Here is a 72,089-nt window from a genome sequence, read left to right as displayed (position 1 = left end):
GGTAGGAAAGGCCACTGAAGAGAGCTCAGGTGTCCAGTGTGGTCTTCTTTCTTAATTCCCACAATTTGGCAAAGAAAAAAGAAAATTGCAATAAAATTCCCTGGTTATTTTTTTTATATTCACTGTTATTTTTATAGCAGCATCTACTCTGTTGGTGCTTACCCTCACAGTTTTGAGTCTCCCTGACCATCAATAGCATGTTGTCCCTTCACTGCACTTGGGTAGTGACCCAAGTCCAAACCCACAACCTATTTGCTGCCGGAAAACACTTTCCCAGGGCACTTTCTCCCATCTTCTGGACAGTAGATTTTATGGATCTGTTAACCATGTGGATTTCTAACTGGGGCCATGTAAAAACACACACTGTTCATCATTCAAGACTCGCTTGCTGTCATGATATCACAGTCTGGGACTGATATTTTGGGTAATGGAATCAGCCAGCAAGAGCAATAACTTAGTTTTCCTCACGTTTTGTATATACAGGAAGAACTTGCGTTATAAACAATGATTGAAGTTCCAAAAGAGAACTAGTCAAGTTACTTTAAGAGACATTTCTAAGTGAAAACAGAGGGTTTCAAAACTTTAAGAACAGAAATACTTGTAGGAAATGTAATCATTACAAAAATTTTCAAAAAGCAGGTAAAATTCCCAGCTTACTTTTTTCCCTTTCTAGTCAGAAAAAAATGGAAGTGAGAATAAAAAAAAAAAAGACAAATTTTCAAAAGACAAATGTCACGTTTCACTTTGAAATTGAATTCTGATTAAAAAACGCAACTATCATAACAATTTAGGCAAACATATAAATGTTTTGTTTATGAAACAACATTTTCTCAAAAAGCAGTGTGAACATGCAAAAAGTAAGAACTTTGTAGACAAGGTATGAATTTTTCAGATAGTGACACTATTTTTTAATTTCAAAGTCCAGCAGCGGAGATGAAACAAGCAATTTTCCCCGGAGAAACACGTAACGTTGAAGTGCACAAGGTGAGAACTGTTTATAGTCACAGAGATGGACACCAGCTTTGTGATAGTGTTAGAAGACAACTGGTGGCATTCTGTAAAAGGGATTTTAAGTTCTGTTTATCTAAACTGACAGCAGTTAGAAGTACATTTCATCCTTATCTATCAACTGTAAAGTTGATCTAACTGGATAGGAGACCATTTTTATGGAGCACTGCTGCCCACAGTTGTACTTACACACGCAAATGCTAATGGCCTTCCAGACATTACAGACTTTATGTTGCTTGAACAACACGTAGGCATTTGCGGTAGTGCAAACTGCATGAGGAATGTTTTTCGATCCAGAATGGCAGCAGTTTACATTTTCTTGCACATCTTCAGAAGAAAGGAATCCAGAGGGTCAGGACAACAAAGGATTAAACACAGCATGTCTGAGACAGGAAGAGTGCAATCATTATGAGGTACAACACTGTCAGGATTAACATGTCTCTAACAAAAAGTGAAAAGGAATCTCAAGCCATTAAACTGTCTAGCTCCTAGCTATTATATTTGATCCATACGCAGTACCTTCAACAGTACAGTGCCCTCTAGCACTCTAATAAAGTATTAACCACTAGTTAACACTTACATTCCAAATTGCTACTTAAAAGACTCTTGAAGTCCTCCCATCCCAATACCTATCAAGAAAGAACGTTCAGTCTGAAATGGCTGCAGCCCCATTTAGAATCAACGTTTTACTGTCTTGAAATTTTTAACTCTTCCTCATCCCCAGGGGAAGCAAAACTATCACTCATATTTTACTGGTTTCTAAAGGAAGGTTTTGATTAAGCTTCCCCTTGAGTTTTCAACAGCTCCTTATGACAACGCAGGTTACTCCCTGAACCAGAAACGGCAGTAATTGAGAAGTGGGATCAGAGTTGAAGAAGTCGGCTTTTTGAAATGTGGCTAGGAACAAAGGACCCAGATAAGAAAAGTAGTGGAGCAATTTACACCGTATAATAGGATTAGCCATTGCCGATAGTAATAGGTGGATATGTAGACTATATTAGAGTACAGTTACATGAGTCAGGAGCTGCCGTGCTACTCCCCATGTCCAAATGCAGTTTGACTGAATGAACTAGACTCTGCTGAGCATTGGCCGAGTGGAGCTAATTTACAGGAGTGGGATGAATCTGAGCTGCTTTGATCCCAGATCACTAGACTTGAAGACGACAAAGCCTGGTGTGACTGTCCTGTAGATGGGGACTGGAGCACGGCATGGTAAAATAATTTCAGTGATGCAAGTTCTCTCTTAAGATGCATGGATTAGTGGCCCACAGATAGATGACTTCATTGTTAAGTGGTCCCAACAGAGAACAGGGAGATTGTCAGAAAATACGTCAGAATATAGCTGTGTACCTACTTCAGGCATCGGACAAATTTCAGTGGGTGACACCTTTTCAAGAGGAACAGGGAAAAAGCAAAGAAATCCCAAAGGCCTTTGATATGCAGGCCTGCATAACAAGGCCAGGGCAAGGAGGCACCAAGTAGGGAACATACATGTTCATGCACTGCTGACTTCTGCTGCTGCCCAGGGGAACAGCTGAGGGTCTGTAGCAGTGCAGATAAAGTAAGACAAGTGGGTTTGGCGAACTGGGAGGTATCTCAAGTGCAAGCATATCTTGCTATGGCTTTGGTGGCAATATTACATGGGTACAATACTTACTACATAATAAATTTTCTTCTTCAGTGATGTTCTTCTAACTGCTTCCTGAGTTCCTAGTCCTACAGCTTCTGTAGGGAATTTAAAACTTCTTCCAAGCTCGTGTTATTGGTATTTAGACCTTCCTTGTAGACACAAGCATGGACCTTCTAATTGCACTCACCCAGGACAATTCACCCAGCTTCTGCTGCATGGAGGGACAACAGAGACAGGAGATCATAGAATCATAGAATCATAGAATCATAGAATCATAGGGTTGGAAGGGACCTCTGGAGATCATCTAGGCCAACCCCCCTGCCAGAGCAGGTTGCACAGGAACGCGTCCAGGCGGGTTTTGAATGTCTCCAGAGACGGAGACTCCACCACTTCCCTGGGCAGCCTGTTCCAGTGCTCTACCACCCTCAAGGTAAAGAAGTTCCTCCTCATGTTTAGGTGGAACTTCCTATACTCAAGTTTGTGCCCGTTACCTCTTGTCCTGTCACTGGGCACCACCGAAAAGAGCCTGGCCCCATCCTCTTGGCACCCACCCTTTAAGTATTTATAAGCATGGATCAGGTCCCCCCTCAACTGTCTTTTTTCCAGACTAAAGAGACCCAATTCCCTCAGTCTTTCTTCATAAGAGAGGTGTTCCAGTCCCCTAATCATCCTGGTAGCCCTATGCTGCACCCTCTCCAGCAGTTCCCTGTCCTTCTTGAGCTGCTCCTTGAGATCATCTGCCTTTCCCCAAGAAGTCATTTTAGCAAGTTTTATTAGGCTGTGCCTTTGAGATCCTATCAGTACTTTTCCCCGGTCCTGTTTTGACTACAGAGGACAATCCCTCAATGACCAAAGGGGAATGGATGAGATAGTGTACAGAAACAGAAGACCTTTTTCCCCCCTTTATTTCTAATATCTATTATATGGATGTCATACACAGCAGACTGTATCTATGCCTAAAAGCAACAGGCCACTCAAGGGAAATTGCACTAATTAAGTATACAGGCTGATTGCTGTCTCATTTAGTTCCTGTCTGTTTGGCCCTGGAAGAGGACACAAAGAAGGGATTGTGGAGACTTCAAGAAACATGGATGAGTTTTTCCCACAGTTTAGGATACTTATATGTTGGGAAGTTGTGGGTCAGTTTGGTTGGTGTACTCTTCTTTCCTTACTGGCTATATTTTAGAAGTCAGGACCTGTTACTGTAAGCAAAGTGCATTCAGTCAGTGTGGTGGGAACTCTTTGCAGTCAAGACAATCTCTTGAGGTGAGGAGTCAGTCGTCTGCACCCAGCAAGCTGCTCCATTTTCTGATTGGAAATGAGACACAGATTGCCCCAGTGATGCTAGCATCTGAATCTGGGGGATTAGGTGGAATGTAGAATGTGGCAAGAGCTTTGGCAGCAAGAAAAGGAATCACAGCCAGAAAAATCCCTCCTCACACAACCTCCCTGTGTCTCCTCCAATGAGCTGTAAGATGCTTTTATTCCAGCCTCTGTTTTCAGTCTTTGGTCATATAATAAAGGAGCAGCTGGAAAACACTATCCTAAAGGCCGTGGTAAAATAAGCTCAGCCCAGCACCCATGGAATATGACCAGAGTAATTCCTATTGCTTGCTGGAAGTGCAGTAAAGGCTTCTCTCAGATGAACTGCAGGATCTCTGAAGTGTTGTCAGCACCATTCATTAAACTGGAAATAAAAACTATAAAGACATCCTACTGGAAAACCCTGTGTGGTGCAGGACCCTGTGATACATGTCCAGAGTGATGTGAGACACCGTACCTATTGTATGGTTTGGATCTGTATAAATGCACTCTATAGTTGGCTAATCCATTGAGGCTGGGACTGCTGTTAACTAACTTTCCATGAACCTAAGATATTTAAACAATCCCACAAAAGGCACAGATGACCTCTCAAAATACATTAGCACATGGGACTATTTTGGAGTAAATCATGTGCTACTAGTGCTAGCTAGTGGGCTTAGAAGTTGTGATATTATATATGAAAAGCCTATCTTGTCTTTTAAAAGTCTCCCCACATTTATTATGCAGGCTTTTCCTTCCCCTTGAACCTTGAACAGCTAAATTGATAGTACCAAAAGAACTTGGCTTTATAGAAAGGAGGTGATTAGTATTCCAAATCAAGCATTTAAACTCTCTGATGCATTCCAAAAATGCATTGTGTTATGTGATGTTGTAAAGGTTTTATTAGCACAAGCTAGGGATGCCCTGCATGTCTCACTCGTAGCTTTGCCAGATGTGGGGTGTCAGAGCAGCAAGAGAGGGCTGCTCTGCAAGGGGCTGAGGGTGACAGCAGGGCAGTGCCCTCACCAACAAGAGTGCAGGCCCACCGTACAAGAGCAAGGAAGCAGAGCAGGTCCAACAACTCTAACCAGGGTCAGCCTGAGTCCAGCGGCTGCCAGACAAGTCCACAAAGGCAAGGCAGGTCTGAAGCCAAGCCATGAATTCCAGTCACTGGGTCAGGGACCAGGCATATCTGCAACATAGCTCAGGATGAAGGGCCTGACTTTAAAAGTGGCTCCCAAGCACTCTCCCAGGAATCTGCAGGGGGGAGAACCTGACAAGGCTCCACACAGCTCTCGCACAGCTTGTTTGACAGCAGACAAACCCCAGGTTACGGCTGTGTCTATCAGAGCTGGCCACGGGCACAGGCAACCAAAGCCCTTGCTGAGGATGGGAGGGAAAGGTTGCAGAGCCCGTTGGTGCACTCTGGCTTTGCCATAGGGGAGGCCCCTAGGTCTAGTTGATGCTAATGACTCTTCTGTATCACCCCAAAGCTATCATGTGTGTATTAGTATTGATACCACATTCTTTCTTCCTTTTCCAGCTCTTCCTAATCTCAAGAGGTGGTAAATCTCAAATCAGTGTATGTTACACCTCCATTAAGCAGTGCGATTTTATCATGATCTGGAAAACAATACACAGATCGTTATTTACCAGCTCAGCAGAACTGAACGAAATGGCTGGAGCAAACAAGCAAACATAAAAAAATCTGCAGCACTTTATGGAGACACACTCTGAAACAGACACCCCCACATCCACACCCATTCACACATCACATCACAGGTTATTACAGAATTGTATTTGTTTCTGCAAAAAAAGTAATAGAAAACATTTGAAGTTTCCTTGTCACTGCATGTCTAGAACTTCTGATTCAACTTCCTCCCACTCTCCATTCGGTTTGACTCTACTAAGTATACCTTTCTCCCACATCAACCATTTAAGTAGCATAACAGACTCTGTGACTTCAACCCAGTCATCCACGGCACCTAAGAGCTACTAAGGATGCTCCTATAGCATTCCTGAAATCGGTTAAGGCTGCCTTGGAAACTTAAGGGACAGCCTCCTGATATCAACAGCACAACACACAAGAGATACTAGATATACAGACATATGCAGTAGGCCCTGGAAACTGAACCTGGGAAAATTATGACTGAAACGCAAGCTGTAAACTGAAGAGTATCTTCTTTGCTGCAGGAAAAAAATAAAACTCAGCCCTCGCAGAGTAAATCCAGTCAGCTACAAGCAAAACCATCAGGCTGAATCCATGTCATTGCTCAGCCAAAAGTTCAGGAGCGTGCATTAGCACTGGTATCCAGACCCAGAGTATTTCCAACTGCTATTACGTCATGCAAGGAACATTACTCGGGTGATGTCACAGACAGACAGAAGATGATGAAGCCAACTGGCAACACCAATTAATACTGTGTTTTTTCACAGCCCCTTTAGAGGCTCAGATTCAGATACCCAACAGGCTCAAACTCAAAGTCAAGTGAGACATGGAGATTAGCATCTGCTTATCTGTTATGTCGAAGCTGTTATTGATGTGTTTCATATTCAAAACAATAAAACCTGAAACACTAAGCAGTCCAGCCAGATAGCAGATTTTTTCACCCTAGATTGAAAAAACCTAAGAGAATCACAGAAAGAACCCCTGGTCAGAAATGAGAAATGTTAGCAGTTTTGTCAGTGGGAAAATCTCACCTAATGACTGCTCCAAAAGTGTTTTGGTGCTAGCTTGCTGCTTCTGCTTTAAAAGTGTTGAGATAATCCTGAAACTATGGAGAAAAAAAAAAAGCCACCAAGAAAGAGAAGTGAGAAGCACAGCAGTGCTAAGAATTTAATCTTCTGGTGCATAATAGCTCTGTGCAAAGTCGGATTCCAAGGCTGGTGAAGTAACACGCTATGGCAAGAGGAAAAGGGACTAGAATAACAAGAGAAGGAAAACAAATAGTATTATCTCACTCAACACCACCAGAGACTATAAAAGAAGGGAAAAGGATTCTCCTGAGCTTGGTACATCCCTCTACAGTGGGAAGGTCACAGGACAGCTTTTGAAAGTTACTGACCTGGAGACCTTCCTGCTCTTTAAGGGCCACTCTTTCCACATCGTGTTATTCCAGAAAACAGAGACCAGGTCTCATAGTGGACTTCAACCACCAAGTCAAGGTCAAGGCAGAAGGAAAGCAGTTAAAATTTAATAGAAAAAATACTTAGTATTTTCAGAAGCTTCCTTGACTCTGGAGGGGAAAGGTTAAATTAGTATGTTTACTGATGAAGAAAAACTACTGTCAAACATAGCCTAAAGGATTATTTTACCATTAATCCATGGATTTTATTGTAACCTGAATTAAAAACACACTGCTGGATTTCAAAGCACCCAGGCTTTATTGCTGAGTGGGGTTATCTGTAGTAGGGACCACAAGAACTGGAAAACAAGACTTCAAATGTAAGGCTTATTCTCTTCAATTAATTCAGCTTACAGAAGAGAAGTTTTAGAGGTGACATAATTGCTGAATATAGGGATTTACACATAGAAAAGCATTCAATAGGAGGAGGAGGCAAGCAGGCAGGCATTTCAGTCTTTCTGACAGAGACATATGTGAGCCAACAGTTGGAAGTTCAACAAGACAAATTCTTTCTTATTTAAATAAGATATAATTTCTGGGCAGCTAGAACTACAACAGCATAGCTGTGGAGGTCACCGTCTTTTGGAGTCTTTATGACAAGACTTTTAAAAACACACTTACTGTCTAGCTTCAGGGGAAATATTCCAAAAGGTATGTTCAAGCTGGCTACTTCCCTTGTGAAGTCCAGATACCTCTGCGGAGCATTCCTCCTTCAGGACAGGTAGTGAAGTCTGAAATGGGGCTGATTGCAGAGCAGCCTACAAGAGCGCCTTTGGTGCAAGCGTCAGAGAACGGTCCAGGCATTGTGTAAGCAGCCAGAGTCCAGTGCCCCTCAACTACCCTTGCACATGTGAGACAGCAGACCAACAGCTTCACGTGACAGAGGTCTAGAAGGATATTACGGCCAGTTAAGAATAACTTGCCCACCACGGGGATCATGTATCTTCCTCTGAAGCATTTGGCAGTGGCTAGAGATAGCATACTAAAAGAGACAGCCTACTGGGCAGACAGTGTCTGGCAGTTGCTACATCCTTGGCACAGGCTGATCAGCGCACAGGGTGTCCTTGGAGGTCTCCTACGCATGCATCGACCAGAGCTGACCCTACTTAATTTATGAGCTCTTCTGAGATCACAGCCTCATGTATTATGGCTCCAGGCTCTATTGAAATGAACTTTATTAAAATAAATTCCAGCTGCTTGGAAGGAGTTAGAAAAATGACAAAAAGAAGGCAAACTCCTCCATTCCCTAACTCACTGAGAGCAGAAAAGAGAAATAGTTACAGGAGACCAAGCAAAATTCAGCTGGCTCAATTGAAGGGGTGTGAGAAAAAGATTTGGTCAACGAATAAGCAATTTTGATAAAACGGGATGAGTACAAACACTGAGGCAGCGCTCACAGCTAGGCAATGTACAGGGCAAACGGGCTTCAAGCACAGAGACAGTGGGACAAAGGGTCAGGAGGACACTTGATAAAGCTTGTGACTGAAGGTGGGATGCATTTTAATAAATCAGATACATTTGCAAGGGGTCTTGAGTGCTTGTCCCTTTCCTGTTTTGTCTGTTGCCTGGCCTTTGGTCTGCTGTATTTCCTTCCCCAGGATGCCTGTGGGCTGTTAATGGAGAATATTAGGGAGCAGCACCAGGATGTACCTCATTCTGCGTGCTGTTGCCAGCAGCCTACATGTTGATTATTGTCCCTATTTGGTAGATACTCTTTTTATCCTTGCTTGGTTCCTGGGGAATTTTGAAAGGATGAAATTTCTAATGAAGTCTGGCGTTCTTGTCCAGCCACAACTAATCAGAATTGTGGTCTGCTAAGGATCTCAGAAGGAAAGTTTGATTTTTCCGCCCTTTCATGGGCTAGCAGCTAGCAGAATAGATCTAACCCGACCAGAGCAGCAGAATTGCTCTCCTTGGTCATGGGATTGCCAGGAAAAGTGCAGCTTCCAGAACTTAGATGCTCAGAAAGCTACTGTAATGCATAGTGGGGAAGGAGCTGAACAAATGTCACTACTTGATTTAGGTGGGAACTGACCATGTGTTTATAAAGTACTCGTGAACTAGTTACATTAGTAGTCCCTACAGAAGCTGTAACATTCATCCCTCTTTCACCATCACATGCTGACTCTGTGCTCCCCTCAGTGATGTGGAGAACAGTGGCATGGCAGACTGACCCACCGCCCCCACTGCATATATTATCATTGAAACTACTCCTTGGATTTCCACTAGGAACACCTGAGCTTTCAAGAGTTAGGGAACTGAGACATTAGCAGTGCTTACGTGACATTGTCCCCACCCCTGCCCTTCTGCTTCCCAGCAATGAATTCTCATGGCTTTCTTACAGATTTCTCCAGTTTTAAACAACACAGTTAACAGCCTGCTCTCGGTAAGGAATTCTGGAGTTTCCTCACAATCATTACTTGATAGTGCTTGAAATAGCCTTTCCTGCCTGGTGTCAGGCGTCACAGACATGATCGATATTTTACCTAAGGTTCCTAGATCCAAGCTGACTATAGTGGAAAATAAAACAAAAAAAAACCCCTAGTAGTCTGGAATCTGTTAATTTTAGTGAAATTGAAGCAACGTACCTCCAATATAGTCAGCAAAGCAAAAAACATTTGCCAGATAATCCTGTAAATATGGAAGATCTGCAGATCTTCAACAGTTTCAAGGCATGTGTTGCCAGTGTGGGAAGGATGTGACACCTCAGTAAGAGCAAGTTCTACCGAATGAGATGAGAACATTCGAGTTCAGCAGTCATTTCACTTAATGCCAGCTCTATAGCAGGGGTTTGATGTGAATACTGTAACTGAAAGCCATTAGACTTTTCCCTCGTGCTAGCATCCACCACTTTTGGCAAGGCCTGTTAAATGAAATAACTTGCAGAGTGAGCCAGAAATAGGGCCTGGGGAACAGATTCTTCAGATCACAAATGTTAAACCATGGCAATGGATTGGTGACAACGAGGGTGGAGTGGAGAAAGAAGTTTCCACATACCATTTTTTCTCCCCCATCACCACCACAGATGCAGTCTACACCCCAACAAACATTTGCAACAGGCCTAGCCCAAGAGACACTCCAGATCTTACTCAAGAGTTGAAAGTTGGAAGAATCAGCTAAGTTTGATTAATCAAAGGGAAGGGTAAGCATGTGTGCTAAGTGTAATGGACTTGCCCATGTTCAGATTCTGCAGGCAATGGATAGAGAGAGACAAACGGCCCCGAGTGGTGCCTGGAATCTATAATCTCTTCATCTGCTACTGAAGGGCTCAGCTCCCAGTTTAGATTAGGTTTTCAACTGTGACTAGGCGATCAATTAGGCACTTCAGGTATGTTCCCAAAGTTAGAGTGAAACAGCTTACTTTGGGGGAATCTTGGTGTTTGAAATAAGGTTCTTAAGTGGTTCTTTGAATTTTATGGCTCCTTCTGTCCCTGGCCCTACCTCTGCCTCTCTCCCCACTACCACTGAAGTCAGACCCCAAGGGAGCCACTTTGGTTTACCAATTTTCACAGAAACTCCCTGAGCAGAAAAGAAAATGCCTCCTCATCTAGCTAAATCCAAAGCATGCCAAGATAAATGGTTGCTGAAGAGTGACTACCACATCGGGTCAAGCCAGATCAGAACTAAGGAAGCTAAATGTTATTAGCAAAAAAGAAATTAAATACAGCAAGAGGCTTACTGTGGGCCACAGAGTGTTCATACTGTATCTCATAGAGTTCTTCTAAAAATGAAACATATATGTATATGTTTAATTGAGAGATGTTCAAACAATAATTTTGTAAGTTTGATAGACTTGGAGAGCTATAATTTCTTTAAAATTCCTGAAAAGGTATTACAGAAAAGCAAGAATACAAATGTATGTACTAACGTATTACTCTAGTAACATAATTTAGGGAGCACCCATTAGGAGAACGAGATAGTTTGTATAAATATGTTGGTTTATTTATCACAAATGTCTAGATTACCACTAGATCTAAAAGACAGCTAAATATTTACTGGGACTTGGGTGTGTGTGTGGATTTTTATAGTGCTGTAAATGAAGAGGGAGCAGAAAGATAGGGGAAACATGCTTCAAACTTACATACATAGTACTGCGACTTGAACTAAATGCAGAGCAACAGAACAATGCTCCCAAACAGCCACAGCTCTGTCACATGGGGACCTGGTAGGTAACACCTCTGATATCACTGTTGAAATCTTAGTTGGGAAATGTCCCACCAATTTTTGGTTTAAGTAGATTTTTTTTTCCGCAGTGGAGTAAGTGCAGTAACTAAATAAAAATTTGTGGAATGGGCTGAATGCTGCAGGTCCATATCTTATCGGAGTTTGAGCCTATGTTCGAATGATGAATTGGTTTTGGCAACCAAATTTATAAATTTATAGCCTCAGTACTGTGAATCTATTTATTGCTGGTTTTATTTTTCTTCAATGGAGGAAAGGCTAGCAGCCAGGAAGGAAGCCTATAAATCTTAACATTAGAGAGGGGAAAGGGTAAGGTGTTTTACTTAAACATAGGGGCTAGACAAGAAATTATTTTTTTTAGAGATGAAGAGCAATGTGTGACAGATTTCTTTTGAAGATTTTTGGTTACTGAAAAATAAAAAAAAATCTGCAGCACACATCCCCTTCATTCTTTTCATTCCAGATTTTATTAATATTCACAAAAAATTTTCAACAAGAAACAAAGACATTGTTTCCTTTAAACAAAAAAGTGATTGTAGGTTTTTGCTAGAAAGAGAAGAAATTACAAAAGAAAGCGAGCCTGTTTATATCTTTCAAAGATGGTATAAGCTTTGAGTTTTTCTGGGATGAGAAGAGTTTGGGAATCACCTCACCTTTACATGAGGTATCTGACCCAAACATTTGTTTGCCACTCTCCAGTATGGATCACATGTGGGAAATGCACGGTCCCCACGGGGAAACAGCCAAGTAGAACAGTATGTGGCATAAGGCTGCTGAAAGAGTGATGGGAGCAGATAAAAAAGGCTGGCATTAGTTGAAAGTAGTCTGGAGAGCTCCAACCTGCGTGGGAAAGCACAAGAAGTGGCAGCAGATATTTAACTGTTCTCATAAAACTTTCCATTGGCTATTCGCAGTGATTCCTCCTATCCCCAGATGAGATGAACAAAATTGCCTAATTAAGTCCACATCTTTGGATGTCCCAATTAAACCAGCTTCTCATGTCCTCTTGCCGAGATGCACCCTGCATTCCCTGACTGATGCTGGTGGCAGCATTTAATGTAATACACTGAGAGTTTATGGCTAAAGTTTGAAGCTCTGAGAATCTCTCCCATGCCCTTGCGTTTGAGATGGAGCTGGTAAGCATCAGGGTCTAGAAGGAACACGGATACTTTAGTTTGAAATGAGCCATTGAGGAATTCATAAACTTTCTGGTAATAGCAGGTGACGACAAGAAGCACTCGAGGGTAATAGGGGCTGGCTGTAGCTTCAGAAGAGAATTGCTCTTACCTTGGCAAGCGCAAGGGAAACTGCCTTCTCCTCCTCCTCTTTCCCTCAAACCAAAACAACCCCCCTTGGAGCACTTTGGAAAGGAGTATTACTGTACTAAGACAACAAGGCGGTCTGCCACATGGGTCTGAAGAACTGGTTCCAAGAAATCCTCGTACACACAGATCACAGGAACTCGAGCCCTTTTTGTATCAAAGCAACTTCCTCAAAGGCCTTCAAAATTCCTTCCCCTTTCCAAGGCCTGATGAAGTCGGAGACCTTCAAGGGAAGAGAAAAGATAGATTCCTGCCAAATCACCCCACTCCCTGGATTTTTAAGAGATCAGAACATTTCAAGCTGCTAGATCTGCAACTAAATATGGGACATTTAGTTTAGGGATCTGCAATATAAAATGGGACATTTTATCCGATATAACAACACTGCCTCCACACTCCTTCATGTCCATAGTGTGAGAAGGGTCGAGGGAAGGGGGAAGTGAGGAAGGGAGAAAAATCTCTGAAAGGAGAAAAACCGCTAGAAAACAATGCAATGACATTTTTAAAAACAGAAAACTGATTTATCCTGAAATATCATTGTATCAGTGGAACGAAGCAAGATCCAACACATCTGTGAGTTATTACCTAGCATGACTTTTGATTTCCAAGGAGTAGAATCAACACTTTGATATGTTGTATGGCTCATAAAAGAACAGTTTCAGGTCCCAACTGTAGGACAATGGTGACAGCATGATCAGCAGCTGATGGCTCCGCAGCACCCTGTCTAAGCTGTTCTGGTGCAATTTCCACACAAAGATCAGATCAGCTGGTGGCTGAGGTGAAACCTTAGACCACAACAATCTTTGCTCTGGTGAGTATTTCACGGGAATCATGTAGGAGCAGGCAGGAAGAGCTCTTCAGTGGTTAAACAGAAGATAGAAATGTGTGGGATTCTAGGATGAGGTGCTAAGAGTGCTGTGCGCAGCTGAGATCTTTGTCCTTCTGGAAATGAATACCATTAAGTTTATTCAAAGGGAATTTTTCAGGCATTAAGACTCATGTCAACACAAGGAGTATACTGAAGGTCTCATGAGGACTCTAGATTGCCTGACATCTCTTCAGTTAAGGGTAGTGATACTGGTCCAAGCCTCCATCCCAACACTGCATATCCTACAGAGCTCACTGATAAGTCCATCCCTAATAACCATTCTTTTCTGATTTTAGTTTTAAAGCTAGTCCAGTGAACACTTCCCACATCAAGCCTCATGCATTTGCCAAAGCCTTCATCAGTCTTTCTCTTAATACTATAAACCCTGAATAGATCACCAAAATCCCTTTTAATTCCCAGCTCTCCTGGATGCTGCCCAGCCCTAGCCTCACCTCAAGCTGTCCTGACTGGGACTTAAACGCCCATTGTCCCCTCTTGGAAACAGCTCTTATTCTTGCCCTGTAAGCAAGGCAGGACAGAACAATAAATCTTAATCCCAGCCAAAGTCCTGGACTTAGTTCTGGTGACAAGACACCAAGCAGTTCTGCTTAGGGTCCCATCGCCTATGCCAAACATCAAAGCAGCCTTATGACTCTGTGTTCTCACTAAAAGATAAAGTTAGGAATAAAATTACTCAACACTAAGTTGCATTCACAGACACATCCCAAAGGTTAGAGACCAGCCGCATCCTAGGAACTACCACCACTTCGAGATCATTGGGCTTTAGCAGACCACAGTTTAGCCTAGCATTAGGAGGTAGTAATAAACAGCTTTTACTGCAATAGCAGAAGACTTGCAGTCATAATGAGACTTGTGGGTAAGCCCCGGTGACCCCTGCCGAGCTTACAGGGAGGCCTATTTCAGTGCTAAGTGAACTCCAGGGTTCACATTGGGTTTATACTTCTTTTTCCAACATATAAGCTTCAAAGAGTTTCAGTCTGTCTCCTGCATGTAGGTTTCCAAAAGTAAGCTGTGACTGCGTGCCAGAAAGCTTCTCCCAGCCATGATTACTTTCAGGGGCACAGTGTCTCATCAGCCTTTTATTAAAGTTAGGATTATGGATAGGAAGTAACTAGCAGCTCCTTTTGTTGATGAATCCCAGAAATTTGCAGAAGTGGACAAAAGCTGTTGCAGCTAGTGTTCCTGGGCTTGTGCTTTATTTGTGGCTGCGCCCGCAACATCAAACTGTCTTGAACACTGGAGGTATAGTTGGGGTTAGGATTTGCTTTTGGAAAACAAGTACTGGCCATGACCAGTTCTTATCATGCCTGCAGAAGCAGAACAAGAAACCAGCAGCATTCAAGGGTGTTATTTAGAAGACACAGGGTCTCAGCAGTTATGATGAAGTATCAGGGTTTGCAAGAAAAATGAGGAGAATGTGAGTTGGTTTTACGTCCTAAGAGACTTCCACAGATAGTTTAAAGAGCTACGTTCCGTAGGATCCTATAGCTTGCAGTTACTTCACTGACACCATGCTGTGACACAGCCTAGGCCTAGGAAGGAATCAGACTGAACTTTTGTCTCCCCTGACCAAGTAACAACGTACTGGTAGCAGGTTGTCCACAGCTGCTGGTTATTCTGGGCACAGTCCTGAAGCATTGCTGTACCATGGGTGCTGAGATCAGACTCAAAGGTTGTTCTAGGACCTCATACCCCACTGGCACCAAAATGTTTTATATTTACTGTCTAGACCTAAGCCAATCAGTAGGTTGACCTTCTCAATCCATTTCACCCCAAACTAAAACATTGTTCCTTTTTCCATTGTTACACTTTTTTTAGAATTCAGCAGTAAGAGAAGTTCTTGAATTAACCCATCCCAAAGCTAACCTTAAATTTAGCCGTACGTTAACAAGAATTTCTAGTACCAGAAGTTTTCCTAAACTAGACTGTCTTCACACAGCTACTCATCTTTCATTCTTAACTCATGTCTCATTTCATTGCCTCAAACAAGAAGTTACTGAATCCACAGAATCCTATCAACACCAGCCTTCATCCATTCCTGAGGACTTGGCAAACTCCAGCTTCAGCATTTCTTGCGCCAGCCCTCACTGTACTTGTAACCAACTCCACAAAAAAAAAAAAAAAAAAAAACAAGCAAAGTTGGCTGTTAGACTTTGCATCCACACTTTTCATTTATCACTGTATGCTATGCTTTTCAAACACTTCCTGCCCAAATTCTGGGTAACCCTAAGCCTGACACAGCACGCCAGGCTGCTCCCTTCAGCATGTCTCACAGTAGCAGTGTTATCTGGTCAGGCTTAGGCTCAATGACACAAATATATTTTCCCCAAACCAGATTATCGAGACATTCTCTGCTTCTGTCACCAGTTAGTCTATTATAAACAGGTGAGCTTTACAGTTTTAACAAGCTTTTATTTGTCCTCGTGTGGATCCTAACCATAATCTTTTCAGTTTGAGATCCGTTTTGCTTTACTGATGGAATCTGATAACAGCAGCCATAAGCAAAACAAGCCTTCCAGGACCCTGAAACACACCATACTCTCAAACCGTCTGGTCCTGGGCTCTTATCCATACGTGAAACATCTCTGCATATTATAAAGCAATTACATTTCTCAACTGTAGTCGTCTTCTTGCAAACAACAGTTAGCAAGTTTTAATGCTGAATTCTAGCATGGCCACACACACAGGAGGACAGGCGGGTAGAGATTGCTGCATTAAGGATGGAGTTGGGACTGCTTTTACACAGCACTGCTGGCAGTACTGCAGAGTCCTTACAAGGTCCTGATGGCACTAACAGGAGCACATGATAAAACCTCTTTTAGCTGGGGAGAATAAAGGGTTGAGTGGGAAGCAGTTATTCTAGAGATTTCACCATTAAGACAGGAGCTAGCAGACTACTGTTTCCTTCTAAGCTGATTTCAGGGTAGAGACAAAGAGACTGCTTCCTCCTCTCCTCCTCTCCTTCTGCTTTACTCTTCTCTTTGCTATTGAAGCGTAGGAGTCCTCAGCATGGCTTGCGATGAATTCAAGAGGAGAGGAGAAGATCTCATTACCATTTTGCTGCCTATTAAAGAGTGAGACAATCTAGCTGTAGTAAAAAATAAATAGCTGTATGCAATTATGAGAATCGCCAGACATCTCATTTTATGTCAGGCAAGACTATTGCCTAATAGGAAGACAATGTAATCCTGCTGTTGCCTTGCTCAGATGAGAGACGGCCTTGAGCTGATTAGCCTCCACTATAGCCAGGCATGAAATTGCCAACTTTATGATAGCCGTCTGATCCACGATGCATTCTCTGCATCTTCTCGTCACATAAAAGCTGATGTAACCACCTTCTTCACTACTCTAACAAAGTGCAAGCTCCTCATTAATGACCACTGGGATACTGAGGGAAATCTAAGAGCAAACAAGAGAGGGTTCCCAATTCCCAGACACACCTCTGCTCTGAAGTCTTGGTCCCTGTTAGGACATCTTCCCACTTCTGCTCACAGTTCACCAGTGTGAGGGCATTCTTTGCAACCGAGCGCCTGCAACCCACAGCATTCTGCATCCAAATTTTCTTAGGGAGTTTTGGTACTTTACTAGCCAAAGCAGGAGTTGCTGGGGACTTCAGGAAGAGCCAGCAAGCGTGAGAAAGAACATTCAACCCAGGGTGTTACTGGAGGCAGAAGACTGTTTTCATAACAGCTGTGGTGAGATTGTATAAAGCAATAGACAGACTGCCAATACTTGGAAGTACTCAAAGGGCAAGTCTGGCAAACTAGTAGATTGTTTTATAAACAATCGGTTTCAAACTGATCCTGAAGTTAATGGGAAAGGGAGCAGAGTCACTTAAGGATAAAGGTGCCGCAGTTTCTGTACTCCCGGCTGACTACTTGCAGGACAGCAGCCATACACCAGAGCACTACTGCTCAGGCGCGGGGGCTGTGTCTGCCCCTCTCACGCTGCCGGTGAGAGCTGACGTGGCAAACCTCGACAGCTGAAATACAGCCGCCTGCCACCCTCATGCTCCCAGCTTCCTGAAAGCAGCTCTTCCACAGAAACCTGCATCCCGTGTTTCCTCCAGGGCCGACTGCAGCTCATCCCGCTGCCCTCCATGGCCAAACCACCACTTGGCATTTCCTCAGCAAACCAACCTACCTGGCCATGCCAGCCAGCTCCTCCGGGCAATGGCTGACTCATGGGCTCTGCCTTGTGGGGGTCCATCCCTGAGGCTCCTCCGGGCACACCTCCCTTGCAGGGGGCACCTGCCCCCGCACCCCATTCCTACCACGTCCATGGCACCTTGCAGAACAGGGAAATGAGGCCTTGGCACCGCCACGCTCATCTTTTGCTGCCTGGAGGAGGCCAGCGGCTCCCGGACACACTGACTTTGCTGCCAGACAACTCCTACTTGGCTTACAGGCCCCGAGGTGGTGGTCTCGCCCTTGCCTTACACACTGCCCTGGGGCATAAACCAGGTTTCCAGTAAGAATACAAATTACAGCTAAGCCCCTTTCTAAATAGTCATTCAGATTTGCTAGGGCTGCGGCTAAACGCCTGGAAAAGGATCCCTACCACCTTCCCACCCTGCTCATTGCAGGGCACCTGCCCTCTTGTCAGGGCAAACTCCATGCCACTGTCTCCCTCTGTCCCAGACACCTCCCTTGCCCCCCAGCCATGTGCCAAGGGCTCCCCCTCCTCCCCAGGACCTCCCCTGCCACTGCTGCCCCCCACCTTCTGGAGGCTTCCGGAAGCTTCCACGCTGCCCTGGCCCAGCTTCCACACCACCTCACTCCCACAGGCTCGTACAGACCTGGCACCGGTGCATTTCCACTTAAAAACAAAACAAGATTTAAAAAGAAAAACAGAAAACCAACAACCCACCGAAAAACCCAAACCAAACAAAACCAAGAACCAACAAACAAAAACCCCAAACCCTGTAAATCCGTATCGATGAAATACTGTCATCAGCATGTCAGACATACAAGTTGCTGGGATGTTGCTTTTCAGAGTCACTGAAAGACAGTTGCGTTGTTGGCTTACAATACAGCTGGATTGTTTACTAGTTTTGCACACTGCTTAAAGAAGTTACTTCCAGGGGTGTTAAAGAAAAAAAAAAAAAAACAAACCAAAACCAGCAGCAGCAGGCGGCCATTATTTTTGTGCATTTGAATTTCCACCACAATATGGAAGTATCACCTGTTTTAGGTTTGATTTTGTCATGGAGTTCCCTTTCCTTCCCCCCCCCCCCCCCCCCCCCCCCGCAGCCGCACCAACATCCAATAAACATTTTCAGTGGGAACTATGTGTGGCACTGGGATAAACGGTGCCACAGGCAGCTGGGATTACCTGAGGTGAAATTGCACGTCAGGTCAGGATTTCACTTCAGGCTGGAACTTCCCAGTTATTTCTGTGCTTTTAAAACCTTAATACTGTTTTCTTCCAAACTCCATGCGCTGGCTATGCAGCGTACAGTTTTAAAAACAACTTCCCCAAGCAGAAGTTGCATCTGCCTCTGTTTATTTAATAGTCCTCAATGGACTTTTCCACTCCCCACCACGATCTTGTCCAATCCCTCTTTGAAGATACACGTTAGCAGCAGAGGCAGCATTTCCCACTGTCTCCACCAGTCTTTCTCCAGCCTCACAGCCCACAAAGAGGCACGTTAGCTTTCCACTGGGCAGCAACATGTAATCCGTGACCCACCTGCTACCATGTAGGCACTGAAGTTGAAGGTCCTGCGGAACTCTACTCTGTTCCCAGGTGACTCCATAGAGTATACAAATCTCGCAGAAAGGGCGCCCACTGATTTCTCCAGGCAGCTTCTCTCTTACACCATCTTAGAGCCCACCTCACTACTGCTCTGCCCTGCCTAAGCCTGGCTGAGTTCTGCAGCTCTGAAGAATTGTCCACAGGGGTCTAGAGAAGCCTCTCTGAAATATAAAGTGCTTAGATGTCAGTCTCTTCTCCCAAGTAACAAGCCATAGGACAAGAGGAAATGGCCTCAAGTTGCACCAGGGGAGGTTTAGATTGGATATTAGAAAAAATTTCTTCACCAAAAGGGTTGTGAAGCATTGAAACAGGCTGCCCAGGGAAGGGGTTGAGTCACCACACCTGGAGGTAATTAAAAGATGTGTAGATGTGGCATTTAAGGACATGGTTTAGTGGTGGACTTGGTGGTGTTAGATTTATGGTTGGACTTGATGATCTTAAAGGTCTTTTCTAACATAAATAATTCTATGATCCTAAGTGGTGTGTCAAAGTGGACGTGGTTTGCACATTTGTTAGACACCTTTGCTTGAAGGGGAAGTAGCAGGCACCCCCAGCCTCATTCCACCCTGCCTAGGGGCAACAGTAGTATCTTGGATAGTTTATTCTTTTTGGTTTGTTGGGTTCCCCCTCCCCCCCCTTTTTTCTTCAAGCCCCAGATCTTAAGAAATGCAGATTTAAAGGAAAAAAAAAATACTTCTTTCTCTCAGATACAGCCAACACTCTTAACTATTCACATGGAAAAAAAAAGGTACCCACCTCCCCAGTCTATCCCTCAGAAGACCAATACACCCTGTCATTAGGTCACATATTTAAAATACGGTTTTATAATTCTATTTTGTCCAATTCCAGGTCTTTTACATAATGTTTACTATGAGGCAACCACTAAGAAAGCAGAAGAAACCCCTCCATCAGAAGTTATCCAACTATTTTCAGTCCTGTTTAAGCAGAAGAAAAAAAAAAAAAACATAAACAAAATACACTTTGTTTTATAGGAATCTGCACCCTCTAGGGAAAAGTTGTTTTGCCAAAAGAATTCCCAACCAGTGCTAACCAGAGTTAATTACAACATGGTATTAAAAGGATAACTTCTTTTCAAATACTTGAAAGCATCATGAAACAACCTCTGCCAAAATTAAAGGTCTGCTCTCTGCTGGGTTATTGTTCCAGGCTGTCTGCAGACATCACTGCATGAGTTATCCTATTCTGACATCATTTTGCAAGTTCAGTGCCCAAAGCACATGCCTGTACTATAACATGGTCTTGACAGGACCTCACATTTCCACCCCAGTAAATCCTAAATAGTTTCCAGAAGCTCTATGTAGAAAATACCCAGGAAGCATGCTGGGTAAGCAATTCGGATGATCACATGCTCTGGGATTCTTGCTGTCTCTGAAGAACTTCCATATGTCCAGTCTATAACTCTAAACAGGGCAAAAAGAAGAACTTTGTCTGACGCACATTCCTCTGATCTCCAGCACTGTCACAACTGGTGTTTTGGAGTTAGTTCCCTTGTGCCAGAGCAGCCAGATCCAGAAAGAACGACAGACCGAAAGCTTCCAGGGAAATTGCTTGGACAGGAAGAGAAAACACGGAGAAGGCTTAAGGTTATGAACAGCAGGTAATGCTGGCAAGAGCCACACAATGGACAAGGTCTGCCACTATGGTCACATAGTGAGGATCTGGGGTCCTAGGGGAGGTCTAGATCTGATCCAGATCTGGAGCAGCAGCATGATGGTCTCACCCAGGTGTAAACCAATAGTTCCTCGCCTAGTGAGCACTCACAGAACAAAGAGCAATACCAAGATAACCCCTGAGCTGCTGCCACTGCTCAAATCGTCATCATGAAGGAATGGGAGTTACTAACACCTGGAGCCTAGAGGAGGGAAGGGAAACGCTCTCTAGTGTCCTAGAGATGCGACCTGTTGTGGTTACAGAAGTAGGTTTCTGTATTTTCAGCCGAACTCCAGATTGTTGTGGACAAACGAGTCACCTCACGATGCTGTTTGTTAGTGAGAGAGGTATAGGAAAAAAGACACCAGACAGAAATTTAATTCAAATGCGTGCAAATAGCATCCTCAGGGGCTAAAGCAGGATTTTTCCCTCTCAGATTCCATGCCCCTTAGAGCATCCGCATACTACTTGGAGCCTTATCATTCTCTTAAACCCCTGTTTTAAATGGGGATAATATTTTTGCCTGGAGAACTGAAAATGCCTTTTTTTAAATGGGGGTAATATTTTTGCTTGGGGAACTGAGAATACCTTTTCTCCAGATACAGAGCATTCAGTATTCCCCTAATACCTCCCCACAGAAGCCAAAGAGCCCACACACACCCCCGCCAATTGTATTATTAGGAGCTTAGAAGGGAGAAACCAGAAAATTCATACCTGTGAGAAGTAAGAACGTATGGCTAGGGTTATACACTCTACTTCGGAGAAGGTAATTTCCCGTGTTTGGCAGAAGAGATTCTTGCCGCAAGGCAGAAATCGCACGTGCTCTACCAGCACACCCCTGCTAGAAACTGTCTGTAATGGCTAAAGCCACTTAGTAGCTTTACTAGCAATGCTTTACTAATAGCTTTCGTTCACTAATAGCATAGTTTTTGCTAGGGACCTTTTGCCAGCTAACAAGTATTTGAAGACTGCCATGTTAGCAGATTTCACGTTGACAAGTTTTTAGCGTCAACCTGGCTTAAGATGTCATTCAGAAATCCTGGCTGCTAACTGAGGATTATTCTTTGAAATAAAAGGCCAGGGCTAGAGCCAAGAGTCTCAGAGGCTAATGGGTTAGAGCCAGACCATGAATAATTGAGGGTATGTTCTCCATTTATGGCATTGAGTGGCAGCAACCGGCTGTGAAAAATACATTTGTGGGAATCCCAGGGTCCTCAGGCTTTTCAGCAACGAGCCCCTGCGGCTGCTGTTCCTCACCTTCCCCAACCAAGTCACGGGGTCTGACACCACCACTTGCAGCCTGTCCTTCAGCAGCCAGAAATCAGACCTTTTTTAAAGTCTCCTAAATTCAGCCTCAATTCCTGAGCAAAGCCGGCAGGGACCAGCCACACCGCCACACAGGGGAGAGTTACAGACACAAGAACAGCTGCCACATGTTACATTTGAGTATGTGCCATGCAGAAACCATCACAGAAAACAAGATGCATTGCAACCTATAGGCTTACTCATGCCCACTCTTAACTAATGTGATTCCTCTTCCCGTTCCAGAAGGAAAAAAACACCTCATGGGAAGAATTATAGCAGCTTCCGAGTTCCTCATGATCACATAGAACGAGGAATGTCACCAGTTCATTATTAGGGGCCTTGCTTAAGGCCACAGGGAGGTCACAGCTATACTCTTGCAATATTAATTATTGGCCTGGGACAGCTATATAGCAGCTTATTGGTTACGCACAAAACGCTTCCATGTGCTGAGCTACTGCAGAGGCTGGCGCCGTGGGTTTTGCTAGACAAACATTGCAGCTCCCAAGAAGTCCGAGTGCTGTTCTGATTTCTACTTCCAGCAGCAAACCTTTACCTCTGGAGATGAGCTGGGAGCCTGACCCAAGGAGCAGCAGCAGGTTTCTTGCTCTCTGAAGATCTGAGGACTTTCTTCCTGAAATGCTTTTTTAGATCAGGTTTATAAGCATCTAATGCCCCATCCTTTCCCCCAGACCTACCACACAAAGGAACTGAAGATTAGAAGGAAACAGGGAAAAGAGGGGGACAAGGGAAGAAGCAGCAGGAGAAGCTCCTTATGCTGTCTTCAACTTCCAGAGCTACTTAGGGCAGAAACCCGAGAAGCAAGCACAACCCATATACAGCAGTGGAAGACACACAACAAAATATCCAAATGCACGCTGCTCCAAGACATTGAAGGGAAAATTATCCCTAAAAATGCCAAGCATGCAGCACAAATCGTTTACGAGGAGAATACATTTGTAATTACAAGTTATTTTAGCTACCCCGCTGCCAGGAGTAACTAGGAGCAGAAGGAAGCGATCAGTGTCATCATCTTGTCCCCCAGGGACCAGGCAATGCTGCTGATACCACAGCACCCGGGCTGAGTTTTGTTGGTGGAACACCTCCCTCCAGTGGCCAAAGGCAAGTGATTACCACAGACCCAGGGCAGTTGGGGATCCAAGCTGGGGACAGGCAGAAGTCCTCATCTTCCCTCCTTTCTCCTTCCAGCTCCACATCAGGCTGAAGGAGAACCAGCAGCACCCTTCCCCGCCTAGCAGCCATCTGGTCAGGTTTGGCAGCTGTACCATGAAGTGTAGCCCTCTAAATCATGAAGTCCTGGGAAAGCATTGCCACTTGATTAAAGCACGGTGCTCTGGGAAACCAACCAGAAAGAGGGGAGATCCCATACGACCAAGAACCGAGCTCTCCTCAAGCACATCTCAGGACAGCCTAAAGGAACAAGTTGCATTCACAGATCAGGCAGATGATGGCACTCTACTGTGGGTCCAGGATCCATTTAAGGATCTCTCACTCTGCACTTGGCTGGTCAGGGCTGCTGAAGTCTTGACTTTAGACCAGTTGCCACCAGTGTTTGCTGGCAGCACTCCAGCACCTACTTCTCTGCAAATTTCACTCTGTTTCTTCAAACATGTATGAGTACTTCGGTCATGTACTTACTTCCTAAAGCAACAGCTCCAGAATCCATTAGCACACTAACGTAGGTCCTTCTAAGCACTGCCATTTCAAATGGCCAGAAATACCACCACAGAGCAGGACCTGAAGGAATTTGGAGATCCAGCTTATATCCACTTTTCAATTGCTTAACTAAGGGAAGGCTGAAGATTCACACAGTTGCTTTATTTACTTCTCAAGAGCTTTTCAAACGGTCAAGCCCAGTGTGCGGTGGCATAACCTACAAAAATAGCTACCACAGTTTTCTTCCTCCTCACAGTGGCAGGGCAGGGGCTGAGAAATCTTTTTTTAAAATAGCAACCTGGAGGCAGGAGCCTACTGAAGGTGAGTAGGAAGAGGGAAAAATGATAAAGCTAAGCTAGCAACTTATGCACTGTGAGCAAGCTTATGACTTCATATGGTGCAGACTGTACAGATTTGAAGTGACATTTTCAAATAAAGGGATCACTTAGGTTAGGAGATGGCAGGTAATTTCAACAGCACTACCACTCAGTCAGCTTGCCTTAGGACAGACATATTCATAAAACGAGGCAAAATTTACCCTAGAATATAGCCTAGGAAAATTGTCACCTCCTTCTGTTGGGCAGTGTCTTCACAGTCCGTGTTGATCCCACACACGGGCGTCAGAACAGCTTTTGACAGGCCCTTTGCTACCTTAAACAAACAAGGTGTCAGATGAGGAAAGACTGAGGGACTTGGGTCTTTTTAGTCTAGAGAAAAGAAGACTGAGGGGGGGATCTTATTAGTGCTTATAAATACTTAAAGGGAAGGTGCCAGGGGGATGGGAACAGTCTTTGTTCAGTGGTGCCCAGTGATAGGACAAGAGGTAACGGGCACAAACCTGAATATAGGAAGTTCCATCTTAATATGAGGAGGAACTTCTTTACTTTGAGGGTGGCAGAGCACTGGAACAGGCTGCCCAGAGAGGTTGTTGGAGTCTCCCATTCTGGAGACATTCAAAACCCACCTGGATGCTGTCCTGTGTAACTTCCTGTTAGGTGACCCTGCTCTGGCAGGGGGGGGTTGGACTAGATGATCTCCAGAGGTCCCTTCCAACCCTGACCATTCTGTGATTTGCATGTAAGCACAAGGAGGTAGAGAGGAAGCAAGGAGAAACCACTGCAATACACAAGGCATAGGCAGAGATATATTTTTTTAGCAAAGTCTTTATTACAGAAATATTCACCCTCTAGACTTTTATATCTGTACATGCATATCTTCCAGTAGGAAGATGTTGCTAAAAACAGACCAAAAAAAAAAAAAAAACCAAAAAAGAAACCCAGCATGGGCTCCTTTTTACTTGCTGCTTGGCATTGGCATTTGTAACTGAACAAGAATCTTACAAATAAGAACACATTAGAGAATAGACTTTGTGCTACAAAAGCTAGCAAGCTTTACTGCTAAGAAGGGTGCCTTCTGCTATAGCAAAGGTCAGCTTGAAGGATCTGTGCAGGAGGGGGCAGGTGTCTCAAAATAGCAAAGCCTTATCAGACCTCCATAAAAACCAAGTACCCAGTCATATCTACTCTCCCCAATCACTGCTGTGTCCAGAGATAAGGACCAAGCAGGGACCCGCTGCTGGGGCCCTGATCCCCTGCACGAGCCCTTCTTCCCAGAAGGAAAATTTGAGTAGGTAGTGAAGCCATCCCTTTGAACTGCTACTAGGGTTATTCCTACCAACCCCACCCCTGACAAGAGACAGTCCTGGGACCACCTCTGTAAGGCAAAGGCTCTCTCACCACATGCCTTGTATTGGGTCTCAGGCAAGGACCACCCACTTCTCTCTCATACAGCCTCCTGTGCTCAGGGCAATTGCACACATGTGCAGCTGCTGGAAATCTGTTGTGCCCAAGCCACCTCTAAAACTGAGGATTTGCGCCTAGCTCCCTTATTTAAGGAGCTGGGGCAGTTTTTCCACGTACATTTCCTACTTTCTTCTGCTCTAAACCACTCCTTGCTGCTGGCCACTGGCTGAATAGAGAGAACAGCCAGCCATTAAGTACAGAAACCACCCAGCCTGCACGACTGCAGAACCAGCTACTTAACTGCTGCAGTGCTTACACTCGAGACAGAGCTCACGATACAGCCATGGCTCCAGACCACAGTGGAGTCAGAAGACCGGACAACTGAAATAAAAGCAACTTCTCCTTGCATCCAAACTACAGAACCTAAAGCGGGCACTGGTAGCAGTGATACCTCCAATACGCAACGTCAGCAGGCCAGTCAGATCCCTCCATATTCATAATGAAAACCCACAGCTAACAAACTTTGTGTTCATAAAAGGGGCAGGGGAAGAATCAAATTAATTGTAACCTCTATAAAAGTTGGCAACCCGAGAACGCAACCAGCAGAGCCTGGCTGGGGCTGGGTCCACACAACGCAGCAGTCCCTGAAGTGCCTCCAAGCTGACAGGAGCCAGCAAAGCAGCGCTAGGGGGAGAAGAAAAGGTAAAGAGGCAAGTGGGGGAAACATGTAAGTGTCAAATCCGGAACCCAAGGAACCCATTCCAGAAGCAGTTGAGCACCACCACTGCAATTTGCCAGGCTCCACTAGGAACAGGTAGGCTTGGCTCCCTCCCAATGACTTCTCACCAGGCTCGAAGGGAAGAGCTCCACTGAAGGCAAGGCATAGCTGACTCCAGGAGCAGGAGAAGCAAGTATGAGGGTAGCGCTTGATATCTCAGATGAGAGCCTAGGTTGGAAGATGCATAGTAGGAGCCGAATCAGGTATAGGAGAAGGCCTATAAAGCACGACTAGTTACCACAAGTCAGTGAAGTAGGTGAAGCTACCAAAGCACTGGAATCTCAACAGCAATCCTGGCTCACACTACAGATATGGGACTTCTGGGGGTAAGGGGAAAGGTGTGTGGGAGAACAAGGGGAGAGAGGAGTTATTGTACATTAGGCCCAGTAGGTTGTAGAATGGAAATATGAATAGTATTGTTTAACATGGAGCAGGCAGCAAAAGCATTGTCCCCTCAGGTTAATCGGTGTCTCATGTGAGACGAGACAGTTAGGTTCTGCTTCTTGAAGTAGAAATAATCCAGAGGCAGGATGCAGGTGGCCCAAGGGCCCTATTGCCAGAAGATCAGGCTGTATTGCAGCTCTAACAGTTCTTAGCAGAGTGGTATCAGAAATGGGATGTCACAGGAATAATGGTCAATGGTTGGACAGTCTGGGTACGAGGCAGGAATGTTCTGTTCGCTTCTTTCTCTGTGGTGCCGTAGCTCTGGAGTTAGCCAACTCAAGACTTGGGCACTTTGGTGTAGTCTTCACTGTGTATATTCTTACAGAGCGAAATGGACAGTATCATCCCCAGCAGCTGGAAGAAGTAATGAAGAATGGGAACAAAATCAGCAACCAGAGAGACAATAAGGTGTGAAGAAAGGGTGGTACAGGGGAGCAGAATACAGAAGTCTCCTTTTAATGACACTACACAGGTGAATAGTTTGTCCCCCATGCAAGGAAAATGCAATAAAAAAATGCAATTAGGATGACAAAAATATTTACTCCAAAAAGAGGTGCCTTCATCTGGAATCTATGTTATAGGATTTTTAAGGCAACAAGTGGGATCTTACAGTGGGATGTTGCTTGTCTCATTCTTCCTGGTTATACATGCAGTAAATTGCCAAGCATCAAACACAGCAGCAGGAACCACAAGTAGACAGGGCTTTGTTCAATTTTTAACCCAGCCAACAAAAGCAGCAGTTCAAAGCTCCAGGTAGACAAAACCAAGAGCTAGAGATGCACTGCCATTAAACCAGGTGTCTATTACTTGAGAAAAACAGGTTTGCCTTCAAAAGAGTCTGCACGGTCAGAGAGTTCATGTCAGGGAGTGACTTACCTCTATAACAGCAACACCAGTGCAGACCCCAAGAATAATACCAAGGTTGTCCTTCAACCACTTCTCTACACCATCCATGCATCCCTATGGAGAAAAGACGGTCACAAGGGAAAGAAATACAATTCTAAGCATGTGTTACGGATTTTCAGTCTTGACATCTCCTTGTGCATGCAGAGATTATCCCAGATACATGCTATACCAAGTTTCACAGTAGCTTTAGCGGAAAAGGGCAGGATCCCTGTCCCCACTTGCCCCAATTTCCACAGGTACTTCAAGCAATACTGACGTGAAAAAAGTGCCCTAAATAATTCCCAGGGGAACAAAGACAAGGCGACTTCAGTGGAAGCTTCATGGGGCCTAGATATACCCACTCACCTGCTCATGAACAGGCCAGTCAGCGTACGTTGCAGTGGTGTTGACAGGGACATCCAGATTACAGAAACCGTTTTCTACCTCAAAGTTGTTGGAGCTATTGGAGCAGGAGCAGGGATACATAGTCATGCTTTTGTTGATAAGAATCTCATTATTTTCCCAGTCCTTTGCTCCAGTCAAGCCACAGCAGGCAATCTAATAAGCAGAGAGAGATCGTCATGGTCTTATACTTTGCACTGGTAACATACTGCACGTGAAAACAAACAGGCAGTGGAGGTAGAAGTACACAGGAGCTCTCCACGTAACAGCAGTCAGGCCATACACTTTGCATGAATTAGTTACATTAGAACATCCCCCCGATTACCAGATGATAACCTATGGATAGGGCCATGCAGAAGACAGGGGCATTATTTCCTACCAAAGAATCACTCTGCTAGCAAGACAAGAGTTAAAGGGCCACTTCTAGCAGACTTTGAGCATAGTAGGCTATAATATACACAGTCAATCCATAAAGATCTAGCACACCAGTCGTGCTAGAATACGAATCCTTCACAAGCCTTACTGCCTGAGGCCTAGATACTCAGACTTCAGCAGGCCATGCAGATTGACAACAGTCCTACACAGTGTAATTTTTATTAGTTTTTGCAGACTCAGTACTGGCAAACCTCATCTTATCTCCAGGTGACAATGCTAAACAGAAGTAAAAGTGCAAAACAGATGCTGCTCATGGGTCAGCTAGAGGAGGGCAGTTATCCTGTGTGACGCGTTGGAGATTTTTTTCTCAGTCCCTTCAGTTTATCGTCAGCAGATCGATTTGGCAAGGGAGAAGCAAGGCAGGCAAAACATTAATGTGTTGACAAGACATCACCTGTATTCAAAGACATCTCAAAAGGATTTCTAGCTAGCCTTCCACTAGCAGTTTCATTTCCATAGGTTTAAATGCTAAGACTTTATTTTTCTTTGAGTAACACACATTTTTTGAGCAGACGTGAAGCAGAAACTTTTCGTTTTCTGGTTCGCAATTGCAAGGTACCACTGATCTTAGCTGTGGCCGTCGGGGGACACCAGCAGCCACCGCACGATGGCGTCGACATGCTGCCAAGCCCCAGCGAGTCACGACGAGTTTGCACCCGCCTGGCTGCAGTTGGGACTGGCTGGAAGACGGGATGAGGAAAATTTTCCATCCAAAGAAACATTTACATTCCTCTACAGCCACGTGATAAAACTGCAGTTGCTGGAGGGGAAAGCACATCGGCAAGTCCAGCAAAGATTAAGATCTTATCTTAAGCAAGGATCCCAGTGTTTGCACGGCGGTATGGGGCAGAAAGGCTATCAAACTTGAGGCGGAAGTTTAGGGAAAATCCCCCTCTGCTCGCAAAGGAAAAATAGTGTTTCAGTCTGACGTAATAGATATGAGAGCAGAGGTACAAACAGCTGAACACCCACACCAGGATGAGCATTTGGTTTCCAAACAAACGTTGAAGAACCAGCCACCGGAAGGAACTACCTCTGCCTCACAGAGATTTGGACTTTAACTCCAAGACTCGTCTACAGAACACCCACCCCCTTTCAAATGCTAAATCTAGAGTATGAGAGTAATTAGACTCCTAACACCCAACTTCAAGCAGGATTGTTTCTCCACAGTAGACTCAGCCTTTTCTTGAGGCCACTAGCAAGGAGATGCAACTACAGTGATAAAACAGAAATAAATCATTCTCCCTCCAAGGAGGAGAAATAATGCAGGTCAGTGTTTTGCAGACCAAAGAGGAGACAAGAAAAACGCTATTACTTGTACTTACTACACATGCTGGGCATGTACTTAACCACAACAGCCAGCCATCTCTCAAGCTTGTGGTTTGGCAGTAAACATGACTCCAATGTGCCTGAACACTGACCTAGTTGCTCAAGCGCTGACCCTGATGCTAAAACAGAAACCATGGGCAGTTGGTTGGCTTCCAAGAACACTTCACTTGCAGAAGAGCCACCACAATAAGCAAGCAACATGCACCAAGTAGTAAGGCAGGCGGCGCTGCTGACTTGCCTAGCAATAAGCTAGGGACTTTACTTGCTACAAAAATAGTATGCGCTGTGGCTTTCACACTAGTATTCCGGAGGCCCTGCAAACAAAAAGAAGTACTGGGGTGCCATTTGAGACGCCAGATAAATCAGGCTACGCGGCCAATACTAGCTAGTCCTAACAGCCAGCATGCAGGAATGGTTCAGGGTCTTCCCTAGTAATCGGCAAGCAAGACAGTTTTCTGGTACGCAGACACCAAACCTTACAGGCAATTTTGTAGATCAGCCAGATGAATGTGCTTCAGTATTGCCGCTTGCAATGCCTGTTTCCCTGTCCTCAGCCTAGTTTTAAAGGCCATTTGCTGCACTGACAAATAGCATCATCTGCCTCCTGCTGCCCCCCGTGACACACCTGTGTTTGCACATAGTCCCACGCATCTTGTAAGTTCCTCTCATCATCATTCAAAGGGTCATAATTTTCAATCAGACTTCCAACTATGCGGGACAATTCTTCTTTCAGCTGGCAAGGAAAAAAAAAGCAGGAGAGTTAGATTAGTCAATGCCTTGCAGTCTTTTCTTTGGGGCCTCGGGCATGTAACACATCTCCCTATCAACTGTGTGAGTGCTGCTGTGGATCCACCTCCCCCCCAGTAGAAAAAAAACATGGTCTCATCTTCATTATGGGTGTGAAAACATTTTGCTTTGCTCTAGCTCCAGTGAATGAGGTTAAAGCAAAGACAAAAACTGCAGCTAGAGATTACAAGCACTGCAAAAAAAGTGGAATGGGTAGTAGCTTCTGGTTAGCGCGTTCAATGCTGCTGCTATGTAAGAGGAAAGTAATTCTAGAGAAAAAGAGTTAATTCTAGGTCCTCATTTCTTCCACCAATCAGTTTCTTCTCAAGCTTATTAAGCAGACAGGAGATTGCTGCTCAGGTTCCTCAGAAGTTGAGGCTTGGAATAAATTCCTTTGCTTATCGAATACAGCATTATGCTTGTTACACTGTTGATGGGAAGCACAATTGATGCATAAAGAAGTCTGGACATCAGACCAAGCAATCATGCATCCCCTTAAGACCAGAATAGAAAGGCAAATAAATTTAACTCACAAGAAAGCGAAGTTGTGAACTCCTGGGCAAATAAGTGTTATAATGTATGGAGGACAAGTGGAGATCTAACACAGAAAAACGGGATGCTTGATGGCCACAAAACAACCAACCAACCCACCCTGTAGGCTCCAGTGGTCCAAAGTCAGAGAACAGAAACAGTCTTAGTATGCATCAGGAAAAGCCTTCCAGAAGAGGCAGGAAAACAGTAAAACAATTGTACAAAGCACAAATGATCTCTTTTCAGAAATGTTATATGCAGCTTCGGTCACTCAACAAAAGCTAACTGCAAAAAGTAACAAGTACAGATAAGGTGATATATACAGCCTCAGTCTTGAGGGGAAGGCAAGACAGCAGCTTTGCTATGCAATGCAACTGCCAAAGCACCGGTACTTTCCAGCAAGTCCTTGCCCAGGTAGAGAAGGGCTACAAACATGATGAGCAATAAGGAAACAGAACTGGGTACAGTTACCTTGGTAAGACACAGGCTGAACAACTGCTGCTTGCCCCAGGTGAGACAGAGTGAAAGATAAACGCAAGCTGAAGGATAACATTGCCTTAAGTACTCATAGGTAACACATTGCTAATCTTGCACTGCAAGCGAGACTCTGGTCCAGAATCTCAGTCACTGCAGTTCATCTCCACCACTCAGGGAAGGTATGAGTCACTCTGCTCCTATATGCAGCTGGGTTTTTCTGACATACAGCTGTGGAAACTTCCCTTTTTCACAAGGCCTTGATCTGCCTCTCCCCAGACTCCTAAAACTGCTCCTTCTATATTAAGACAGGAAGTACTACAACTATCTAAACTCCTTATTAACAGTCTTATCACAAAGCTCAGGTGTATCAAATCATCCCTTTACCCCCATTCCTTATCCAGAGATATCTACACTTTTCAGTTTGATGAGATGTGCAAGCTACCACCCAGCAGACTCCTTCACCTTTTTCCTCCCACCTCCTTCTGAAGCTCTTCATGAAGCTTGTACATGAGGACAACTGTTATTGCTGACAGCCCCAGGTCCCAAGAGATTGGAGAGTAGTGTCATTAGACTGCTTGAGGGATAGGATAGAGTTACACCAGCCTGAGGACCAGGATGCTCCTATCCCATATATTACTTTTTTGTCTGTGGTGCGATAGCATATTTCAGATCAGCGGAAATGGTTTTTCCCTTTTGTTCTACTGTTAAGCATTGCAAATCACCATGGCAAACCCAGGGACACCCACCAAGAGGAAATAGTGCTTACTGTTAGATACAAGCTTCTCTACATCAGCAACTCTTCTTCCTAGGAAAACTGCAGCTCAGCTCACTGGGATCAGCTATGTCAGACCAGACAGATGGGAGCTGCATGATCTTTCTCCTCATCATGTCTAGCTCGTCCCCTTTTAATTACTTTGCTTCCTCTTTTCCTTCCCTTCAAATCAAGGCAACCTGACCTGGTTCTCACTAATGAGATTGGCCTCGGCTGCTGCCATAAGCCTTATCAGTTACTGAACCTCCGAGTTCCCACCCTCACACTGCTCCTCCACATGCAGAGGGAGGGGAGGAGAGCTGGGTTTGTTGTCCTACCCTGGGCCCATCTAGCCCCTTACTTATTAGACAAGACGGAGCCTAGTGTCACTTCTGCAAGAATCCCGAGTAGTGCCTCTGTTCTCCATCCCAGGACCCCACTACAAGCAAAGACAGGGCCTGAACTAGATGTCCCCAATCACAGCTGCATAGGGAAGCTGTATCTCTGCTCTTCCTCTACTCTTACACAAGAATGGGTAAGAAGCCTTATAAACAGCTCTGGTTTGAATAACTGAAACGTTTCGGTTTAAGAAAAACTCAGGCATTCTTAGGTGTTTCAGACAGTAATTGGAGAAAGGGGGAATATGACACAAACAATAGCACAGCTCTGGGAAGCACACACAGAGGCAGCTTGTTCACAGTTTTAACCTGTAGAGCAGCCCAAAGGGGAACCACAGGCACCTGCAGCTGACCACCCTTCCGCACTCAGCAGAGGAAAACTGAAAGAGCAACAAACTAAAAAGGCATTGAACACTTAGGCAGGCTTTCAACATCCTCGCCATTTTCACTCATTTAAGGTCTGTCAGGACTCAGTGCTGTGTGGAGCACGATCGCTCCAAGGAATGGCTATCCTTGCTTTCTGGGCTCCTACTGCTTCCCAGCTCTAGCCAGCCCTGTGTCAGAAGGGACAACCCTGCCACCCCACAGCAGGGGCATTCAAAGCCTATGCACCAACATCCATTGCCATAAAGCAGCACGGCTGTGAGTCTCCCCTTCACACAGGCTTACAGAAGGGGGAGCTGAGGAAAGCTGAATACCAGAGGCAAGAGCATAGGTCTTTGATTCCAGTCCCAATCACAGAGTGAATCATGCAGTCTTCTTCCGCTGTCAGACACCTTTGGTCATCTATCCTGTCCCTCTGTCCGAGACTCAAGCTAGATCCTTCCCCCAGAACTTATTAGCATCTAGCCTGCATACAAAAATAGGCTCAGAAAAACGGAAGGGGGCTCTCATCCCCAAATCACTTCAGATTCTGAAACTGATGCACAGTCCATAACCCCAGGCAAGTTACTTCTCGAAATCACACAGGCCTGTTTGCCACAAACAATAGCTAGCAAGTAGGGCAATTCCCAAAAGACCACTGCTCTCCTTCACTCAAGGCACTTAGAGCCAAGCTGCAGAGAACTGTGTGATGTAGGCCAAGAGAGACCTTGCCCAGGCTCTCACATGTTCAGGGGCTTGTGATGCGCTACATGTGGGTGAGTAGCAACATTCAGCTCACATAGAATAATGACATTTGCAATATTTTTGACATTACTGTTTTGTAGTCCCTAAAAAAAAAACCTGGCACACAGTTCCAGTCGCCACCAGATGTAGGGAAATGGATGTTGCATCAACATCCTCCTGGTACTACTGGGCAATTCCAGTCTGAAGGGGCATTCCTCTAGTAATGCCCATGAGGGAGGCAAAGCAACAGCCTTCCTGTCACAGTCAGCCTTTTACAGTAACACTAACTCTATTTCAGCATATGTTCATATGTCAGGGCTAGGGAAGCATTTTGACACTGAAAAGGAAGAGATATTCAAACAAACAAAAAACCCCCATCAAGTGAATCTGTTCAGTAGCTGCTAATCAAGAAAAGGGCAGGTAGAGAGGAGTACAATAATCGGACCTACTCTCCCTGCAGTGCAGAAATATATACATCAGTTGCAAGAAGTGGAGGAGCAAGTATCACCTTGCTACATTCTGGATCCAAGATCCTTTCCTCCACTCCTGTTATTCCTTGTTTTATATGTAACTGAGTTCCTGAAGTCAGAAAGAAATAAACACGGAGAACACAATAGACAGCTAGGGACTGGATCTTGAACCGTTTTCAGTTTGCTTCACTGTGCTCCGAGTTGCCCTGGGATGACATACATCAAGTGAAGCAGAGCGACACACAGCACCACTGAAGCGCAGCCACAAACCAATGTGTTTTAGCCAAGACCTTCCTGAATCAGTTTTTCTTAGTGCTCTAGGCAGGTGCTTCGGAGGATCGGTGAAATAGAAGGGCTCTAGAAGAGATTTTCCCTAAGTTTTGTTCACTGAGGACTGAGCAGCAGCATCTGTTCAAAGCCCAGCTTCCCCTACCATTCTGCTGGGTCCATCCAAGTGATGATCACAGCCACGCCAGCTCCAAGAATAACCCTCAGAACTTTTCTTCTCTCCCTGGTCTGACTAAGGTTCAAACGAAGAGCTACAGTTCAAAAGCTGGAGTTTTCTAAAGCAGAGTGACAGCTGGAAGAGAAATACCAAAGGAGGTACGGAATTTCATGGTTCAAAAAGCCACATTTCCCCATCTTAGGGGAATGCCCATCCCCACACCTCCTCCTCTGCATTAGTCAGAGCTGTTACGATGACAATCAGCAGCTTGTTTAAAGCTGTAACTTTACACAGCAGCTAGCCAATGTTTCAGTTTCTCCTTCAGCTCCAGCCAGCCCAGAGAGCAAGCTACATTCACACATTTGGCAAGGAACCCAGCCAACAGCTGCTCAGTCGCCACAGCCACTTGTTCAAAGCTCATATCAGCTACACTGGGGGCAGGCACCGTCCCCCTGCCCTCAAACTTCACCACCAAGCCCCATCCATAACTTCCTCAACCACCTGCTTTCTGTAACCACCCAGCAGGAGGGGTGGCTTCGGAGAAGCAAGCACAGCCGTGCAGTGGTACAGATATACAGTCATGTGGCAAAGGACACGGTTACCCACAACTGGCACCAGAAACCTGCATACCAGGGCAGAAGCCAGCAGGGACCCTACAGGTATAACTTGATCCCACTGCGTAAACGTGGCTCCCAGTTTAGCTGTCAAACAGCTGGAGGCCTGACCAGGCACTGCCCCGGCCAGGGATCCTATAGCCAGGACGGGCTGTTGCAATGCACTTAAGTAGCTCAAATGTTATTCCCAAGCCTATTGGAGCTCTAGAAGCATGCACTGTGAAACTGTATTCCTGACAAAAGATATCCACTTCAAAATGTTAAATAATTTGGCTTTAAGCTCAAACTGTAGTACAGGAACTGTCCGATACTCAGGTTTGCTCCTGGGGAAAGAGGACAGCTCTTCCAAGGAGAGTTTTACATACAGATGCAGAAGGGCTGAAAGGACAGAACAAGATGACACAACGAGGGAGGCCAGTCAGAAAAGCAATCACTCGGGCTGGTAACACCTGAAGGCACCAGTGATGGCAACACAGTACTATTATATTACATGCCCAAATAGTAGTCTGCAGCAGGATCAAGAGGAGGTGTGGTCAAAAGCTTTTCAGGAATTTCTTTTTACTGTTCCAAATACCCAAAAATAAAGCCTGCACACCAAGCAGAGCTTCATAATCCTTGAGAAAGTAGCACTGCTGAGGCTGGCAGATAGAGAAGCAGCAAACTGTACAGCAAAGCTGCTGAGCCGGGGTAGAGGAAAGGAGAAGGCAGTTCTTCCTGCTAATGGTATAGTCCAGTTTGGAAGAAAGAATTTGCATGTGTCTCCTGTTTCCCCAAACCAAGACCAAGGAAAACACGCACAGTAAGAAACACTTACTGTTTCTTTCTGGAAGTAGATGACCAGTCCAGCAGCAACTTGAGTTATGAGGATTACCATCAGGCAGGTGAAGTACTGGAAACAAAAGAGAACAGATGACCACTATCAGCCTTTAGAAAGGTCTGTAACATAATAGCACAAGTAAGATTACATATACAGGAGAAGTTACAACATTGAACCAACACCTTTGCCGGCAGACAAGCTCTGCTATCAGCAGTGGTCTCCCCAGTAAAAGGCTTAAGTACAAGTATCTATATCAGACCAGTGCAATTCAGCACTTCTCCCATCAGGCCAACAGGAATACTTCAGGAGGGAGAGGGTTTACAAGCATCCTCCGCACGTGTCATTCCAGCTGGGACTCCCTCTTCCACCTCCAGCTGCATTTCCAGTCCACTCTGACCTCAATCAGCTGGACTCTGCATACCCTAAGCCTCCACAGCAAGAAAAGTCAATTTTGCAAACGATATTACTATTATTAAAGCCAATTACCTTTAAAAAATGCTATTTAATTTGTTTGAGGATCTAAATTTAAAAGCAGTTTGCTGGTGAATCTTAAGGAAAGTCTGACATCTGAGGTTACTTTTAAATGCTGGCAGCTACTACCACTACATTAGGAGATGTTCCTAATGCCAGGACACACAATGTGGCCATATTTGCTTTCCTATACATATGTGCTCTGAATAAGCAAGAATCAAGTAGCAGGCTGAGGTGTATGAAGGTAGTGTTATCTCATCCATCACAGCCAGAAAATTTCCTATAGATGAACCGTTTGAAGCAAGGTCCTGACATACATGATGTTCCTGGTTGAGTCTTTCTCAACTCTTTCACTTTCCAAAGAAGCTGAACTCTGCAGCACAGCAGAACACTGTCACTTTTCCTCTTCTCTCACTGCCCTTGATACTTGTCCTTGTACTATTGAGAGCACTGTGTCAACTGGTAAGTCGGTGGGGGGGACGGACAAGGTACAGGGTCACCTGGGACATCTCTCCTCAGTTGGCAGTCCTCAACCCACTGTTTGCAGGAAGTGTCAGTGACATCCTCTCTCATTTCACAGTTATTAGCTCATCATCGGTAATGTCTAAGGAACAACTGCTGCAGCCTGCTGACTGCTGGAGAATTGTGAATAAATTAAGAACTGGATCTAAACTGACGTAGCAGAAGTGCCATCCCCAGGAGACCTAAGCCCCAGCTACCATCCAACAGATATTTTGCAGGAGAGATATTAAAGGGTGGATCTAAAACATAGCGTGAATTCTCTCACCAGACCCAAGAGACATCGGATTTCATTGACTGCTCCAAGACAGCCCAGGAACCCCATCAGCATGGTTAGAGCCCCAACACCAATGAGGATGTATGCACCAGTCTTCAGGGAGGGAGATGACATCTCTGTAGGGGCCAGGAGAGGGAACAAAATTAGCTACTGACAAAAACAACATCTGCCTTCACCATTTAGAACCCATCTCCATATCTACTTATAAGTCTGTTGGTTTCTACAAAGGGACTGCATAGAGACATGATGAACATGGGGACAGAAGGCTGCTTCTGGGTGTCCTCTCATGAAGGAAGACTTTCAAAGCCAACAGGCAGGTCTCCATTATCCTAGAGCCTGGAAGACTCAAGGTCACTCCATACAAATGAACCTTGTGTGGAGAAAGTTAGCTACTTATTGGATTTTTAATTCCCTCATGAATGCATTCTAAGTGAGAGTAAGATAAAGTACGTTATACTCCACAACTACTCCCTATTTGCTTCAGCTCCTTTCACTATCTTCAGGGGAGCTTTTTTCCAAGTCACAGAGTGGTAGGGGTTGGAAGGGACCTTCAGAGATCTAGTCCAATCCCCATGCCAAAGCAGGTTGACCTACAGCAGGTTGGACAGGAATGCATCCAAGTGGGTTTTGAACATCTCCAGAGAAGGAGACTCTACAACATCTCTGGGTAGCCTGTTACAGTGCTTTGTCACCCTCAATGGAAAGAAGTTTTTCTTCATGTTCAGATGTAATTTCCTGTGTTCCAGTTTGTGCCTGTTGCCTCTTGTCCTGTCACTGGGCACCACTGAGAAGAGTCTGGCCCCATCCTCGACACCTGCCCTTCAGATATTTATAAGCATTGATGAAATCCCCTCTCAGTCTTCTCTTCTCCAGGCTAAACAGAACCAGGTCTCTCAGCCTTTCCTCGTAAGAGAGGTGCTCCAGTCCCTTGATCAACTTTGTAGCCCTCCACTGGACTCTTGCCAGTAGTTCCTTGTCTTTCTTGACCTGGGGAGCCCAGAACTGGATACAGTACTCCAGATGTAGCCTCACCAGGGCAGAGTAGAGGGGAAGGATAACCTTTTTGGTTTGGTTTTTCACTTTAATGCACTACTCCTTGTTCCAGCCATTCTGTTTTTACTTATCCACTTGCAGTCAACAGTGGGACACACAAACTCCATGGAGGGAAACATGATGCAGGAACTTGAGCACAGGTGATGCGACAGGTCACTTGACAAGTCAGTGGTGAATCGCTTGTGGCCAGGCACTGCAGGCTGCTGCAGCACCTGTGCATGACCCCCTGCAAATAGATACTATTCCAGGATGAAAACAAATTATCATGCCCAAATCAGCTACTTTTACGTATCCTCCTAGCTATTCCCTGCTATCGTGTCTGGAATAACTGTACTCTTGAATGGTCAACAGTTTTTCATGCTAGTGCTGTCAGTCCTCTCCCTTCAACATTTAGTACTGCAAGAAACAAGCTCTTACACTTGGGTTGGTCACAGGACTATTTCTTCCAGAACAGGATTAGAGGGAGCAGCATTACAGCATGAAAGTTGAAGAGATTCCATGTAGAAATAGTAACCGGAAACCTCATTGATCATTAAGAGACATTCTTAAACCCACGAGCTCCATAGTGTAGGGGAATTCTGGATGTCCAGTGATTAATGAAAATAATGTTCCTAGAGCCAAGCATTTAATTTCCTAGGCAGAAGTCCCAGGAGGCAAACCTCCTCTGAGATCCTCCTGAAACAGGTTAGGAGACAGTAACCCAACCCCAACTAATACTCTCCCCACTAACTCATATCTCCCCCCACTTCTGACACCTGGTGCAAGCCACCAGCTTCCAAAATTTTCCCTACAACATGCCAAACAGAGGAAAAAGATCAGTTATCAAAAAATGAACCAGAGCTGTTTGCCGCACAGGTCACTTCAGACACTTCAGCCTCGATTCAGTTCCAGGCCAGACTCTCCCCAGCTGGACACATGCCACAGCACCAGGATGCTGCTCCTCCTTCCTCACCACTCCAGGGACTCTTGCTGTGCGGGTTAGGTGCCGATACCGCATTTACTGAAGTAGCAGCCTTACAGGAGCGGCCTTCACAAGGCTACACCATTCCCTCTCCCAAAAATCTGCTCAGCCACCATACAAGCGTTCAAGCACCCGGGGTGCAGCACCTCCAGTGCTAGAAAGCAGTCACTTAGTCAACTCATTAGAAGAAAGAAAAAGGTATTTCCAACTCAAAAGCCCTTCGGAGAAGTGACAGCGGCAGGGGGAGAGGAGCCGTGCTTGCACTTCTCATCCGCAATAGGTCTTGTCTTGCAAGAGAAGGCTCTGCTGGCAAGAGGGCTGCTGCTCTGTCTGCTGTCACTCCGTGTTTTCCCCAGCGCTGGGCAGGGGGCCAAGCAAGCACAACAGGCTCCTTTGGCAGCGGCTGGAGTGCCCCGCTGTGCCGGGCTCCCTCCCCGGTGCCTGGGTTACTAAAGCAGAGGGAAAGAGAGGCAAGGCATGGGAAAGGAAGCGAGGGGGCAGGGAGAAAGAGCTGATGCTGGAAATCTCCAGGAAGGAAGCTAAATCCTTAAACGCTCTGTTAGCAGCGATTCTGGGTAAAATGGGAAGCAGCGGAGCGAAGCTCAGGGACTTCGTACCTCCAAAAGTGGCAGTAACACCCACCAGCCTGGGGGAACAGCTGCTGGGCCCGCTGGTACCAAACACACCTCAGACCACAAGGGGTAATGGCAAATAGCCAGGCTCCGATAAGCTCCTTTTTGGCTGCCTGTATTAAAAGCGCGTTCCTGCTTATGCCCCCACTTTATTAACTGACACCCTTTGTTGTGCTTTCTGCCCTTCCAGTACTGCAGTCACAAGCCAGATGCCACAGCACAACAATCAGAGCAATCAGCGGTATCTGTGTGTATGCCATTACTGGGGGCATTATCTCCACCCAGCCCCTTCCAAAGCCAGGCCAGAGTGTTCAGCAGGACTTGGGAGGTAAAGCCCTTTGCAGGATCAATGTAGCTGGGAACAGGGTGATGAATGCCATTACTGTTCGTTCCCTGGGGCTGCAAGGAGTGCGCAGCATTGCCAGAGTCAGCAGCGCTGGAGGTGGTAGCAATGGGCAAACAGACCTGCCAAGCAGAAAAGTTGTTTGAAGCCCCTCTCTAGGAGAAAGCACAAAGGAAGCTGAGCTTGTGAGAGATGGAGCCGAGCTACTCATTTGGTGAGAGTCCGCTTACAGCCCTGTGAAGCCCAGGGACTGCTAAGCCAGCTCAGTTTTTTGGTTGTTGCAGAAAGCAGACCCTCTGTTAAAACTAAAGTCGATACTCTTGGCTGACTTAAAGGGGAAGGAAATTAGCGCCTCGCATGCGCAGTGACAGAAAACACCTCTGATGGCCAGGCTGAGCCTCATGAAGCGTATATAATCGAGTATGTTTTAGAAGTCAGAGCACTAAAGACTCCACAAGCCCACACCTTCTGTCCCCCCTCAGATCTACATCCCCCTGCTGCTTAGGAACAAACATACTGGCTACTTTCAATGTACACGAAGCATCAATAAAACCAAGTATTTTCTTTCTTTAAAACAGTCAAATTGAAATAGATCATTACAGCAAGCAGCGGGAGTATAGGGGATTTGCATAGAAAAACTACATTAAGGCACTGGGGGCAATTGGGCACAATGGTAATAGGGAAGCTGTTGTGGAAACACAAAGCATGCAGTGAAAATAGGGTGAAACACTAGTCCCTATATTTAAGGTGAAATATTTGGATTGTTGGCAATAGTCTTATTCAGTCTGACCCTGGTGTTGCAATCCACAAGACTAGGAGGAATGCTGTGTCTCCAGGGCTGCTCCCTTTCACCCTATTCCTGATAGAGTCCCATCTTGCTGTACACCATTTTACCGCTCAGGTAAACGTGCACAAAAGCATCGCCATCCCTAGACTACACCATGGTCAAGCACAGCCCCAGACTAGAGTCAACTCAGAAGGAGAAAGAAGATTAAGAAACATGATCTTACGTAGAACCGCAATGAAACTGGTTTTGTCAGCCAGAATCCATATTCCAAAACCCAGGATCACAGCACCCAGGATCTGAAAGAGTAAACACACAAAGGCTTATTAGTTTAGACAAATAAGAGGAGGCAGTCACCATTCTCCATGCTTACAGAGTAAAAACAACCATTCTTTTTCTGTTCTCACCCATCTCCTCCATGGTACTCCTCCCAAAGTAAACAGGATTAGCATGACTCCAGGAAGAGCGCCTCAACCAACTGCACAGGAGCCCCAGGTTCTGCTTGGCAGTTCTTCACATTGTGTTTTAGTAGTACATGACATTGTATAGGAGGACCATTCAAAACGGTCTGAGGAAGAGACACCCTGCCACTAGAACCTTGTGAGAAGCAAAAGGTAAGTGCACTGCTTCCTCAAAGAACCGTGGAAGGACAAACACATCTAGCATATGATTTTAAAGATTTATTTTGAATAGAGAAATCCCTGACCCTATGGGACCAGGCTAGGAGCCAGCTGCCAAAGGATTAGATATCTGGCAGCTGGAACCTTCCCAGGAAGGAAATCTTCAGCTTGTCAGGCTCTGTTATAACATTACGGCTTCAACCCTCAAATGAAAAAAACAGCAGCATTCCCTTTGCATGCAGGTTCCCTTGAGTGAAGTGCTTTGCCCCTTCTAAAGTCAAGCTTAGGCATTTTGGCTTGGCTACTACTCTGTGCCAGAACACCCCAGTCCCTCAAGCCAACACATCTTACCACCAGCAAAGTCAAGCGTTATGAAACGCTAGCCACGGTCTCTGCCTTGCTGACCACAGTGTCTTATCTAAGGGAAGGACTAGTAGAGCAATATATCCCTGTGAGGACTCCGCTGAATCCAGATATTGAATTGAGAAGGCAACGGACATACAACATTGGGGGGGGGGGGGGGGAGGGGGGGAAAGCACACAGCATACTCTGTTTTAGCTTCCAGGTGTGACCATGTTTTATACTACACTGTGAGGTGTTTGCATGTAGATGTCTCCAGCTCCCAAATTAGGATGACAGCACCATTATATCCATAACAATGTAACTCTGCTGAGAAGCCTGTAAGTCTGCAGGTTTGATAAGAAGCTGAAACTTGTGCCACTCAGTCAACTAGAAGTGGCAAAGGCTGGAAACCACTTGTTGCGTAAAGATCTAAAATAGACTTTAAAGACACAAGGGAAGCACAAGGAATGCAAGTGAGATGCTTCCAGAGGACATGAACTGCAAGCATCAATTCTTACACCAGCAGGATTTCAAGACAAGATGAAGTGAAATACTAAATAAACCAACAGGGGCGAAGAGAGATTGCAACTCTGTGCTTCATTAGAGGATGTTCTGGTATTGGGGAGACGAGGGAAATGTCAAACCACCATCTGAAGCAAGCTGGCAGAGAGGGTTGTATGGACAGGCATTGGCTCCACATTTTGAAAGTTTACACTATGCTTCAGCTCCTCATACAAAGAAGCTTTTCTGAGCAAAGATAAAGCAACAGTCTGAAATAAGCTGCTTGCAAGCTCTCCTGGCTTGGCAGAGGGCACAATGTGCAGTTAGCTCTGGGGATAGGATTAGAAAGTCACCAAGCAAGTTCCCATCTATGAAGATGGATGAAGAAGACTGACTCTGCTGCAGAAAGCGTGTAGCTGCTGTACCCCAGAAAAAAAAAAAAAAAAAAAAAAAAAGATTAAAGATAAAAAGACAAGATGGCAGTAACAAGAATTCCGCCTTGCCTTATGTCCCAACATGCTGCACCGCAGCACTCCATCTGCTGATCAAAGTAGAAAGGCCCCTTGAACATGCAACAGCTGTGGCGCCTAAAAAATTCCTCTCAAACTTGGTATTGCCAAGAACTGCTGAATTTACAGTTTGAGACAGGCTCACATTTAAACCATAGTCTTAATAAAATATTTGTCTTAACAAAGATGCAAACCCGGCTGTATGTGACATCTTTCTTGGCTCACTGACCCCGAAATGTCACCTAAGTTTTGCTGTTGCTGACAAAACACAGAACGGCTGCTGAGCCGAGTTCCTGGGAAGTTATTTGTTATGAGGTGCTCAGACTATCCAAGGTCTGTTTTCACTCTGATCTTTGCTCTAGTCCACAACTTGTGTGTTTGCCAGGAGCTGCTGTGAAAAACACTAAAAGGGGAAGGCAGGGAGAAAGTAAGCCACAGGGACAAAAGACTGTCCTATTATCAACTGTATATTTACCTCCTAGCAGGATAGTATCTCTGCTCAGCATCTTCGGGAGTTTGCATATCATAGCAAGGCTGCTTCTGCTACTGGCTTGGCCTCAGACCCTCCAGAGAAGAAATCACGTCTGCCTTCCATAGAGTTTTATTCCTCTGCTCCACTACTTTAAACTCCCGAAGTGGTGGGCAGATGTCTCCCATCCACCCTGGGAGTCAAGATTTCACCCCAATTTCAGCAAGATCTCCTTCTGCACCCAAGCCAGAAGGATGGAGCTCCCTCAAGGCACAGCCAGCAGTTTCCCACAGCAGAGCACAGTGAAGCAGGGCATGGAAGAACTACGCTGTGATGATGCTCACTCACCTCTCTGGAAAGAGCAGCTGGGGGTCCCCAGCTTCCTCCCCAGCACTGCTCTCCTTCACACTTAAGACTGCAAGAGGTAACATTGAGCCTGACACAGGGGGCCAACAGACAGGCTCTTAAACTCCAGGCTTTGTTTTAGGTAATAGCCTTCTGTTCCATTTACAGAGGGGTTAGAAGTAGGACAGACAGTTATATATTCTAAACAAATAGCTTCCAGAGACTGTTGAACTTGTCTCACAGAACTGTTTTCCCTTTAAGGAGAAGCATATGCTGTGGCCCAGGTCTGCAACCCCAGAAGGAAGAGATGTGTTAAGTTTTGATCAGAGAAACTAAGCTTATACTCCAAGCTTATGTTTTTGCTATCTTTTGTAGCAAGTAGGCAAGCAGTCCAAATAACCTTCTTCCCTTTAATCAAAGCAGGTCAAACCCTTCCCTGAAGTAAGGCTCCAAGACTGCAAAATACCTCCAAGTCCCTGAACTACTTCAGCTATAGCAAGGGACCTTCTAAAAGACCTCGAGCTGTAGAGAAGTGCTATTTCAATGACTAACTTCTAAAAGAGTCGCTAAGATGCCTCTAAAGGTTTAATTCATCAGCTCCAAGCAAGGCTGGAAAACACACTTGAGACAGCAAAGACTGGGCTGCACAGGGTGCAATCACAGAGGCTCAGCTCAAGGTCCAGAGCAGACACAGAGCTCCATCACCAGCGTTAACGTTCACATTTGTGCAAGCACTCTCCTCAACAAAACTCAGCAGCTCTGGGATAGCAGCATGAGGTATGCAAGACCTGTCCATGCTGGGAGCTCACAGCAACTCAAAAGAAGCAGTTTTTCTGCTGATTAATATTGATCTGCCACATTGTATAAACTCAAGAATACCTCCCCCATTCAACCTTGAACTGTAACGGAAAAAGCTTCTCATGTCAACTACTTCCTATGACAGCGAGAGAGTAATGGATACCACCTTCCTCAACATCTGGCACACGCAAAAAACCTGCCGTTGGTCAAGACAGAAGCACACTCAAAATTTTCACTCTAGAGAAGTATCAGGCTCCCCTCCAGAATACAGCAGCTTCAAAGGGGAAGACAGTGCCTATGCTGCATGGCCGGCTTAGGAAAGAGCTTATTAAAGCAGTTTCCCCCTTCGGTCAGCACAGACCTCCTCATATCCCACCTTAAAACTCTTCATCTCCAGGCCCAGCTCAGTGCATCAGCTCAGCTTTCCCCAAATGGGAGAAGAAACGGCTGGCTGCTACACCAGAGGAGTTGGTTTGGAGCAGGGTGGGCACAGGACAGAGAACATCTGCTTCTCATCACTTGCAACCCAGACAGGAGTGCTCAAGCTTCCCCAGGACCCACAGAGGGATTCAGTGCCTGCCATCCTCCCAGTCTTGCAAAATACAGGAAGATGCTTTTCAGTGCAGATGTGGGTCAGCCCGACAAAGGAGTTCGACTCTGCCTCCTGACAGCGCCACTATCCCCGCAGGCTGACTGCAACCATGCCTGGCTCAGCAGAGAGGGGAGAGAGCAGCACTGTGGAACAGAGATGCCCCAATGGCCATTGGTAGCACCCAGCAAAACCAGCGGCAGTGTTGTAAGGCATTGTAGTATTTCAGGCTGTCATCTTTCCCCTCTCCTCCCAGACTAGGCTGGCTTTCTTGAAGAGAACTTTCTCTATACAGAGGTTAGCTAATGAACTTGGACCCAGGCTCGGGAATAAAGGAAGACTAGACAGTGCCTGGGTACTGGGCTTCAGCAAGACTTAAACACTGCTCTAACAAATGCAGCTCTGCTTCCCAGGGTAGACTGGTTAAGTTGTATGCTTCTGAAAAAGTCCACCTCCTCAAGAGAGGAGATAGCCTAGATGTTAATATATCTATCTTCAGAGGAATCCTGTGCTAGTAGGAGGACAAGCCTGGACTCAGCTGGACTTTTTCCTGCCCTTAAAGTGGACCAAATCATACTCAGAAATCTAGCGGCACTTGAAAAACCTCTCCTCTCCATCTCAAGGGTCTTCCCCATGGATGCTTTGAGCACCCCCGACTTTCAGTCCTTAGACCAGAGCTAACTACTCTTAGGATGGAAGCAAAACACAGAAAGAGCCAGCAGAGTAAGCCAAGGGAAACTAGATCCAGATGTGCCTCAAGTTCAAGCCCGCGTGTCAGCAGCACAGCACAGCCATGCAGGAAGCAAGAGTGAAGCTGTGTGCAGGGACAGAGACCAGAAAGCAGTGCTCACCTTACCATGCTCCATTTCCCTCCCTGCCCTCCCAGCCTGGCCCTTCCTTCCCCTTACACACTGCACGAAAGGTAACGATATCAGACAGGCTATTTTCTTGCTAATACGTGGAAAGCTGAAACCTTATGCTTCCCCACTACACCATCCCACTGCAGGCGGGCAGCATCAACAGTACCATCACTGTCCACATGACACACAATATCTAAGCTTCACAAAAGGATGCATGCAAGAAGGTGCATGGTGCTCCCAGACCCACTCTGATCCAGAAGGAGCTCATCTTTTGCTAAGCCTCACACAAAATTACTGCATCCAGTGGGCTGCCTCATTTCCCCAGGCAAGCCTGCCCCAGTCTCCCCCACCTCTCAACTCCATTTCAAATAGGGGACTTGGACTAATTCATCTTGTTAAAAAAACAAAACCAGCCGTTGGGACTCAAACAAAATTAGAGTTGTTCTTTGAAGCTTGCCTGGCCTATTTAGGAGGGTACTGCCATTACGTGGCAGGTTTTGCAGCTTTGCTGCTCAGGGGCAGCTCAGCTGCTGCTCCAGATGTGGCAGAGAAAGTAGTTACAACTACTCTCCTTCCAGAAAGGACCCAAAACTCCCGTTTTCCCCTCCCACTGCAGGAAGGGAGCTGTGTGCATTGGAGACAGCAGGTGAGTACTGGGAGCAGAGCTGCTCGACATAACCAGGAGCTGCACAGCAGCTCTGATGTCCCTCAGCTTCAGGGATTCCCTCCCTCCTTCCAAAACTCTGGCCATTTTATTTAATGAATACACTGGGCAAACATCCAGAAAAAACACTTTTCGAGCTAATTTTAGTCCAGGTCTTCCTTTCTACTCTGCAGATGCCCATGATACTTACAAGGAACAGGAGATTGAAGAGGAAGAGGAAGTACTTGGTGACTTTTAAGCAGCCAGACCCCATCTTCTTTCACTTACGGGACCTAAGGGGAAAGCAGACAGACAACCAGTTATGTTAGCAACAGGTCCTCCAGGCGATTTCAGAGCAACACCCTTACCGTGTACAGAGCTCTGGATCATCTGGTGGGTCTCAGAGCAGACGCACACAAAGCATGTGCTCCATAGACCACCTGAGTTGCCTTTTCAGGGCAGCAAAACAAGACACCACTGTCACTACAAATACAAACAAGCCACTGCTGCCAAGATCTCCTGGAGAGTGACAGAGGGCTATCAGCAGTTACCGAAGGGATTTAATCACAAATACACTGCTAATTCTATCACTATTTATATGGACTTTGCATTAATAGCATCAACCAAAACACCAACTCTACCTACCACTCCCAACGGAGAAAAGGGGTGCACTTATCTGAAGGAGCACACAAGGCCAGATCCCTCCCCCGGAAAACCTCATCTCCTTGTGACCCCTAAGCAGCTGAAGGAACACTGAAGAGCAAGGCCAAGGGGTCAACTTAAAAGGCAGCATTAAATCAAGCTTCCTGTGTGCAACTCGGCACCTGATGCTTTGACAGCACACGAGGACCAGCAAGTCTCCTCCACAGTTACATACTACCAATTCTGCTGCCAGATCAAGACAGGCAAGATTTCAATAAGTCCCAGTTTCCAAAGCCAACCTCACAAGTTTGAGGCAGTGTGGGAGCACTGGTAAGACTAGATGCGGGTTTTCATTTGTTGGTGCCAGCCACACAAACTACACACATCCACGGGGTGGCTAGCAACCAATACAGAGAGGGCAAGAGAAACTCCAGGGCAGGTCTTCACCACAGATAGAAGGTACTTTACTGTATCTGAAGTTAACTCTGCTCAATTACCGTGGCTGAAGCCTATGTAAACCCACTCCTAAGAAGAGATGACAAGGTTGCTCTTAACACTGCAAATTAGGCAGCTTATCAACAATGGATCCTCATCAGGTCTTTGCGCTACAGGACTCAGGGAGTAAATAGATCTGTATTACTGCAAGCTACTTCAGTTCTCCCTTGCCTGGCAGCAATGAGCTCAGAAGTTAGAAAAAAAAAAAAAAAAAGTCCCACAGACCATCTCCGCTAAGAGAGTAAGTCTCCTCCAAATGAAACAGCACAGCTGAGTAACACATGAGGATGGGTGAGGGAACATCTCGGGTCAGCTTTCCTGCTTCTCCTTCCTCCCCCATGCTCAGTTATGTTTCCTGCATAGGCAGAGGACTTTCAAGTTCCTTAAAATTTGCTCTAGCAAGCTCCTTGCTCAAAACGGACTGTGTCACTTGAAGAAGCAACAGCCAGAGGAAGAGCAATACTAGGCTGGGGTCACCAGTCTGGTCTGGGAAGAGCCAGCCCCAACAGACAGCAAGGTCAGCAGGGTTCCCTGCTGGCAGCCTGGGTATACCGAGGATCACTGGAGCCCAGTATGTTCTTTTTATTTCAATCAAAGGCTTTTGCTTAATCCTATTAAATATTTAGGTTAACTCTGGAGCTAAACTGGGAGGTAGGCCTTGTTATAACTGGCTGGTCTTCCCGCCAAGCAATGGTCACCCTCCAACTACCAGGAGAGAGCACAAGTCTGAACTCAGTGGCTGAAGACAACACCGTGGCTCTAACTTCAAGGGATGCCATAGCTAGAGGCTGTGCCAATCCCATCGCTGCACAGCACATAGCAAGATGCTATTGAGATGGAAAAGCAGCACAGAAATATTATCTCGGCCAGCTGTGCTACAGGTTGGTCTTAAAAATCCCATCTATATAGCAGTCATTGCACCTAAGGAGCTCTTAGTGCATGGCCAGGTTAGCATCATCTCAGTCACTTTTTATTCAGTTAACTTCTCAGGTCAGAGTCCATAAAGCCAGCAGCACCCAAAAGTAGGTCCTTCAACTTAGCCAGGGAAAGCTCCTGCAGTATTTTCTAGACCATACTTACACCAAATATCAAACACACAGCATTCCCATTCCCAGTCCTCCCAGCTGCAGCTGTTGGCTATGAGCTGGTTCTGTTGCGGCACAGACACACCATACAACAGCTGCATCACTACCAACCTATGAAAAGCGAGCAAAGGGTCTCTGTTAGCAGATTTTTACCCTTGGTTAATGACAGCAAGTTTATTCAACAAGCCTTGCTCATGTTAGAGCAGCTCACCTACCATAAATGCCAACTTGCTGTCACAGAACAGCTGTAACCCAAAGACTACTGTGCCCTGTAATGGTATCTCAGAAAAGGGACGAGTATTTGAGCAAGGACAGCACAAATCTCACTTCCTTCAAACTGTGTGCTCCCCTCCTTTCCTCTGCAGGAGATGCATTCTCCCGGGCCGTTAATCCTGGCAGGCACAAATACTTAAGACTCCATTTGGACAGGATAACTAAGACATAAGTTTTCCCATCCAGCTGGCTTGCTTACTGGCTTCACCATGAACACATGTCCTCTTATTAGCACCACAAACTGGAGTCTGGCAGTCTAACCAGAACATTGAGGCAGCCAGGTCCCTAGGCAATGGTGAATGTCCGTTGTGAGGGATACAAATGTTTTTCTACTCTTCAACCTAGCCAAGAACTAAGCTAGATTATAGCCTCCTGCACAAAGCATTGGACTTCTTGCCTTAAGACGCCCGGTCCCAGGTGCAATCCTCCTTATTTTCAAACTGGAGGGACAACTCCCAGTACTCACTGATTTGCTTCCTAACACTAGGTAGCCACGTGCTGCTTATTTCCAACACTGACCACACTACCTTGATTAGTCAGGAAAACAGAGGTTTGCAGAGCCGGTAGGATCTTTGCAATAGTTATCTAAGATAATTAAATAGTCAAACAAGTTGAGAAGAGCTGGTGTAGAAGACAACATGCCTGAGGTGACAAGAGTAAAAGATTGCTTTCAGGGCTCTTCTACTCCTAGGTATTTATTAAAGGCATACCATCTTCCATGCTTACTAAAAAAACTCCAAAAACTCAACAATGCATTTCAGCATTATGCACTATTCTCCTCTTGCCACAGGGAGATATACCTCTTTCATAGCTCCTAGCCATAAAGTAATTCAAAGTACAGTTTTCAAGCCAAAACAGAACCAGGTTTTTAGGGTTTTGCTTTGAGCTTTTAAGATACTTTACAGCTTCACATACTGAAACATTACAGATTTTCCAATTCTATCCTTAAGAAATTAAGCTTACTTTTGTTCTGTACATTAATGAAACTCCTCAAAACCCTGCCTTCTGAAATGGCACAAACCAGTCACAAAACTAGCAACACTGCCACACAATAGAAGCAGTAGCTCAACAAAATTTGATATGGGTCAGGTTTGGAAGCAGACGAGCTTGTAGTTATCATAACTGGGCATATCTACGGGCCACTCGGCACTGAAGGTCTGGCTTAAGCGCTGAGTCTTGCCAGCCAGTGCTGCCTGCGGCAGTCAGACCTGACCATTAGCCTTTTGACCTTGGTCAGCTTTTGAGCCTTAACATTCCGCAGCAGCACATGCAAAAGCTTAACACATAAAGTTTGCAACTTTTAAATGCCACCGATTGTCCACAATTGTTTGTTTCCTCCTTTTCCTCTCCACCCTAACTGCTTCGACCATTTGGATTTTCCTCCCCGAGCAGCCACACCCAGTCTGTTCAACAATCCTGCCCATATGCCTCCAAATTTTCCCTGTCGTTCTCCAGATTGATGCCAGCTCTGCAGAGGATTTCATAAGAGACTCTACTGTCAACTTGCAGAATGGGGTTTCTCCCAGCCTCCCATTTCCCATCCTGTAAAAATAAGCAGGATTACTTATGCAGATCTGTCAGTTTGCTGCTTTGAGGCACTACCGCCATAAAAACTTGGTTGCCAACACAGCCTGGTCAGCTTCTGTGCAGTTGATCGTGTATCTGTCTTAACGTCAGCCCTAGGACCTGAAGGGAGAACTAACTCCAGGAATCATAGAATGGTTTAGGTTGGAAGGGACCTTAAAGATTATCTAGTTCCAACCCCCTGCCATGGGACAGGGACACCTTCTACTACACCAGGCTGCTCAAAGACCCATCCAACCTGGCCTTGAACACTTCCAAGGATGGGGCATCTACAACTTCCCTGGGCAGTTGTGGAGGAAGGTAACAATTGATCCAGGACCCCGAGGTTCCCCATGGAGGAGGAACAGGATGACTCCACACAAGCTAAACTGGCATCACAGGATGGCTTCCTGCCCCCTCTGGCTCTCAGGCCTGTTGTTCTCCCAGCAACAGCAGTGACAGCGAGACCGGTATGTGGAGCACAAAATCCAGGACACGTGTCTGAGGAGAGGCAGACAGAGGCCTGCTTTGTTAACGACAGCAAAAGAGTCCCATCACGGCTCAGAGATTAACTTATTTTTGTCGCAGGAGCCTGCGATGCTCCCAGCCCCCCTCCTGCCAAAGGTGACCGCAGCAAAAGACGGGCGATACAGGGAGAGCCCAACACCTCTGCCTCCTGGCCCCACCATCACCTGGCGAGGTGGGAAGGGGAGCGCTCATGCAGAGATGTTATAGCCACATCAGTCAGGGGGCAGAGAGGCCAAGTTAATTTTTAATTGCAATTCTGCTCTCTCAAATTAGATCCTGGACTGCCTCCACCTAGCAAGTGCTGAACGTTTGGTGCTCGCTGAAGTTTATGATATTTGGCTGGGGCTGGCGCTGTACATGCCTGTGCCATGCAGCTCTGCCAGTAAAAGCTCAGCCTTCCTCTGCAGCACCACCCGTTCTCCTGCAGTGCAGGTTTCTTCCCCATGACCTCTGGCAGCTGAAGCACCTCAGCTGCCAAGTTACTGTACAGCACAAATAAGGGGCTCATTTACGAGCGTGGTGAAAGAGGAGGAGACAAGCAGGAACAACCCCAACACACACCAGAGCAGATCAGTTGTGGAAATCACCATCTCAGTACATTTACAGGCGAGTGTAAAGTTCCCGCAAACCCTCAAGGACAACACACGTGCTCCCAAAAGCAACAAGCTCTGAAGGTCAGCCCCAATGCTCCAAGTCAAGTAGAAGAGGGTTCACATTTGAATGCACCTACACAGACTGGAAGACGCTATCCCCTCTCCCCCAGACCCTGTCTCTTAAGGAAAGGAAACGTCCAGTTACGAAGAAGCTGCAGGTTTTTTTCTATGTACTTTGGCCAGTTGCTTCCCACTACCACCCTTCAGGCTCTAATCCCAGGGAGTGTAAAACAAAGGTAGACCCTATAGGTTATGCTGCTACTAGCATTTACCAGGCTAGCATGAAGTCAAACCAGCACCAGAATTGGTTTTCCAATTGCTGTTCCCCTTTCCCCCCCGCAAACACCTTGAATGCCCCATACAGCTGGCATGCCGGCTCATTGCTGCTACCCCTCCTGCTTGCCGAAGGAGAAACTTCCAACTTGACAGATGCAGAGATGCAGCAGCCAACGCTGTGAGCTGCAGTTCTGCAGCGTACCCTGACGCTCCCGATCCTTCACATCTGATGCGGCAGGTGGGATCTTTGGATGAAAGTTCAGCTCATCCACTGAAGCAACCTCCAAAGCAGCCTCAGTTGACCATGAGCACTGCAAGTGCTTCCTGACACAGCAGGCAAGCACCACCTTCCCCATGCCTACCCAAGCCTTATACTTTGCAACAGATTATTTCCCTCAAGATACTATTACCAGGCTGGACTTTGAAAATCTCTAAAGCTCCACCTGATCTGGTCTCACCTCCCTGCCTTCTTTTCACACCACAACAGTTACCACAGTCAGCTGGGCTCATTTTGTAGGCAGATTGACCAAGAAGCCCCAGAGAAGGAGGAGTTCCCCCCTGATGTAGTCAGGTCACAGATCTGGCTCCCTCTGATGACAGCAACTAGCACCTGTTCCTAGGAGATCAGCCAGCCACTGGTTCCACAAGGACGTTGATCTGCACACTAATTTGCATGAGGCCATTTTGAAGGCTAGCGCAGTCACTTTTTGCAGTATTATCCCAATCCAGGAACCAGAACCAGATCAGCCCTATACCAGGCTAGAGACCCATAGAAGCCAGCTGGTGATCAGAAGTTGTTCGCCAAATGGTCACTTCTCCTTCCAGCTCCAAGCCAGACACCCGCACACAGGAGAGGCTGGGGAACAGGCAGCCCAGAAAACCACAATCTTTAATGGCAGAGGAAAAAACAGCCCATCTTTTGCAGGATTTTGAGCCCTCATACCACAAAGCCCAGCTGCCAGGAACACTTCTGTATCCACATACATGAAGAACAAGCGCCTGGCAATCAGGTGGTCTCCTGACCATCAGTGATGAGACAGGACAGCTTCACCCAACAGTACCAGTTAATGAACAATGGCAGAGTTACTAAGTCTCCTGTTAACCAGGTACAGTACTGCCCTCGGGGCAAGTTACAGCTGCATTAACCTACAAAGAACAGCCTAAGGAGTTCATCTTGTTGACGTTAATATTCAAAGGCCGTGGACTTTTAGTACACCTGGGAAGCAATCTTGTCTCTGGCAAGCAAATAACCACAGAGCCAATGAAAGACTCAGGTCTGAATTCACTGAACTTTTCTTTAAGCTCCACTGAGATAATACCAGCTGTGTAATGACCTTGAAAGCATAAACAAGATCATGTTTGTCATGGAGATTTTCCAAACAGTATCTCTTCAAAAGTTACAATGGTGAGACTTGAGGGAGAAGCTGGATCCTAAAAATTAAGGCTGCTAATTAGGATTACCCTCTCAAACAAGCCACACTTGCGGATGCAGACATTACTTTTATTTATGTGTGTGCACCACTGATCCGGGTACAGTTTCTTTCTGAAGGAAAGTGTCATGGCAAGGTAGAAAACTGTATTTCTGCATAATACAAACTTTGGAAACAGAAAGAAGGAAAAGAAAGTATGTGAAACAGTCTCTCTCTTATTCCATCTACTCTAGAGGCAGTTGCTTCTTATCTTAAGTAGAAGCAATTGCCTTCAAGCTAGAGGAGATGGTTTGAGGGCTAAGCACAAAGCCAGAGAGAGCAGCATAGCTACATCAGCCTGCAAACTGCAGCACGATACTTAATTGTCAACAGACTTTGATCTTACCACTTAGGAGTACAGATATGTGCAGTGACACCCTAAGATGAGCATCTGGCAAGACATTTGCAAGCCAGCGGCTCAAGTGTGCATGCAGTCCCTGCACATTTGCCATCCCTGGAGTAAGGGGAGCAGACTAAACCAAGGCAACAGTTGGCTGTGAGTACTGCAGAAACACTAGATTTCTCAGGAAACTAGAGTTTCTGAGAAAATTCATCAACTCACACTGCAAAGGTAGATTTGTTCCTGGTCACCTGATAAGACATTAAGCTTTTCTGTTTGACTTTTGTAGTTAGTATACTGTTGTGTGAATAATCTGACAAGCGACAGTGTCATCCAGTGAGATCCTAGATTAGAAAGCACTCTTAGGACTCTCTAGGATGGCAGAGTTTTTTCAGCATGTTTAACCACAGCAAGCACACGTGCATTTTGTAAAAAAGGAAATGTGTATTTTAGAAACGTACTTCTGATGCTCGAAGGGAAGTGATGAGATCATTATAAGCCACTATCGTACTCTTAAGAAGCAACTCACAGTTCAGTATCAAAGAACAGCACAGGTTTTAGAAGCACCCATTATCATCTCTTTACATTTGCAAGGGGTTTTACATTTGCAATCAGGTTTTAAGAACATCTGGACTTCAGTTTGAGAGCCAACATTTAAGTAGGTTTTCAGTCCTTACAACTGGCAAATTGAGAAAGTTTTTTGCTATTTTCGGTCTATACACTCATGCTTGCACAGCATGACAGTATTTTCAGGACAGTATTTCTCAAATTTAAGCAAATATTTCCATTCAGTGAGACCAGAGATACAAGTCTGCCAAAAAAACTGGGGGGGAAAAAACAACCAAACCAAAAAACCCACAACCTGTCCCAGAAGTCATTTGGTTTTCCTCTCCCCCTGAAAAAAAACAAAACCAAAAACAACTTACCAGAAATAGCATACAGAAGAAAAAGCCAAAAGTACAGTTTAGTGGACTTTTTCTCTTTTTGATTACCACGTACTAGAATGTTACTTGTGCAACAAGCGCTGCAGGTAGAGTCCAGAAGGAAGTCTCCACACTGACTAAAACCAGCACAAGGTGCAGTAAAAATGTACAGTTTTCGCAAAACTGGTTGGGCAACTCTGTCGCTTGCCTACATTGGCTCTTTAATGGCTCCAAAAACAAGACCAGCTCAGCTTTGTTTTCTGCACTTGGAGCTGTCACCCTGTAAAACTTAACCTCTGAAACGGTTCCTGTCTTCGAGCAGCGCCTGTGTGTCCAAGGCAGTCCTCAATGCTGGCTTGCTCCACACCACCACGCGGAGGAGCAAAGCCCCCGAGCAGGACCTGCACCCCGAACTGCAGCAGGGTGGCTGGCACTGATGAGCAGCACCCTGCTTGTGCTCAGGCAAGCTTCTCCCTAGCTTGGCTCTGCAGCGGGCAGAGGGTGCTACTAAGCATTTGCCGTCGCCATCCGACTCATCAGCCTGGAAATCCCCGGTGCAACTACACGCACAGGACAGGCTCCCGAGCCTCCCTTCTCATGCAAGCAATGCCTTGGAGGTCGACAAATCTCCTCAGAGGAGTTGCACGATATCCCTCCCAACACCACTTGTCTTGGAGATACCTTCCTGAAACCCAGCAGCCTCCCCTCCCTGCCAAAGCAGCCAAAGGTACCACCGTCCAGGCAGGAAGAAAGCCTTAAAGCAAGCTTTTTTTCCCTATCTTATGAGACAGCACCAGAGATTGCCAGGCTGAGGTAGGAGCCAGGTAGTATAAACTGATTTTTATCTTTTCCTCCTCCCATAAGATGCAAGAGGTCAAGGTCGAGGACTTTCTACTGTAAAGTTCCCTTTCAAAACAAACTGGTTTTCAGTTACTTCCATTTTCTCAGATGCTAGGGCAGATAACTAGCGGGTGTTTAGATTCAGCACACCCATGCCAAACCTGTTTCTGAGAAGTTACAGCATCTGCCTGAACTGGGAAATGAGGTTTCCTATTCTTTTTGTTTCTCTCCAGGAATTAGCAAGGATGTAGTAAAGGAGGAGAGGGAGTAATTTTACTTCCAGGGCAGGAAGTTTTCCCCAGCTTAGCAACCTGAACAGAAATAAAACAAACACCCTCTCTCTCCACCTCCCCTCTGCCTGTGGAGTCTTGGGACTGCACCCCTCTTCTCCACAGACAGATGGATGGGGCACCGGCACCCGGCGTGGGAAGGAAGCTGAGCCCAACTCGGCTTATCCACCGCCATTCCCAGCAATAGCAGGGTCCCCAGTAGGTCACTCCATAGCTGAAGCCAAACGCTGCGAGAAGCCAAGCACTAGAGATAGCCTACCCAGAAGAGCATAGGAGGATGAACACTCCCTCATGCTTCTCAGGCCAAGCCTCTGGAGGAGCTCAGACACCCTGCCAAGCTAGCTGAGTGCTCACCAGAGCACTGAAGTCCCACACTGCTGGAGGACCAGCTCAATGGAGAACGAAGTGTCTTCTGGCACCAGGATTCTCCCCCAGACTGCTCACTCTAGGGTCCATCCACATGATCTTAAGCGGTGGGAAGGAAGAAAAACAACCAAAAAAACCCCACTTCACCACAAAGTAACAGAGAAGAGACCTCTGGCTTGTTATTCCAAATTACTGTGAGGCTTTAGAATTAAGTCAGCTTTCTCGAACAACAGAAGAGACAGGCTATTAGTCTACTTTTAATCATACCACGTGCTTTATATCAGAACCTTTGCTGATGGCAAGGCACTGATCTCAAGAAGCAGTTAGCCCCTTTAGCCCCACAGATCAAGCAGAGCTGGAAGACTACTGCAGACCCAGCATAACCAGAAAGTCACAGAAGTCCTACTGGCACAGAAAAGTGGCTCAGCCCACAAAGGACTGCATCTTTTGGCCTATTCACAGAAACAGTCCCTTGACTATTTGTCATCTCGGGTATCTTGTTTTTGTCAAATAAACCATTTGCTAATTGCAGCACCCTCACCATTCACCAGCTGCCTGTATGCCTGTGGCTACCGAACCATCCCTGTTCCCCAGCTAGTATGTCGGCACTGTGACGTGTGATTCTAGACCACAGATCAGCAACTGTAATAATCATCCCTCTTCAACCTGGTCTGCCCCACCGTAACCATGGCCCCTCCAGCCTACAACCTGAAGGACCCCATTGCAGGGCTGCCAGTACCCAGAGCCAGAAGAACAGGACTGCTGTGAGATTCTCACACAAAGTATCTCAAGGTCACTCCCAGACACGCATATCGGGGAAGACAAAAGAGCAACTCAGCAAACTCATTTGCCTTAAGTAGACAGGGACAGTTAAGCCAGGGGTCTCCGGACTCAACGGAGCCATTCACACAACAGCAGTGCCACAGTCACAAAAGGTTACTGCCAGACCCAGCCACTGTACTCACTGCCATCTGCCCTAGGAGAAGCTTTATTTTCCACCAGACCATCCTAGGGTCACACGAGACCTCATGCCCCACCACAGCCTGGTCTGCCTGCTGACTAGATGAGCACCATCACAAACAGTCTGAGGACGACCATTTCACAACATCCTGAGTTTCACGCCACAGATACCACTTGACACTACCAGTGGACATGAATGAAAAGAGAAAGCCAGAACTATAAAAAGCTTCGAAGGAAGGGACTCTGTCTCAACAACCCCTCTTTCCAAAATGATGATTTAGAGAGGGCAGGAGGGCAAGAAAAGCCCTAAAGTACAAGAGTTTAGAGCACAGATGTTTTGAGTCATTACCTTTTACTCATAAACATCCACCTGCAACCACATTTTCCCCCTCCAATATCAATGTGAATAATACAAATGGTTTCAAATTTGTAACTGGCAGCACCTGGCCACAACTGCCAAACCCCTGCTGGTCTGATCACCCTGAGGATGCAGCTCAGAAGCAATTTTGTGCTTTGTTCTGGAAGAGTCAATCCCAGCAAGGGCTGCTGTGCAGTCTCCAAGATGTACCGGAGCATCTAAAAAGTCTATCACTTTTTCCTTCCACCTTCGAAGAGCAGTCTCCTCACTCCAACAGGAGTCTCCTCAACTCCACTTCCTACAGGAGGAAGAAAGCAGAAAAGAAAGCTGCATCGTACAGCAGCAAAGGGCAGCACTGTGAGGAGCAAAAGTAACACAGCACAAGCTCTTACAGAAGCTGCAGTGAAGCCACTTTGTTCCCAGTCTAAGCATTTGAGGAAGTGAAATGCCACAATAAGAAATCTCAGCAGACAAAGCTGGAAAACAAAGGGGGCCTCTAGAAGAAACTTAGTCAGCTGGAAGAGATGCTCAAAAGTTTTTAGTTTCCCCCGATGAAGATGGTCCTAGAGGCCAAGGCAGACTGCAATATATACAGGTGTTTTGCTACCCCGCTGACTGCTGCATTACCAGGTAGGTAATCCCAGTGAATTTAATTGGAGCAACTTAATTGGAGCAATGTGAGAACATTACTCAATTATAGACCTGCCACCTGCAGTTAAGATCACCTCTCCACCAAACACCATCCAAAAAAAAGGAAAATAATCAATCCAGCCCTCCAAGCACCACATGCATAGGTTATGGACAGGGCTGCTTCAAGCCAAGAGGAACAGACATATGGGATAAGTTCCTCAGGAATTTGGCAGTTAAAACAGACAGCAAGACTTCGAAAAGCTGGGTCTGTTTTGGGAAAAGGAGGGGCCTCCTTGGAGTCTGCAGATCTATGCACAGCAGTCTGGAAAACAGGTTCAGCTGAACCTAAACCAAGGGAGGCTGGGTGGGCTTTTCTGCTTTCTTGAGAAAGGGTCTCCTTTTCTAAATTTAGAGCACAAATATTTCAGGAGACTATTTGATGGAGCAATGCTAGAAGAATGAAATGGAAAAACAAAAACAGTAGCTCAGAGGTATTTATTTTAAAAAGAAAGAATTCTTATCCAGAATAACTGATTTACAAATGTCAGATAAGCCTCAATGCAGAGATAAATGTTCCCATTTCAGATGAGGTGTAAAAAAAAAAAAAAAAAAGCAGGTCTGTTTCATCTTTAATCAGTACGTCATGACTGAGGCTAAGATTACTTTTTAATAAGGTTGCAGATACATTTTTTTTTTCTTACGTGCCTCTGTCCCACCACGTAGTGCTCTTTCCCCCCCTAGTCCACTCCCCAGAGACCATTTCTTCTTGACATCGGTTCTACAATTTTTAATCAAGGCAAATGTATGAATGACATCAAATTACAGCAGGAGGTCTCACGCATGCTACCTAGGCAGGCAAGGGCTGCCACACAAGGTTCCCTCTGCTCGCAGGACATGTGCCCACCCCTTGCTAGTGCGGCAGGTTGAATCCCAGCCCAGCAAAGCCCCATCACCCGCCCCTCCTCCGATGGGAGGCTGCCAGCAGGAGAGCCACCCACCCACAGGTACACCAGGGCTCTCCACCGAGACCCTGGGCACAGGAGTAGCCATCAGAGAGCACTGCAGTAACACAGCCGCTGACCCATCTCAGCTCGCACACCTTTGCACAGGCTGTTTGACAGCAAACACCCCGAGGCGAAGGCTGTCTCCCTTCTGGGCAAACAAGGAGCAACTGTTTAGGTTCCCACGGGACAACACCGGGTGCATGGCCATCTACTTGTGTACACACTGGTAGGTCTTGCTTGTAGCTGACAGCTGAGCAAGGAAGAGTTTTCCCATCTGCCTGAAGGTACGCAAAGCAGGAACTTACTGTTTTACTACAGGATCAAGCCTAAACCACCACCACAACAGCCTCCAAAGCTACAAGGCGATGGATTGGGAATGAATACAGAAACACCCAGGCTCTGAGACCACCAGCAGGACTGCAGCATCAAATCAAAGGAGCCTTTGAGGTCTTGGACTTGGGCATTAAAGCAGCTTGCTGTTTCTTGAAATAACCCTCCCTTGAAATAGCCTCTTCTGCCGAAGTAGCAGCCAGTTTGATGCCACTTTTGACATTAAAAAATTCCCATGCAGTTTCGGCAACAGCATTTTGGTCACCTCGGTTTCGTTCCAGGAAGCCGCGAGACATACCACCTCCCCCAGGGAACAGGGGCGAGAGGAAACTCTGACCTGTCGGGTCCCCTCACGTCAGGCAGGAGAGACACCAGCAGCCCTGGGCATCACCTCCCACCCTTAGAGAGCAGGCACAACCACCCCCATTTCAGCTATGACACAGACAAGGTGTTATCACCCTTGGAGGATCTGGTGGCAGGGCTCAGCCCTGTGCAGAAGGAGCAGCCACCTCCTGCAAGAAGTCCCAGAGAGGGGCTGGGGCTTGCTTGTAAGGCTGACCTGCCCCACAGGGCTCCACTCTACCTCACCACCAGCCTCCGGGGACCTCCATTGTACCCACAGCCCCTGCCTCCACTCCTGTGCAGACCCCTTGGGAGCAGAAAGAGAAGGGCTGTGCCTTCACCTTGATTCACATGGCTCACCAGAGCTTCTCCACACAGCTGTGGACTAGCACTGTCCTGCACAGCAGCTACCGAGCAGAAAGTCTTCTCTAATTAAAAGAGCTTCCTTTGGGAACAGGCAGATTTACTGCACAACTCAGACGGCTCTTTAGCTATTCCACGTGCAGTGTCTCAGCAAACCTGCATTAGAAAGGGACCTGAATGCAAAGAAGAGCCCAGCAGCTTCTTAGACTGTTGGGAAAGTACATCTAGGCAGCTGGGTTTTGTCTGGTTGCATTCCCTCCCCTTGAAGAGCCTTCAGAGATTAGTACAATTAGAACTTCTGCCTGCAGTTTAAGTCCCACCTTCTTCAAGCACCCAGCATAGATGCTACAAAATAGTTCCCATCTCTGCTTGGTCAGAGCAAAATTCAAGGCATCAGCAGGGGAGAAACAGCCTTGTTAACCTGCCAGTCAGCAGTCTCCTCAATCCAAGTCCTGCACGTTATTCTGGATCCACACTTCTGTATGAACAGGGAGCCACGATCACAAGACACAGAAGATGGGGAGCGAGGGGACAGGAGACAGAGTTTACTCAGTAAAGCACACTGGGAAGTTGAGGACATTCCAGCGAAGCTACTCAAGACTGACTCATCACCAGCAGCTTCAGTCCACACTGACACACATGGCAGACACATGACTGGCTCCCACAGTGGTCAAAAGGACACTTTGATTGCACCACACCACCAGCATGAAACAAGCCCCAGAACCAATGCACAATTATAATTGCAGATGGTGTCCTATCACCACACTAGCCAGAACGGCCCCATTTTATGCAAAGAATACTCTACAAATTATTTGATTACAAGCAGAAAGGAGAGGAGCAGAGCAGTCTGTATGGTGCAGGCATGTTAGCTCTGGGGACCAAAGTCCAAAAAAACACTCGATGCTGACACCACTGAATACAGAACCCCGCTTCAATTTGTCCACGCATATTCCAAGTTAAGTAAGCCATTTGTAGGACCAAGGAGAAGTCAGAAAAAAAACAGGTAGGAAGGGAGTAAGACATTCCCAACACAGATATTTTTGCCTCTAAGACTAGAGCACCTAGAAACTGAAATGCCGTGAAAGGTACAGAAACTTTCCTGGAAAGGTCGAACTAGAGCGCTGAGCCATTTTGTGCAATAATAATAGAGCTCCTCTAGTTAATTTAGACTTCACAATTGATTCCCAACCAAACTGCTAATCATCTATCACAGGAGACATGCCGGCTCTGGGCGTTTAGGATTTGCATGTTCTTATATTATGGGATGACGGCAGCAGCCCTTGCAGTCCTAGCCAAGCGCTAAGATGTCACTTCCACACCTGCCTCACATGCCACTCCTGAAGCCCCCCCACCAATACAGCACAGGTTGAGATCCCACAGCCCCCCAACGCAGAAAACACCTAGAGGTAGCTCACTCAAATCTGTGCCAGCTCGGTACACCAGCCCAAGCAAAATCAGTGAGTTGCTTTTAAAACTAGACAGACAATTTGCTGCGTGAAGCCTCTCCAGGAGGAGAGGCAGGAGCTGAGGGCATCAAGCTCCCATGTGGCCCCTCGACCCCATCCCGGTGAGGGCACAGAAACCTCACAGATCACAGAGGCAATGGCCAAAGGAAGGTGCTGGTGGAAGACATGGCCACATCCAGTGACCATACCCCTTCTCCAGGGCAACTCTGGGAAACAGCCTCCTTCGTTCCCAACAGATAAAACTACTTTACAGCAAGTTCGGGCCCCGCTATGCAAATCGCTGTAAGCTAGTTCCTCGCCCTCCCCTTTTCCAAACTGCCTCTATGGCAACAGATGGGAAGCAGCAGCAGCAGAAGGCACCAAAGGCATTCCCCGACTGCAGCTGTGGGAAGGTCAGCTTGGCTCAAGGTGCACGGCTGCAGCTCTGACAGCTCATCCCTTCCTTTGCTTGCGTACGAGAGACCTCCCTCTGACCGAAGCAGAATTATTTCTTCCTACGAGGGGAACTCTCCATTATATAACTTCCAATCTCCGGGCTGCTGGATAACCTAATGTATACAGCTCGTCCCAGATCAGCATTTCTCCAGTTCACATGGCCATGGGATTATCATCATATTGGAGGAGATGAGCGATCTGCTTACAGCCCAGCAATAATTTTAAAGTAAAGGGTAAAGCGCTTTTGTGATGCACCTGTTTGCTCAAGAGCCTGAGCCAGCAGCATCCTTAACAAATGCCACCAGTCCTTTGCTCAAGTGCAAGGCTCCTGGTGGCACAGAAGAGCTCGCCCTTCCCAGCTCCTTAAAGACAAACAGGCCGCTTACTTCAGCAGCAAGTTTCAGAAATTAAGTACCTGCACCACACTTTGATTTCACTTGCTTTTAAACGGTGGCGTCCCAGTTCTGATGCTCCATTGAGGAGATAAAAGAACTAGAGCAGTCATCCAGACAGGCCACAAATGTGCTTCTTCCCACAGGAGAAAGACGAAGCGGAAGGTAGGCTCCTTCCCTTTCTCCCCTGTATTTACTCTGGATGAGCCCTGAACCACCCAGATTCTCTGCTGCCGGTCTCCAATCCCCGTCCCCATCCCCATCCCAAGAGGCTACTGTTTTATTCCCTTTTTCTGCTGTCATCTACCAGGCAGTCCCTTTCGCAGAGCTGCCCACAGTAACGCCTCATCTTTCTTCCAGAAAATTAGCTCGCTCTGAATCTGTCAGCGCACGCAAGCAATGATTTAAGCAATCTCCAGCACGCAGTTCCTTGTGCTTCACTTATCGCCCCGTCTAGGTTCAAGTCAGCCATTAACTGCTTCAGTGTTTCCGAGCCCTGATAGCCCAGAGAGCTTTCAGCAAACAGGCTCTGCCACAGCCGACCAACAGTCAAGGAACTGCTGGCACTGGCTGTGCCTCACATATTATTCCTTTTACTGTGCCAAGAGAGAGTCTGTAATTTTTAGCCTTTCCTCCATTTCATTCCCTCTGTAAGAATACAGACAAGCCAGGGAGAGACGGAGGAGGCTAGGGAACGATTGCAGCTCATTACACAGCTCCTAAAGGGAGGAGGGCTCATACAGCCATCCCTTCAACGTACGTGTCGTTAATCATTTGCCCATGGAAAGCTCCGATCCCACACTCCTCCAACAGAAGCATCAGTGCAAGAGTACAGTTTATTTCTTAGGCCATCAAAGCTGACAACTGTGGGGCAGGGGGCAAAGCTACTGTGCCCAGCTCACCCTTTGCTGTGCATAAGGACTCCCGATCCCAGGATGTCATGATCCATGTTCAGAGACAAATGAAAGCAGGGAAGGAGAAGAAGGGGATGCAGACCTGGTGCTCTTACTCCAGAGAGGTGAAGTTGAGGCACTCTTGGGTGACGGCCAGAGCTCCTGGCAGTAAGAAGCTAATTTTGATGCACACAAGTTTTTTCCAAAGAGGAAACCAAGGAAGAAGTGCAAGATCTGAGTCTCCAATCACCCCTTGTTGCACAGGCCCACTGGAAGCATTGCCACCTCCTCTGGCCTTCCAAGCCACTCAACCATAACCCGAGCACGGCTAGATCCATGCCGGCACCTCCCTTTCACCCAGCAAGCAGAAACAGAAAGGAGACCAGGAAGAAAGTGGCTGCCGTGCCACAGGCACAATTAAAGTAAAGCAATAATTACCACTTCAGATAGCATGGGGCATGGTCCACTTCCCAGCACCACCCTGGCTTTCCCATAACAGAACCTGTGCCATCGGGGCCCGAGGTCCTTGCAGCAGCGCCTTATGCCTCTGCTGCGTGCTTCCCACTGTAACAGTGCCAGCAGGCACCAAGAACCACAGCCATGGTTCGAGTTGGAAAGCATCTCAGGGCATGTGATTACCAGAGGTCTGCAAAACTCCCACCTGCACCTCTCCGATTTAAACATCTACTGGATGAGTGCCTGCAGTCCTGGATGGTCACCTGCTGCCTTACAGAAGGACCCAGAGATACAGGAGAGGGATAAAACCTTTCCTCAGCTAGAGTCAGATGAAGAATTTCATACAGATCACGCCCATACACACACACTTCAGGTAGTTTGAAGCAGAGCGTGGCTTGGGTAGCAGGGGCAGGAAACCCCCATGGAGCTGCAGGAGGGCCTTGTTAGAGCATCTCCTGCACCAGCTTATGGTTGTAGGTCACACTACACCTGCCTATCCCCCGAGAACTAAAATAGAGATGATAACAGGAATGAAGAGAGTCCAGATGAGCCGCATCATTAATGCTGCTAAATCCTCTTAAGGGAGGAGCTTCCACTCAGCAGGACAGAGACTGCCCCCAGGGAGAGCTTTCTCCAGGCTCTGAGCTTGCGTCTTGCTCTATTTCTGTCGCACGCAGGTAAGAAGCTGAGCGAACACTGCAAGACTTCGTGCAGCCACCCCTGCCCTGCAGCACAGGGGCGAGGATGTGGTCCCAGCAGTCCCCAAAGCCCTCGGCAAGGAGGGAGAAGCCCAGGCCAAGAGGGGTTCAGGCCCAGAGAGGCTCAATGGAGCAAAGCTATTTTGGAAGCTTCTAGGACAGAGGTGTTAAATGAAAGGACGTTAGGAGTGAGGAGAGGCTACTCACTTCCCTGAGCCACTCCAAATCCACACATTGGCTCGCAGAGCAGTGGCAAAGGTCCTTTTCACCCATGTGGCAGCCCAACATGAGGAAGCACCCATGGATAGTTTTCTGTTTTGGTTTGGTTTTTTAAAGAAGTACAGCTGTAGGTGTGGGAGTTCTTGCTCCAGCCAAAGGACCAGAAACAAGTGTGAATGTTAAAAACCACCCCACAAAGAGGTCCTGCAATGGAACACTGGCAGGACTGCCACTGCCCGTGCAGTGACACTGCAGAACAGGTCACTGACTGCACCACCCCATGCCCTTCTCCCCCATTAATACTTTCTGCCCACTCAGTGCTCATGAAGTATTTCGCAAGGTCTGAGTAATTTGTCATTTTACAGCTTGTTTGTCATACGCTTATCTTGACACCAGCATACAGCAGCACACTACCGAGATTGCTCTGCTCACTAGACACCTCCCCCCAGGTTTTCAGAGCAGTGTTTCTACAATTGGACCTTGTGGTCCACCAAAAGTATCCTAGCCACACACTTCTGCTCGATGGTTCTCATGCAGCAAACAAGCTTTGCAGCAGCAGGCTCACACCTCAGGCTTTGAAGAGGACTTGAGAAAAGTCCAAGGTGTCTGAGAAAGTTTAAAAAAAAAAAAAAAGTCTTCTGTGGAGAGGAAGTACCACTAATGGCAGCTTTCAAGACGGCACTCTCCAGTTGTACACCCTCGCTCGCGCAGAAGCACACGGGTATTTTCAGAAGCTACACATCAAGAGGCCTCACTAGTGCTGGGATGGGTTATGTCCCTGCAAACCTCTACCACCAGCAGCAGCACAAACATGTCCAAGGGCCGCTCTTCTCACCAGCCGCCACCTCCAAGAGCACTGCAGTAGGACACTCTGTCCCTCCCTTGTACAGCTAGTAAAGTTTCAAGCTCTCATCTCAGGCACAAGATGGAAATGCTAGAGCTGGTCCAAGGCATAGGAACACTTCATCCTGAGCTAGCTTTACAGTTTACTGAAGCCAACATTTAGATTCCAGGATGGCTGAGAGGTTTTTTTCCCCTCTTTTTTTGTAGTGAGTGCTCCATTTTATGTTAAAGCAGACACAGCAGAGCTTTTATGCTCTGGGGCAGAAACAGCACGCCTGGGTTGTAACAAGCCCTTATCCCCATATCAACAGATTTGTTAACATTCACACTGCTAGACAATTCACAGCCAACATCTCCCCAGCTGTTGCAATGCAACCACTACTCTGAACTCTTCTCTGGCATCTTAAAAGGGGGGGTGGAGGGACAGGGCAGGCTGGGCCAGTACCAGGGGCAAGATACCAATACTACAGAGGCGTCTCATGTACCTGTCAGAAGTCAAGGCCGGCAGAGCCCCCCTGAAGGCAGCAGCACTGCCCGGTCTCACGGCACCCTCAACCTGCCGGAACGGCTTTTGCCGCAAACACGGCGCCCGGCCGGCAGGGCTCGCTCCCGCCCGACGCCGCACCTGAGGATGACGATGATGACCTGTTCTCGGCCATACACCCGCTGCTCAGGAGCATCAAGACTCACCCACTAACGTTAAGTTTGCCGGGGCACACACAGAGCCCGGCATGCGCGCTGCCACCAGCGGGGGACCCCCCCCCCCCAGGGGGGCTCCCCGCCGCCCTGACACTAACCACCCGCCCGGGGGCTCCGCGGGGCGCAGGGGGGCTGCCCGCCCCGTCCCCCACGAAAGGGGCTGCGCTAACCACGGCGGGGAGGCGCTACCGGCCGCCAGCGCCCCGCGGAAAGCCCCCGGGAAGTCCCCACCGATGAGATCCCCGCCGGGACCCGCCGCGGCCCCCCCGCACCGCACCGCCCAGACCCCTGGCCGAGGGGAGCGGGGCCGCCGGGCCCGGCAGAGGGGGGGGGGGGGGCGGCCTCCGCGCTCTCTCCCTCCGGGCCCGGCCGCCCCGCTGCCCGGCCCCACCGCGCCTACCTGCTCGGCTGGACTCTGCTCGGCGCTGCGCTCCCTCCCTCCGCCGATGTGGCCCTGGCTCTGCTCCTGGCCCCGCGGGGAGGAGCCGGCGGCTGCGCTGAGCCGGCCCCGGGGCGGGCCACCGCCCCCGCCCGGTCCCCGCTGGGGAGGCTGCGGAGCGGCGGCGGCGCCTCAGCCCGGCGGCCCTGCCGGGCCCCGGCCGACCGCCCTCCTCCGGAGAGCCCGCCCCGGGCTCCGCACGCTGCCCCGCTCACCGCCTGCTGCCCTGCACACATACTGGCTCGGCTGGGGATGGGCTGAGAGGAGCCCTGAGGGGAAGGACCTGGGGGTGTTGGTGGATGAGAAGCTCAACGTGAACCGGCGATGTGCGGTCGCAGCTCAGAAAGCCAACCGCATCCAGTATCACACCAAAATCAGCGTGGCCAGCAGGGCGAGGGAGGGGATACTGCCCCTCTACTCCACTCTGGTGAGACCCCACCTGGAGTACTGCGTCCACCTCTGGGGCACCCAGTATAAGGTCATGGACCTGTTGGAGCGAGTCCAGAGGAGAGCCAGGAAGATGATCAGCGGGCTGGAGCACCTCTCCTATGCAGACAGGCTGAAAGAGTTGGGGTTGTTCAGCTTAGAGAAGGCTCCAGGGAGACCTTATAGCGGCCTTCCTATGCCTAAAGGGGGCCTACAGGAAAGAAGGGGAGGGACTCTTTATCAGGGAGTGTAGTGATAGGATGAGCGGTGACAGTTTTAAACTGGAAGAGGGTAGATTTAGATTTGCTATTAGGAAGAAATTCTTTACTCTGAGGGTGCTGAGGCTCTGGAACAGGTTGTCCAGAGAAGTTGTAGATGCCCCATCCCTGGAGGTGTTCAAGGCCAAGTTGGATGGGGCTTTGAGCGACCTGGTCTAGTGGGAGGTGTCCCTGCCTATGGCAGGGGGCTTGGAACTAGTTGATCTTTAAGGTTCCTTCCAATCCAAACTATTCTATGATTTTCCACTTCCCATCAGAGGTAAGCTCCTGTCAGCCCCCCTCACCTGTTAGACCTTGGCTGCTACCTCATCCTCTCCAGCTGCAATCTGTTCATCTTGCTCCACTTAGGCAGGTAACCCAGGTACTGCTCTAGGGTCATTTGCCCTGACTCACAGTATTTGCTTGTCACCCATCTCACATAAGGCTCTCCCTTTGTGGCCTACCAAGTAGGTACCGTATGCACCTTAATGTTTAAGGCCGCTCACAGCTGGTTTGCACTTGTGAGACGTGGACTGTGGGTCTCTGCCAAGTGAAAGCAAGCCTGATGACCCACTCAAAGATTTTTCCAATGGGCAATTTTGCTGCCCTAGTGAACTCTGTAAATATCAGCAGGGCTGCCGCATTGTTCACCATCCAAACCCAGTTAAGCTCTTGTTTGCTCCAGTGATTACAGCAATGTGACGACAGTGAGGTGCTAACGTGCTGTGGCTGCTGTTTACTCTGCTGACCGGTGTCATTGCATTGTTTCCTTGGGCTTCCCCGTTTTGTGTAGTGTATCCGCTTTGCCCAGCAGGCAGCAAGCTCACAGCACCGCCTCTTTGTTCTCGGTGTGTGGCGTAACTAACCCAATAAGATCCTGCCTTTTCTCTCCTGGCAGAACAGAAATATATATAGATAGCAATATATATTTATATAGTGATTTACATAGTGATAAGGCAATCTAATAATAATGGTAAAGTGATCACCTTTAAATTATCATTTCCAAGATACCAAAACCAAATCAGGCAAGCCAATACTAAAATGAGGGGTTCCTCAGGAGGTCCCTCACCTTTCTGAGGAGCAGCATTCCTTGCTTTCATGGTTTCCACTGTCCAGGCAGGAGGGGGAACAGCAAGCTCATGCAGCTCAAGGCCCCACTCTTCATTCCTGGGGGCAGCAAAAAACAGTTTGGCCTTTGTACTGAGACAGGTGTAAATGGCCACCTTACTCTGTTCCTACAAGATGCCTCTCAATCATCTTTCTGTGCCTGCAGGGTGATTCCTCACTATGCCACCAGACTTTGAAGAAAAGATTTTTAAAGATCCTTTTTCTATGCTGTGCTTTATTTGTTGTGCGCACTTGGTTTTAATTCTTGCATTCAGAGCCCCATCAAGTTCAAACCTTTCCCTGCAGCTCCCATTCTCTTCCTCTGGTACCCTGCTGCACATCCTTCTCCCTTTTCACAGCAGTGATGCCCAGCAGCCTTCCCGCTAGCCTGTATGCTATCCTGCAGACATCTCACATTGTTGGCAGGATAAGCACGTGGTCGTGTAATGGGCAAACACAGGCCACATAACAAGTCCTCCTTCGTGCATCTTGGACAGCGCAAGCCAGGAGGGGCTGTGGGAGAGGGCTGCACCTGGAGTGTAGGTGCCACTCACTGAGCGCCACACACGTTGCATGCAGCACCCGGGGCTGCATGCCCTCCTCCATGCCACCGGCAAGTAAAGGCAGGCTCCTCAGCTGCAGCTGGCACGTGGGCTCGGCCAGGGAGAGGTGGCTGAAATGCAGGTGCTGAAGCAGAACAGAGATGATAAGGTGGAAGTAAAATGACTCACTTTGCACGGGGGCTGTTGTAGGCTTGATCTCACCACCCCTGCTTCTGCAGCTGTCCGCAGCAATACCAGGCTGCAAACTATCTAATAAACCTAATCTTGCTCAGGTTCCTCTCTCTTACCAAAAGATTTGTAAGGTCAGTTGTTAGTGTCTAAGATGAGGACAAATTTTCCATCAGAATTATTTGAGGCAATATCTGAAAACTTGTTTACAACCGGTGTTGGGGACTACGTGTCTCTCTGGAAATCGGTCGCACTCCAGCATCTCTTTTCAAACGGAATTAACCTTCAGTAAAAACACTCCTATTCTCAAACAGAATATTGAAAGTACTTTTTTCTTTCCCCTCTTTCTCTCTGTAATAGGCTTTGTCATGAATTTGAACATCTGGCCAGGCTTATGCCCACACTCTGTAAGCCAGAATGTTTACCTATAAAGACGCAAGGCTCTGGGGGGGCGGGTGAAGTAGCGTCTGTCTGTTCTTCTGTTCAGTTTTCCTCATCTGTGCCCTGATAGAGTATCCAAGCCTACAGGTACTGAGCATGTAGCTAGTTTCTGATTCTTACAAAAAGCGCCCTACTTTGAGGAAGGAAGCCTGGGCTCAAAATATTCCCCCTGAGGATTAGTGCGAAAGCTGTTTCTTAAAGAAAATGGCTTTAAAATAAAAAGTGATTACAAGGCGCAGTGCAAATGGATTGTGCATGTGCCAGCAGCTCCGGTGCCTGAATGAATTTGTGTCAATGGCTTTGAGAATGGGATACATGTTAGCAAGGGCAGTGTGGAGGTATATATGCATCAGTGATTGCATGTAGAACTGGTTATGCTTCAATGCCACTCGGATATGAATCAGTGAGCTTGTAGAAAAGCATTAAGTCTATACCACAGCATTTGCTGAGAACAGGGGATACATTTTAAAAGAGAGCTTGCAAAGAGCCTGAATTTTATTAGAAAGTCTGAAGTGAATCATGCTCTTCTGAGGGACTTGGCAACAGAGGAGAAACAGATCTGCAGAGATGTTGCAGCTGAGCTGCGCACAGATGGTAAACTAAAAGCCGGAGTATAAACAGCATCTTTTACAACGTACACAGTAGGCTGGATTCTCAGCTAGTGATTAGACAAAAGTGCCTGTAAGAAAACACGCAGGCTGGAGAAACCCACCATTATGTGGTGTGTAAGGCCGAAGACCGAATACCATTTCAAAGGCAGCCAGGGGCCGACAAGTCACTCAGCCAAGCAATCTGGTTTTGCCTTGGGCCATCTTCATTTCAAACACAACAATCATTCCCTGTCAAACGAATACTTTCTTTTTAGAAGGAATTAATCTCTTTACCCAATCAAGTCATGGGCTATTCTGTGGATAAACATGGGAAGTCTGCACACGAGTCCGTGTCCCTGCGATGCAGCCTCGTACAGCTCCTCATTCATTTGTACACAAGGTCTGTCTCCTTCAGGCACAGGGGAATACTAATGCCCTGCACAGAGCTGCTGTGCTGCGCCTCTACGGCCGTTTGCAGCCCTGCTCTGAGTTGCGAGAAGCTGCACAGTCCCCAGAGCCCCACTGCTTTGCAGTCAAAAACACAAGTACTGCACGGGTGACTACTAATTGTGGGTGGCTGCTAATGATGGAGGGAGCCCCCTCATTCTCTTGGTAAAGCCATGGGTAGGAGCCATTCTGGAACAGTTCAAGCAAGTAAGTTCCCACCGTTTTGTGTACAGGCAGTGCTTTGCGTCCCTCTGTGAAGTAGGGACAGAAGGTCTCTGGGTTGTTCTGCAGCAAGCTGCAGAGTGGAAGAGACCAAACTGGTTTTCTCTAGTCTCAGAGGTTTTCTGAGAAGAAGAGGTCTGAGGTGCAGCTGGCACAGGCTGCTGCCCAGTGTTACATATATCAGAAGCAGGAAATTAGTCCTTGGTATTAGGGAGAAGAAGGAGGAAGATGCATGTAGGTTTATAATGTTTGGATATTTCTTTCCTTTAAAATGTCTTTGAATTGGCCACACGTTACTGTGACTCTAAGAGAGGAAGGATTTCTGTGCTGACAGGGCCAAAACATTGAGGGGTTCAGGTTATACAGTGATGAGTCCTGGAATTATCGATACGAGATGGCTAACTTTGAAAAAATGTTCTTTCAAAATGCTTTGATAAGGAGGAAAAACTTCAAAAATTGAGCAAAGAATTGCTGTATTTCTTCTGTTTAAATTCCAACAAAAAAAAAAAAAAACCAAACCAAAAAAAAAACCAAAGCAAAACACATGATCAAACAACCTAGCTCACAGTTAGTGCCTGTTTAATAGCACAGTATAAAATAGATAGA

At 46.7% G+C, this 72,089-nt stretch overlaps 1 protein-coding gene across 1 annotated transcript; it reads right to left on the bottom strand.

Annotated features, from left to right (window-relative positions):
* Positions 1-26,889: 26,889 nt before the first annotated feature.
* CD82 (CD82 molecule) lies at positions 26,890-47,266 on the bottom strand (the record flags this gene model as incomplete). Its single annotated transcript, XM_082485125.1, has 8 exons — positions 26,890-27,183; positions 27,706-27,789; positions 28,081-28,272; positions 30,506-30,613; positions 36,274-36,348; positions 37,535-37,659; positions 41,543-41,615; positions 47,204-47,266. The coding sequence occupies 8 exons, from the start codon at positions 47,264-47,266 to the stop codon at positions 27,106-27,108; spliced, it is 798 nt and encodes a 265-aa protein (XP_082341251.1). The 3' UTR covers positions 26,890-27,105.
* Between the last annotated feature and the right edge of the window lie 24,823 nt (positions 47,267-72,089).

The sequence above is a fragment of the Vanellus vanellus genome, assembly GCF_965231255.1.
Source record: "Vanellus vanellus genome assembly, chromosome: 6".
Taxonomy (NCBI): Eukaryota; Metazoa; Chordata; class Aves; order Charadriiformes; family Charadriidae; genus Vanellus; species Vanellus vanellus.
This window is presented reverse-complemented; position numbering and strand designations above follow the sequence as displayed.